Source organism: Pipistrellus kuhlii, unplaced genomic scaffold (genome assembly GCF_014108245.1).
Source record: "Pipistrellus kuhlii isolate mPipKuh1 unplaced genomic scaffold, mPipKuh1.p scaffold_m20_p_1, whole genome shotgun sequence".
In the NCBI taxonomy this organism is placed as follows: domain Eukaryota; kingdom Metazoa; phylum Chordata; class Mammalia; order Chiroptera; family Vespertilionidae; genus Pipistrellus; species Pipistrellus kuhlii.
Window position 1 is genome coordinate 183873103 of NW_023425404.1, and position 72089 is coordinate 183945191.

The 72089-nt window shown below is 36.8% G+C and overlaps 1 long non-coding RNA gene across 1 annotated transcript; it reads right to left on the reverse strand.

Moving 5' to 3' along the window:
* Positions 1–20410: 20410 nt before the first annotated feature.
* Positions 20411–45268, reverse strand: LOC118711777. Its single transcript, XR_004985841.2, has 3 exons — positions 45122–45268; positions 43077–43083; positions 20411–20433 (listed from the first exon to the last, which is right to left on the reverse strand). It is a non-coding gene; the product is annotated as an uncharacterized LOC118711777 (long non-coding RNA).
* Between the last annotated feature and the right edge of the window lie 26821 nt (positions 45269–72089).

Below are 72089 nucleotides of genomic sequence, written 5' to 3' on the forward strand. Positions count from 1 at the left end.
GACTTTGAAGCCAGATTGCCAAGGTTGACAATTTGTTTCCTTCATGTATTTCCTGTATGACTTTGGAAAAGTTTGCTTACCGGTAATTTCTTCTGCCCAGTTAATTCATTTGCAGAAAGAGGATGATAATGTCAGTAAACCAGTTTCACAGGCATGTTATCAGAATTCAATGAATACACACATATGTATGTAGCAATTAGCAACTTTCCTTTATGATTTAAATAATGGATGGATGAATAGATAGGTAACAGATGCATATATACATACATGCATACATACACACATGGATGAAAATGCCACAACTACATTAGTCATAATTCCTAAATTAATTGGCACAGTGTGTCCTATCAAACATTGAGATAATCTCTAACACTAAGTAGATATTGTTTACAGGTCAAACCTGATGTCATAATTCTTGGAAGAAAGTTTTTTGCATACACTTTGTAACAAACATGAAACCTTCAAATCATCCATTGGTATTATAGATACACACATTATAAAGGACCTAAGACCAGTGCACAGGGTTCTTGATACACAGAAGGCATGCAAAAAATGCTCTGACTTGAAGTGAGGCAGAAGCAAAAGACATTTGTCATTTGAGGCTGATATTCAGGCTAGTTGAGTATCTGCTCTGTGCCAGTCACCAAAGTTAAGTTGTACCCAAGAATGCAAAAATAAATTTTAAAAATGTGAGATAGTGTTTTTCTTAATGTTAGATGTTGGATAAGCAAGGCATTTTGAGTAAGGAAAAATGGATATTAAAGTAAAAATGAACAGCATTTGAAACATGAAACATTGGTTGAATCCCACGGAGTTGAACATAAGTAAATAGTCATGGCATTTGGAAACGTGACAAGCCGGGGAGGAACCCAATCTACAAATGCCCTTCCGCAAAGGGCCTAGAAATTAGTTTGTCATCTTCATTTGAGGCTCCTGCCAATATTACAGATGTGTCATATAACTAAAATTTTGATACAGAAGGAAGAAAGAAAATTTCACCAATGATATACATTGAGTACAAATGGATGTGAAAAAGCAGAAATGTTAGGTTTAAAATCTTTAAAATTCTGACACAGTTGAGATGCACTGTTAAAGGAAAAGAACTGCCACGGTGGGTACCCTGGAGAGTGGTGTGCCGGTAACCCTGCTCCATGATAATCCAAAACAGAAATAAAAAATGCCAAATGTTAGGTTCTGCCAATTTCTGTGGTAAAAATACGCCCATGAAGGCAAATGTCAAGCTATCTTCATGATCCAGAGTGGCAGAGAGGTGTACACTTCACTTCACTCTCCCAAGCCATCAGAGCTGGTGCCAATACACCACTGTCCAGGTCCCTAACTTGAAAAACCAGGTTGGTTAGGACATCATTCATGTGGAGGGAATAGAGGAGACAACTTTTAAGAGAAAAAGATGGATTGTGAATTTAGTTTGAAATATATTGAGTATAATTTACTTAAGAGACATCCAGATGCAGATGTCTATGCTAGTGGCCATTGAGTGGATGGAACTAGGGGGTGGGGGGCGGGCAGAGCATCCTGACTATTGTTGTGGTATCCTTGGTAAAGACTGATAAATACCTGACCTAACACAGACAGTGTGTGTGTGTGTGTGTGTGTGTGTGTGTGTGGAGGGGAGGGGGTAATAATAGGAAGGACATATGCAAATGATACTCAGGAGGACAAAAGAAAAACATCACAGATCAAAATTGAAGTATAGAAGTGAAAGAAGTCAAGGATGTTTTCAGATTTCTTTCCCATTTTTTTTTTCTGATGGTACCATTAACCCAGGTACAGAAATCACAATTCCATAGAGGCATGTAAATCTGGGTATTAAACAAATAATAAAGTACGTTTTAGATATAACTTGTTTTAAATACCTATAACATTGCAGATAGCTTATAAGAGGTGTGCTCAGCTGAGTTTAAAAGAGTGGACAAAATATAAACAAACAGAGGGAGCAGGAAACACTATCGAGAAGAGACACAGGATACAAACAATGTGTAGGGCAGCATGTTATATGATAAAGTGGTAAAAGGTGAGTCCAGAAATGTTATACAGATTGGGGTTGGATTAAGATGCCCAATGAAAACAGGGTTAGAGAAAGGCAGTGGAAACATTGCAGGAAAATAATATAATTTGGCCCCCAACTACCCTCCCCTATAAGCCGGATCCCCCCAACTGCCCTTCCCTGCAGGCCTGCTCTCCCCCAACTGTCCAAGTTTGGCTCAGTGGAAAGAGGTTGACCCAAGGACCAAAGAGTCCTGGGTTTGATTTTGGTCAAGAGCACTTACCTTGGTTGTAGGTGCTATTCCTGGCCCTGACCCACTTGTGGGAGGCAACCAATCCATGTTCCTCTCTCAGATCCATGTTTCTCTCTCTCTATCTCTTCTCCTCCCTTCCACGCTGTGGGTGGTGGGAGAAGCTGGAGAGAGGTCAATGGGGGAAAAGGAGACTTTTATACAATACTTTAAACAATAAATAATTTAAATTTAAAAAAATCAATTGAAAAAATACCCTCAGGTGAGGATTAACAACAACAACAAAATAATATATAATTAAAGAAATGTGTGAAGAATTTGTAATTAGTAAGATGATTTAAAATATGGAATCAAAACAAAATCCTAAGGAGAAGTTTGAAGTGGTTTGGTCTTGAATATAAGAAATTGGAAATATGATAAAACTGATGATAATTCAAAAAAGCGGGTGGGATATTTAGAATTCCATTATTATTTTATAGAGTAAAACCACTGAAATGGAAGAAACATTTTTCTCTGCTTGTCCAGATGTTTAGAAACTGAAATAGTAGCCAGCAAAGGCATTAATATTTTAAAATTAACTGTAAAGTTTACAATTTTAGAAGGAGAAAAATAAGAGCAAAGAATGTATGCCTATCAGAGAAAAGGAAATGATGCAGTCAGGACTAAGACACATTGACTGCAAGTGAGATGGAGTCAGATGCCTGTGGGGATGGCAGACAGAGTTTAGTAAGGAGGGAAATTAACTTGTGGTGTTGCAACTAGCTTCTTTCCATTGACATGTTATCTTTTTTTCTTATGGTGGAGATATATTTAACATTTTATTTTGTTATATAAAATATAAAAGTAGATCAAGTCTGAAGTATTTATGTGTTCCCTTCTACATTGTATATCAGAGAGGCTAGTTAGCAATTGATTTCAAACACATAATACATTGAAATAAAGTTTCAAAAGTGTATTTGCACCATAACAAAACATCAAATATCACCATTAAGTGTGCGATTTTCAAGTATTCACTTTATTTTGTCATTATCATTTGGCCCTGATGGAGACATTACCTTTTATTATCATTGTTAGCTATAATTGTTATACTTTGCAAGAGATTCCATCCACACACCCTATTTGCTTTCTATTCTTGATAATTTTCTATAATTGATGTATTAAAAGGTTAACTGACAAATACTTCCTTTTTTGGCTCTTTCAGCCTTTCTTTTTTTCTGGGCAATTATTTAGCAATCAACACTAAAACAAATTATTCACAATTAATATTGAACATACTAGTAATAAAACATTAATTAAAACACTAGAGGCCTGGTGCACAAGATTTGTGCAGGGTGGGGGTGTCCCTCAGCCCAGCCTGCACCATCTCCAATCTGGGACCCCTTGAGGGTCCCAGACATTCCTCTCACAATCCGGGACTGCTGACTCCCAACTTCTCACCTGACTGCTTGCCTGCCTTCCTGTCTGATTGCCCATAACTGCTTCTTATATCCCCTTCCCATTCTGATACCCCCTAACCATTCTCCTGCCAGCTTGATTGATTCCTAACTGCTCCCTTGCCAGCCCTATTGCCCCTAACTGTCCTCCCCTGCTGGCCTGGTCACCCCTGACTATACTCCCCTGCAGGCCTGGTCACCCCCAACTGCCCTCCTCTGCCAGCCAGGTCACCCCCAGTTGCCCTCCCCTGCAGGCCTGGTCCCTCCCAACTGTCCTCGCCTCCAGGCCTGGTTCCCCTCAACTTCCCTCCCCTGCAGGCCTGGTCTCCCCAACTGTTCTCTGCCAGCCTGGTCATGCCCAACTTCCCTCCTCTTCTATCCCAGTCACCACTAACTACCCTCCCCTGCTAGCCATCTTGTGGCAGCCGTCTTAAGTCCACATGGGGCAGTCATCTTTGACCATATGGTTGGGGTCATCTTGTGTGTTGGAGTGATGGTCAATTTGCATGTTACACTTTTATTACATAGGATAGATTACGTTGACAATTGTTTACTTTTATTGGATAAGTATTTATATGTTTTCTCTAAACTATCATAACACTTGCTATTAAAACTTATCAGTCATACAGACTATATCTGAGGTGTGATAGTATCACTGTGACTTCATATTAAAACTTGGTGTTTGGTGCAAAATAGTGCAGACTAAATGCATATTGAAATAAATTACATTCATTTCACACATTTCCCCCTCTTCCCATTTTTTTTTCCTTTACATCTCCCAGACAAGCTTAATGTCTTATACAGATTGGGTTCTCACAAACATTTTTGGAATTTCCTAATTCAATTTTAATTGAACATGTCTGGGCTCAAAACTTCTTCCAAATGCCATTCTAGTTGGCTCATGCCTGTTTCCTGACTCTATTTTAAGGGCCAACAGGCCCACACTTCTCATTATATTTTTACTTGAAGGTAGATTCAGGAAGAGAAAGAAGACATTATTTAGCTCAGTCATTTCTTTTTTGCTAGAAGCTATGATTTGAAACAATAATAGAGAAAGTGTGAAGATACATATAGATTTCAATTATCAATGTTAATCCTGTTAACAATTACTTGGATAGTTTAAAAACAATGGTATCAGTAATATTATTAGTAGGTCTCAATAAAAAATCTCAAGTAACCTAAACTTCCCCAGTCTCTATTAAGGAATAAAAATTACATCATACAAACATTAAATGTCCTAAGTTTCAAAGGAATGATAATTGAACTAGGACTATAAATAAATTATATTATATATTAAAATAGAAAAAATAAATTTATACTATACATTCAAACATATTTTGAAATGTATAACATGAAAATTTATCTATTCCTTAGACCCATCAAACATTTTTATTTCACCAAAACCAGTTTGGCTCAGTGGATATAGCATCAGCCTGCAGACTGCAAGTTCCCTGGTTCAATTCTGATCAAAGGCAAGACCTTGGTTGCAGGCATATCCCCAGTGGGGGGCATGCAAGAGGTAGCTAATCGATGTTTCTCTCTCATCTTTCTCTCTCATCAATGTTTCTAGTTTTCTATCTCTTTTCCTTCTTTTCTGTGAAAAATCAGTAAAACATATCAAAAAAATTTATTTCATGTATATCCTATTCCTAACTAAAAAGTTATAATTTAAATGATATTTGGCTTAGAATAATAGGCTTTGAGAGAGTTTATTTTGTGTTGATGTTGAATATTTTCATATACATTTTAGTCAAAGAATAGATGTGATATTCTGAATGACTAATGAATCAGTAATACATCGGTAATAGAAATATTCTCTTAGGTATGTGAAATACCAGCTGACTTTTGCATTTATACTCTATATTTCTTAAGGAAAAATCATATCTTGTCACATGGATTAAAAAATTTGAGAAGTTGCTAGTTAGTTTTCACCAGAGTTGATGGCAGTTGTTAATGTGTGATTGTGTTACAAATTGAAAATCTAGCATACAATCTTAGACTGAAAGTATTATTTTTTAACCGTTACAAAAATTAGCAGGTGTAGCTCTAGCTGGTTGGCTCAATGGTGTTGGCCTGTAGACTGAAGGGTCCCAGGTTCGATTCTGGTCAAGGGCATATACTTGCATTGCAGACTGGATCCCTAGTATGATGCATGCAGGAAGAAACCAATCAATGATTCTCTCTCATCATTGATATTTCTATATCTCTCTCCCTCTCTTTTCCTCTATGAAATCAATAAAAATATTTTAAAAGTCAGCAGGTGTATGTTAATTTAAAGTTTATAAAGAGCTTTTATAAACTCTACCCCAATTCATCCTTACCTCTTCTCTGTAAGTCAAAGGAAAGTCTTTTGTTGAAACTGGTTTTCTTAAGTAGTATTAATTAGCATTCCCACTTGATTGAAAAAGCATAGAAACTCAAGAATTTTTATGATTAAGCTACTTTTTACAGTGTTTAACACAAAGATTCTACCTCTAAATTTTCATACTTACTCTCTGGATGAAAATGAACCCAAGAAAACAATCTCTAACTCATTTATATAGACTTTTCAATAATATATATATATATATATATATATATATATATATATATATATATATGGCTAAGTGATCATCCAACCACCAGATCGGTAGCTATGATGCACAATGACCATCAGGGGGCAGACACTCTGACTGGTAGCTATGATGTGGAGAGCAGGTTTCAGCCTGATCCCTGAAGGCCAGGCCGAGGGACCCCACCTGCCAGAGGGATCCTGTTCATCTGCAGATGCCCTTTGAGTCAGGGCATTGCTTGAGGTGCACATGGCTGGGGAGGGACCACAGGAGGTTGGCTCCAGGGTGTGTCTGGCCCATCTCACCCAGTCCCACCCCGTTGACCACCTTCTAATTAATTTCCTTTCAATGTGAACAAATCCATGCATGTGGTCACTAGTATATAGAAAAAAGAGAGAGGGTCTGAATCTACAACAGTAGCAAATAAGGCAAAGGTAGTTTCTGGTTAGGACTTAAAATTCTTAGAGCTCATAGTTCTCACATCTAATGGCAAAAACAACCACATAAGCTAAAAATAATATAACTTGAAATCTACCTGAAAGCTAAAGATCCAAGTAAACCCAACTAACCTAAATTTCAAAGAAAAATGGGCTGTTTATAAGAAAAAAGAGTCTCAGCTGTTCTTATACCTGGCAGGGCAATGGACTGGGGAGAAAATAATGGCCCTGCCAGAGTGGCATAAGGAAAAGTCAAATTAAATGTAAATGAGCCATTTGTGTCTGGGTGTGAACTACTATGGCAGAATAGAATTCAAAAACAAAACAACAAAAACGAAAAAAACAAAACAAAACCTTGGTCACTCTAATTCTTCCCCATCAATCTTTATCATGGGTTTGAGTACACTATGCCAAAAACTAGGGTCAACTCAAGAAAGCTGAGATAAATCCATACAAAGTACCTTGAGAGCTAAGGAAGCAAAGGCTGAAAGGGCAACAGGTAGGAGAGTGAGAATAAATCTGAGATATTGCAGGCTTTCTCCTGCATAAGGGTGAGTGCTGAACAGAAGTAAGAAACATCTCCTTTAGCTCTGCAGAGAGTAAGACATTCATCAAAGCAGGGAAAAGCAGACCCAGAGAAAGAATTTCTTCCGGTATAGAAAGCTCAACACAGATCTAAAGAGCAAAAAGTACCCCACCACAACTAAAAAACTGGTGGCTAGATTCACTAGTATATCAGAGATAGAGATATTCCATAGAATACCACAGGACACTCAAACAAACAAGTGAATAGAATCTCTATTCCAAAGAAGGTGTTAAAAGAGACAAACCCAGAGCTGGCCACGTTTTTGGAATTATCAGACAGAAGCTTGAAAAAAACACACGTGGGCCTCTTGACAAATAGGAACAGTTGTGAAATGATGGAAGATTGTGGCAGAGACATAAAATCCACACAAAATATTTAAGTAGAATATATGTGCATAGGTATAGATTAAAGGCAGGTATGTATATAATGTACAGACATATTAAGAGATATATAGATATATGGACAGACTTAATATTTTTTAGCAAAATAATAAACATATGTCCAATCTGTAGTGTCTAGGGGCCATGGATGTTAAATATCTTACAAAACACATTTTTTTCTGCCTCAAATGCCCATACACACAGGAAAAAAGAATATTATACTCCCATCCTTTTGTCCTCTGTCCTGAGGGATTGTTGTGTAAATAGACATAGGTAAACTTCAGCATAACATAAACAGCATTTTTTGACTAATTCACAGTATCACAGAGATAATTTTTTGCTTATATTGATATTTTATTTTATTTTATTAAAGTAATCACATGCAAATAGCCAATTAACTGCTTTTATTTGAACCTGAACCAAGGTAAATTCTGCATCAAATTTCAGCTACTTCTTCACCTTTAAATTATCTATTTGCCCCTTTATATCCCAATACTATTATTTCAGAGTCAGTCACTGTCTCTTCAGTGTTCTTATAAAACTTTGTACTAAATTATATTACATGAGCACCATTTGTTTTACAGTGTTTTCAATGTATATGTCTCTCACAAGATTATTTGTTAATAAAAAACATGCAATTCATTCTACACATTTCTGAATCGACTGTATCTGTTTCATTGCCTGGAGCTCAGAGATGCTCCATAAATATTTGCTGAATGAATCTATTTTGTTGAGCAAAGAGCATTTGCAGTAAAATGAGTGTCCCAGAGTTTTTAAGAAATGGCTTCTCTTTCTGCAAATATTGAGACAAGATCAGATTTCTATAGTGTGTGACATACACATGTTAACCAAACACAAATAAACCTCCACCATTTTTTCTCTCCTTTATTGAAATGAGAATTGTTTACATTAAAGTTAAATTACTTATATTATTTTAATAATGAAAGGATAAATGATTTGCACATTTGAAAGGCTATCTTATATGCATGTAGGCAATAGGGGTGGTGAAGGCCTGAGTTGGGGACGGAATTGGTTGAGGTGGGCAATGACGGGTAGGGGAAGAGTGATATCTGTAATATTCTCAACAACAAAGGTATGTTGTTGTTTTTTAAATAAAGGGCATTTTTGTCTCCACAGTTGGATTTATTACATTATTTCTTACATTATTTCTTAAATGTAAGACGCTCAGCTAATGAAGCTACATGTGAATTTATAATCAACCTTTTGTTCTTTCTGACCTCTTTCCTTCTACCTCCTCCCTTATTTCTCCATCTGCTGTTCAGAAGTCTCTGAAGCATGATCCACACAGAACCTAGAACAATTGTGTTGGATAAGTATTAGGAACTACCAAATAATATCAAATAATTGTTTGTTAGGATTTTACAGTGTTCCATAATTCCTGACTTCCCTAAACCCCTATCAAAAGTGACCTCATTTTTGTCTACTCAGCATCCCATTCTTCTTCGGAGCTAGCAACGTAAGGTTCAAGAACAAGAAAAATGGCAGAAAATACCTTGATCACTATGTCATTGTTAAACATCAAGTGGGGCCTAGGTATATCCTTATTAATTAGATTTGCCTATCTGTTAGGAAACAATGTGGACTTTAAATAATTGCATTCACTGACTTGCTTGATAGTAGACATTTCAACAAACATTTCAAAAGGAGTTCTTCTCGGCCTCTTCAACCTACTCTCTCCTTCAACAGACACCCCTCATTCAAGCAGGTACAAACGGCTGCTGCACTCACTGGAATCTCCCTTGTTAGGGTCATGAATGAGGTAAGAGTGAAAGCACCTGCTGTCCATGTTGGATTATGGAATCCTTGAAAGAAAATGATAGCACAGGAGGATTTCCAGGCACAGGGCTGTTGCTTCTTGAAGGGCCAGGGAGGCTGGGAGAATATGATGCTTCTGGAATAGAGAGTTAGAGGCTGGAACACTCTCACACTGAGCCACAGGACCATGCCACTGGAATGCTAGGGCCAGGGACTAAGTGCCTGCTGAGCACTTTATGTACAGGGTATCTCTTGAACAAGTATTTGACAGTACCAACCCATGATCTTATTAACACAGAACTCATTATATTTTCTTTTCATTAATATGCATAAGTGCATGTGAGGAAAATACTGCAATCATATAACATCCTAACCAACTGAATTATATTCTTAGCTGAATATACGCCCATACTTTAAAAGATCAAAATAGCTTCACCTGTTATATTCCAGTTCAGCCACTCTTAGAGTGTAGCCATGCTGACTCTGGGTTTTGGTGCTTTGGGTTCTGAGCTTTTAAAGATATTGTCAAATTTATTTCAGAAAAAAATAAATACTAAAACAAACCCCCTGTACACACATACACAAAACCTCAAAATAGAACATAGAGAATTGTTACTCTGATTAAGATAGGAAAAAAATAGTTGACTTTTAACTGAAAACAGTACAATTTGATGGTGTGTTTCATAAGAATTCATATATTAATGCAGTTTTAATAATATTATAACTTTAAAGGTACATTGCTCTATTATTATGGGACTTTTATGTAATAACTGTTACTACATCATTTTGCTAAGTGCATTCAAATAAATAAAAAGGATATGAAACACTGCCAACACCCCTTACCCTAAAAGCAAAAAAACTTTCACTTTGAATCCTAGCTAAATTTCAGTAAGTCACTTACAACTCCCTATTTTTCCCTCTGTGGAAAGCATTCCTGGGTGGTCTGTTGGAATTTACAGTATTAGAGTATTTGGGTAGCTTTCCTGAAAATGATCATTGAGTTAGAAGGGACCTGTAAATAATTTAAGCAATAAAAGGAGTCTCAGAAATTATGGACTATATTACTACCCATTATTGAGAAAATATTATATCAGAATATCTATTTATTATCTATCTAATCTATCTACATACTTACCTATCTATTTTCTACCTATCATCTATCTATATGCCATCTATCTGTTCCCAAATCCTAAGTTTCTTATAGACCTGATCCTTCAATTTTATTGAAGTATCATATACCAGTTTTTATTATAGCTCTGATATTCTGCACATGCCTTTGAATATATGACAAATTTTGACTCACCTGTGTACTGCAAACCTGACTATTGCTTTTGAACCTAAAAAAGAAAGTAATTTCTTCCATGACACCTTTCAAGTCTAAAAGTTCAAGGACAATAGATAATTTCAGAAGAAATAGCCAGAAGAAGAAGGAAATCATAGCAACTCCCAAGTATGTATTCTACTAAGTCATTGAGTAGATTCCCACTTTTCTTAAATGAACAAACTGCTTTACTAGTTACAAAAGGCAAACCTACTCTCACATCTTACCTTTAGTTTTCTTTAATAATTGCAGATATCACTATGTTATAGTGGTTATTTCCTGTGTCTAACTTGAAGGTCAACTTTGCAGTCATTGTCTTCTGATATATGAAGTCTGGTAGCAGATTGAAAGCAACAACACATGATAGCAATATCACTAATTAAGCATCCATAAGGAAAGAAACAAATATATTGGCTACTTTATCCTCCATGTATGTACTACCTCTGGTAGGACTAAGGTTATTGAGCACAAAGGTTTTTAAATTGCCTAAGGTCATGAAAAGAGAAACTCTTACAAATGTGCTAAATATGATATTACCATCCTTTTTTAAAAATATATTTTATTGATTTTTATTACAGAAAGGAAGGGAGTGGGATAGAGAGCTAGAAACATCCATGAGAGAGAAATATCGACCAGCTGCCTCCTGCACACCCCCCTATTGGAGATGTGACTGCAACCAATGTACTATGCCCTTGACCAGAATCGAACCTGGGACCTTTCAGTCTGCAGACCAATGCTCTATCCACGGAGCCAAACCAGTTTTGGCTATTATTATCTTTTTTGAAGATTCTTAGGTTTTTCATCTTTAGCCAACTCTTTTTTTTTCCCCTTAGAATAAAAAAACCCAACAAAGTTGGCATATATTTATTTTCTCTCCATGACATATATATTGTTGAGTAATGTTTGCAATTTATTAAACTCATTCAGTGCTAAATTTGCAGCAGAGTAAAAGAAATAATGAATGCAATTTTCAGGCTTAATATACAAGGTAACTATCAGAAAGTAAAATTTCTAAAATGACTATGGGACATAATAAGATTTAGCTTTGGTGAATTCATAATAATAACATTTACTAATACTATGTTTTCTATTAGAAAATGTAAATATCTTAAAGAAGAAGGTTTTAATATCATTTAAGATGATCTTTATTTTCAGAAATATTACATAAAACTGAGGAAGATTTTTACTTTTATACTTCCTTTTCCCTCTCACACACAGATATATGTGAGGCTTTGATTCAATCGATTTTTAATGAGGCAAAATCGCGGAGATTTAGAGTAAAATGCCTAAAGGCCTTCTATCAATTCCTTTCTATTAAGCTAATGACTTTTTAAAATGAATTATTTTAGGGAAAAGAACTAATGGGATTGCTACTGTGGTTTTTACCATGGTTGAAAAATCTTCAGGCAAGTAATGCTTTATATAAAATAAAAGGTTTTTTGTTTTTCTTTAATTTTATGTGCTTTTTCAATTATTGAAAAAAAAAGATGAAATTGGAGCTGGAAGCAACATCTATGGATATTCAGAAACTTGTTAATTTGCAGGTTTCATCTACCTTTACTAAACTCTGATGTGTAAGGGTGTAGAGTTTGAATTTTTGTTATACATTATATCCATACATAAAAATGTCTTAACACCTCAATATTAGTAGATATATGTGATACTAATTCAGTCATTTACATTAAAAGATTAAGAACTAAAAAAAACCCAAAATGTTAAAAAATTAAATAACATAAATGTTTCCTGTGTTCTTCTGGCTATTATTTCCATTTTATAGTAAGATGACTGGAAAATTGAAAAAAATAAATATATATTTGTATGTACATATACATATGCCCATAAATAAATACATATATATTTTCATTTCATTTTGTGGAATTTAATATCTTTCACCTATTAACTAGGAGTAAATTATTATTGCTTGCAGATTTGAAAGTTCTTGATATTAAAAAAATTATTGATAAAATAACAGATTAGTCAGTTGTTTTTAACAATGTTTACATACTAATTTTTTTAATAATTTTGAAGATTTTGCAAGATATCACTTAATGCTCAAACCCCTCTAGTAAATTCATTAAGGTGTAATTAAAATCTGCCACAGAGATTGTAAAACAAACAAATCAAATAACTCATGACTATCTGTCCATGTTAATGGAGGCATTTTTATTTGACTCAAGGAACTATTAATTAGTATTAATTCAGTTGTTCTTTTGTTGTTCAATTATTAATTTAGTATTATTCATATTATATCCAATAAGCAAAATTTAAATACTTTTTATACTCCTTTTACTGATTCTCATTCTTCCCTTTTCCTTTGCAGCTGGAAATTTTTAGATTGTACACAAGACTGAAATTTTTCAGATTCTTTTAAATCTTTCCATAACTCTGTAATGACTTAAAATGGTATAAGCAGCAAGTAGAAATATCCCAATTTTGATTTTCTTTTAAATGAGTTAATATACTATCTCACATAAATAGAAGTCCAGACATGGTAACGTTTTCAGGATAGGTTGATTGAGTGGCTATTTGCTTCAAGAACTCAATTTCTTTCCATTTCCAGCCCTGAAGTCCACATAGATAAATTCATCTTAAAACTTCTTCCTCTCTTGAGTGCAAGATGGCTCCTACTATCCATCAGTGCTACAGGCTTTATTACTCATTGTGTAGTATTAAGATAACCACAGACAATCTGACATTCTGTCCATCTTGACATGAAGTCTATGTAACCTCCTCTTGAACCTGGATCTGTAACTACTGAGAAAGAATAGAATATGGCAGAAGGGACATTGCTTGCTTCCAGGTCTGGACTTTAAAAAATGGGTAATTTTGATTTCCTTTCTCTTCAAACACTACCATTTAGAACCCAGTAGCCATATGTGAAAAAGCCAAATAAAACTTGGAATGGGCCATGTGAAAAACAACTAAGTTTTCTAGCCGTGTCTTGGTAGTTCGATCATTAGAGCATCCTCCTCAATATGTCAACATTTCAGGTTAGGGCACATACAAGAAGCAACTAATCCTATATAATAAAACTCTAACATGCAAATCAACCAAATGGCAGAACAACTGGTTGCTATGACACACACTGACCACTGGGGGACAGATGCTCAATGTAGGAACTGGCCCCTGGTGCTCCACAGAGGGAGTACCACTCAGCCAGAAGCTGGGCTCAATGCTGGCAAGTGCAGGGGTGGTGGTGAGAGCCTCTCCTGCCTTCGTGCCTGCACTAAGGACCCTTAGAAGGATGTCCAACTGCCTGCTTAGGCCTGCTGCCCTAAGAGGTCAGACATCCGCAGAGGGGACCCGGACCGTGAGAGGCCATAGGCTACTGAGATTTTTCAGCTAATCCAGAATCCTCATAAAACCCATTCCTATTCCAACTGTCTAACTTACGCCACATAGAACAGAGTTCAGCCATCCCCAACTAGCCCTGGACAGATTCATAAACAAAATAAATAATTGTTGTCTCACCCACTATGTTTGAGAGTATTTGTGATATAGGAATAGATAATCACAAGTCATATTTGTCAGAAGTCAGATAAATATAATTCCTTGACTTCAATGAGATGGAGCCAGCATCATCCTAGTGCTCACCTCAGGAATCACTCAGTGAAATGCAAAGCTAACTGTCTTTGCCTGAACTAAGTTACCCAAGATGATCCAAAGTGGAGATTATATCTGTTTCTACAGATATTCCTGGTATATCACAAGGGGCTATATTCATAAAGGAAGAGTAATTTGTTCCAGGTAAACAATCTTTAGCATCCACTGCTGTCTCTGTTGTTTCTAACAAGGTTTGCATCTTTTAGGAAGAGAGAAATCTCAGAATCCATTATTTAATTCAGAGATATCACAACTTTTATAAATGTACTTAAGTCATAAACATAAGGAAGGACTACCAAAGCAGCAGAGTTGATTCATGAAAAATGATGCTAAATTTGAGGTTCCATCATTTGGTGCTCTTATTCAACAGAGAGATCAGTTTAAGATGATTCAGAATTTCTACTGGCCTAGTCTATTTTGCCTTATTGAAGAGACATATCAGTAAACCCAACAACAGATATTTAGTGCTATATATGTGTGTGTGTGTGTGTGTGTGTGTGTGTGTGTGTGTGGGTGTGTGTGGGTGTATGTGTATAAAACAATGACATGTAATCAAACACCTAGGTAAACAGAAATCATGTCTTAATGCCTCCCTGAGATGAAAGATGCTTGAGCCCTTATGTGAAAGAGCTGACTCACAAGTGAATTTTCAGAGCCTTCCCACAAGCAGATACCTTGTACTCAATACATGCTTTCCCAACCCTTTCAAGAGTAGACCACACACAGGGAGATGGTCCAGTTCCCAAGCTAGAGTATGAAGATGACATTTGCTTTCTGTGTGAATTTAGAAAAGTTGCTCAACTTCTGGAGCTTTCTTTATCCATTTAATAATGCGTTATTGACCAATTATGCTATAATAGGCCCTGGATCCTCAGGTGCAGAAGGAAAATAAACACATTTTTAATTGCTGTGTAAATTACACGAGGTCCTATTTCTTATTTCTTATGCTCTTTTTTAATGATGTTGCTAACTTGCCCATAACGCTTTTATTTATCCCTCTACTCATTTTGCACTTACTTAAAAACACTATTTTAGAAACTGAATAAACTTTGTTAATAAGGAATCAATTTATTTTCTTAGCTTCTTTAGGGTGTGAGGAGGAGGATTTTAACTAGATTCCCAGAATAGAATTGTGCAAAGTGACTTGATAGCATACATCTGCCTCACTGCCATTCAGATTATAATCTTCCTTGAGTTCTTATTAAATATAATCTGAACACACGCTGTAAATACAAGTTATAATAGCGTTACAGTTGCTGTGCAGACAACCCAAAACAAACTTACACATATGTGCATACAATTTTCATTCATCTTCCTTGAAAAAAAAAATACAGAGATAATTGTATACAGTATGTTATAATCCATTGCAGGGCTCTCTTTTTTTAGCTCCTAACTTCTGTGCTCTTGGCTTATGCTTGGCTTTCCTTGTATTCTCCTGTATGGCCCGCAGCCAGGCAGACCCCCCACACAATGGAGGAATGACTGCAGCAGGAAACACAAGCTAAGCTGGCCTGAAGCTGTGTTGGACTGTGTAGACATGGAATGGGAACACTGGATGCTGGCTCTGACTTTAGCTCGACTGAAAGCCCAGTTACACTTCTTCTGTGACTGGACTAAGGGACATGGGACTTTGGAAACCCAGAGATTTAACTCCACACAAATAAAAACCACTAGTTCTCCCATGCCAGTGATAGAACATTAGTTTTCTCAGGATATCTCAAGAAATCTACCAGCAGCAGCAACCAGAGGAGACAAGGCACTCTCCCCTCCCTCAGCACAATACCACTAATCTCAGGGGTTAGATCCATCTTTAGAACTGCTTCCAGTCTACACACTCAGAATTCATTCAAAAGGTTTCACTTTTCTCCTCTTGGAAATACAACAGAAGGAAAGAATCAAGAAAAAGAGAATTCTCTAACCCAGTCTTAAATAATTATACAAAAAATGAGCCTTATTCTTCTGGGTTACTTTTTAAAAAGCAGGGCAGGGGGGCAATAACTCAGCCCTATTTTTTTATATTGACTACTTGGGTAACACAAAACATTGAAAAATAATAACCGTAAGGCTGGCCTAAAAAAGTCACCTATTATTCTCTACTGAATGTATGTGGAAAGTAACTTTTACACATTGCAATAAGAACTTTCTCACTCCAATCCAACAGAGGTTATCTCCTTCCTAAACTTCCTAAATAAGATTTCACTTTGTAGACAGCTGTTGAATCTTTTCCCATCAACTTCAAGTTACACCCTAGAATCTTGCTTTATAAATCGAACTCCAATGATGACCCAGCAAAGATATGACAGGAGAGGTTATGAATGTCAGTTCTTTAGAAGTATAAAAGCCAAAGCAGTAGCATTCACTTAACTACTTGCAACATTGGAGACAAGTTCCAAGTTTCTCTTTTAGTGTATAAGCTCAACTTAATAACATCAGGCACTGAGGATGTTTTCAAGTAATTGACTTGAAGGGATGAGAAATGAAGTGTCTTACCTTTTAACTGTAGTTAAGCAAGAAACACCTATCTGTCCTGGTAGCAATGTTGTTCTCCTTTATAAAAAGAAAAAAAAAGTTATTAATTCTTGGGCTTTAGCATCAGAAAGAATTGCATTTAAATGCGGGTGTTGCCTTTATTACCTGGGTAATTTGAGGAAGTAGAGAAATTTATACGCACAATTTATTTTAGTGAAAAACACTAAAAGTTTTAAAAGGAATTGTTTTCTATCATACCATTGCCAGACAGCTGAATTTTGCATCTAAGAAGCAAGCAGAAGCAAGCACTGTTTGCCTTTTCTTCTCTATTGAAGATATGTATATATTTCCACCAAAAATCTATGTATGCTTTACAGCTGATAGATCAATTGCTATTTCTTTCTTTTCAGATTTAACCCATAGGAATGAATAATCATTCAAAGTGTTTGTACATTTCATGATACTTTCAGGTTTGTAGAAAAATTGAGAAAATAGTACACAAAGATTCCATGTGTTCTGCACCAAGTGTCCCTTACGGTTAACGTATTATATGAGTCTGTTATAGTTCTTACAATGAACGAACCAATATTCATACATTATCATTGCCCAGTCTTCTTTCCCTGTCCCAGGATTCATCCAGAATACTACACTGCATTTACTCATAGGTTGTCATAGGCTCCTCGCAGCTTGACCAGCCTCACAGAGTTTCCTTGTTTTTTGAGGACCTTGACTGCTTTTAGTACTAGTTAGGTATTTCATAGGATATACCTCAATTGGATTTTTTATTATGTTTTTATCATGATTAGACTGGGCTTATGGGTATTTTTTGGAGGACAACTGTAGAAATAAAGTGCTACTTTCATCACATCATATCAAGGACACGTTCTCTTAACCTGAAATCACTGTGGTTAACCCGGACCATCTGGCTGAGGTAGTGATTGACAGATCTGACAGCTATTAAAGTTACTCCTCCCCAACACCCCATTCCATTCTGTTCTCCTTGGATGGAAGCCATTAGGCCCAGCAGCACACGCTTCAGAGAGATATGTCTACATAAATGATTACAACTTTTCTGCACAGATATGTCTCTTCTCTACTGTTTGTTTGTTCAAGTATTTACTTACATCAGAACAACTACTTTATACTTTGTGGTTATAACTGAGTAGCACTGGTTTTATTATGCAAATCAACTTTTCCAGCTGTGGCCATTAGTACCTCTTTTGGTTGACACATATAAACCTTTGACACACCTTCATCCATTGGGGCATTTCGTTATTGTTTGCTTTGCTTTGTTTTTTTGTGTGAGTACTTTGTTACTTTCTGGCACCAGAAGATGCTCCAAGATTGTCTTATTTCCTGTCCCTGTCTTAGAATAAGCCTACTTCTTTATCTTTGGGAATTTTTTGGAGAAGAGTGTAAGAAAACCTGATCTGCACTAAGTGCTGCCTTTGATCCTGGACTGTTGTTTCTAGGTTCTCTCAGCTGACAAGGCAAGAAAATATATCTGTGTATATATTCATGTCCATAAATATGTGTACATAATTTAATGGCTTGACAGCTCATTTTAAATCACTGAATAATATTCCATTATACAAATGTATCACAGTTTATCTATTTACCTGCTGTAAAGTATCTTGCTGTTCTCAATTTTTGGTAATTTAAGTCAAGTTACTATAAACATTCAAGTGATGTGTGTGTGTGTGTGTGGACATACGTTTTCAAGTAAGTTTTGTAAGTGCCTGTAATGTATTTCCTGGATCATATGATAAGACCCTGTTTAGCTTCATAATAAACTGCTGAACTGGTTCCACAGCAGCTATACATTTTGAATTCCCACTAGTAATAAGTGAGCAACACTGGTGTTCTCCATCCCTCCCCAGAAATTGGAATTGGTGGTGTTTTTTTTTGTATCATAGCCATTCTCATCCTATATGAGAATATGCAAATTGACTGAACAGCAGAATGACCAGTCACTATGTTGCACACTGACCACCAGGGGGTAGACGCTCAACAGAGGACCTGCTCCCTGGTGCTCAGTATGCTCCCATAAGGGGAGCACCACTCAGCCAGAAGCTGGGCTCATGGCTGGTGAGCACAGTGACGGGAGCCTCTCCTGACACTGAGGCAGTGCTAAGGATGCCCTGATAGCTTAAGCTGGCAGTCGGACACCCCCAAGGGTTCACAGACTACAAGAGGGTACAGGCCAGGCTGAGGGACCCCCCACACCTCTGCCACCCAACTGCAGGGGCCTCTAGTAGCTGTATAATATTATTATATTGTTTCTGTTTTAGAATTCCCCAATGATATAAATTTGGAAGAAATGACAAAACAAAGGGGTTTGGGCATCAGGTAGTAGGTTAGTGAAGTAATAATGTTTATTTATCCAGCCTTCTCTGCCCTAAATCCCCCATCTCTGCTAAAAAGGATGCCTCTACCCACTAGTGCAGGGAGAATACCTTTTACTTGGGAATTTTACTTCCTGCTTCTGGGTGAAAGGACAGTGAGAATATGCCTCTTGCACTGTTTGTTTCTTAAATAACTTTAAATTCATGATGACCAATATGCCAAAGTGGCATATTTTGGGGTGGCATTATCCAATTCCTAGATTCCTGAGTATTAGTATGACCAGGGCCTGTTAAATTTTATCAGATGTTTTGTTCTGTATTAATTGATACAATCATACACTTTTTCTTCCTTAGCCTCTTGATATAATGATAGCCTCATCGAATGACTTAGAAAATGTTTCTTCTGTTTCTGTTTTCTAGCAGATATTTTATGTGTAGAATATTCTATGTGTTGCTCCTTCTTTCCAATGACCACAGCCTTGAGGTGATCTTTCTTCAGTTTTACCCATGAGAACCTGAGGTGGTCTCTCCACACCCACAACTCACTCCCCCCTCCACACACACACACAGAACTGCAGCCACCAGGTGTTTCTTCCTTCAAACCAGTCTACACTCAGTCTTTTAGATATATATATATATATATATATATATATATATATATATATATATATTATTGATTTTTCACAGAGAGAAAGAGAGAGGGATAGTCAGAAACATCAATGAGAGAGAATCATCAATCAGCTGCCTCTTGCACACCGCCTACCGTGGATGTGCCAGCAACCAAGGTACATGCCCTTGACCAGAATCGAACCTGGGACCTTTCAGTCTGCAGACCAATGCTCTATCCACTGAGCCAAAACGGTCTCGGCTACACTCAGTCTTGAGTAACTTGTAAAATTAACATTTCTGTTCCTATCCATTTATTACTCCAGGGTCTTTGGTCCAAATAAATATCCATTAGCTGAGAATCTCTGGATTCTCTCATCTCTCCACATTATATGGTGAAAATTTGCCTTGAGGCTTCTGTTCTTTCCTTAAAAGTCACAATTATCAGTTTCTTCCAACTTTTTTTTTTAAATAAAATAATGAGAGTAATGACTTCCAAGCTCTTTATATATTGAAAGTGAAACTGGAAGAAAACAATGTACTTTTAAAATTTCCTAGTTTTTTTTTTAAGTTATCTGTGAAATTCTTCTTACAGAAATATGTCATATTTCTTTTCTCTTAATCTCACTCAAACACACACACACACACACACACACACACACACACACTTTCTCACAAAAATATTCCCATCTTTTCAAATATATTTATATCATACATTTTATTTGTATAAATATTAAACACTAGAGGACCAATACATGAAATTTGTGGTACTCCCTCCCTTCTCCCAGCTGCCTGCACCACTGGGGCCTCCCTCCCTTCCCCTTGCCTGCCCTGCCTCCTGGTCAAACTCCCAGAAGAACTCCTGGTCAAGGGGATAATTTGTATAATATATTTTTATTATATAGGATTGACTATATTATGAAGTAGACAGTTGTTTATAAGTGAGCCATATATATTTCAAATTATTTTAGATTATTTTTCTAATTCTCACTATTTTCTACCATAACATCCCAAGAACCATTCTTCCTTTTACTATATTTTCAGTTAAAATACAAAAGCTATTCCATCCCCAAGATGGCTGCTGAGAATCCTAATGGCATTCTATTTCTCCACTTTTGTAAAAGCTTTTTCCCAGGAAGCTTTTTAGATCTTACCCTTTCTTATCTCTGGTGCCTGAAAGGTTATAATATAAACAAAGCATACAATGATATCTATATTATAATGTTATTTGGAGGATTAAATACTATAATAGATGGGAATGTCCTTAGTGTAATAACTGGCTAATCTTGAGCATTAAATTAATTTTTAATAATAAAATTGATGATCATAATATTGCTTATTTTAAATAGATAGCATAATGCTGTATTATTTTATATATCTGCAATAAATATTTCCCCACATTTTTCTGAGCAATTATAGATATTTTTGAGCTCAATAGAACTTTCATTGTTTATGGTAAAGAGATTAAATCTCTTTATAAGTACAGGATATAGAAAGCCAACACAAGCTCTAATGGCTCACAGATCAAGTTCTAAATACTAGTGCTACCTTACTTTAAGACAAATATTAAAATATTTAATAATAAGTTCCATGACTCTTATGTTTCACGTGAAATTATGCAAAACAATCAATGTTGAGAACTTGGGTAGTAAAAGTGACAAGCAGATTTCCAGTTTCTTTCCTCTTAAATGCTATTCTTCTATTCATGGATTCCTTTAATTTGTAGGACCCATCTATCATGCAAAAGATTGCATTTGATTTCGTGTGCTCTACATTAAGAGGAATATAATCAATGAAATTTATCAGGATATTAATAAGTCTGTATGAAAGTAGAGTTAGGAAGCCTGAAATCATGTCATGAGAAAGTGATAACAGTTCTATTAAACTTAATAATGAAAGTATATCACTAATTTACATTACATACATTGTTAAAAGGTGTTTCAAAGTTTAGCTATTTCTTTGTACTTTCATAAAACTGAAACAGATATTTGACATAACAAATAATAAGGTATATTTATATTTATAATAGAGCTGCCTCGAGTTTGAGCAGCATTTGACTATGATTCTGTTGCCTTTTTTTTCCCCCCTCTCCAAAGATATCCAACCGTTGGAAAAGCTGTCAAAGAAGCATTTCAAGCCCAGCTGGAAGAGTGCTTTGACAGTTTCATAAGGCATAACACTGCTTGGAGTGCCAATTTATATTCAGATTTCTGGGCTTCACCCTTTTAAGAGTATGATATAATGGGTGATTTTGAGATGTGCTGCTGATACGAGGTTTATACAAAAGCAGTTGAGAAATTCTGGTCTAGGGGTATGACATGATGAGTTCTAAGGCTTATTTCTAACTGCATATGCCCTGATTTTAATAAATTAAATTATTTTAGCAGAGAGGTGACTCAATTTGGATCTCAAATGATGAGAATAATTTCACAGTGAATCTCAATATTGTACAAACTGACATTGCCCTGACTGCCATTATCTAAATCAGATGTCTTTAACTTCAACTAATTTTTAAAATATTAACAATTCCATAGTAGGGATCAAAAATATTTTACCTAATGACAGTATCATTGCAGTTACTATATCTTAAACACAATGGAGCAGTTGCCATTTATTGTTTCTAAGACAATACATAAATGATACCTAACATTGTACACTAATAAATGTGGATGTCATTGTACCATTACTGAGCAAACTATAATACAATATTTATTTCAGAACACAATTGGCTCTCAAAGGGAGAAAAACCAAATATATTTTAAACAAGAATATGAGCTATTTCAGAAGCAAACTCCACACTGCTCTTTTTAAAAAAATATATCTTATTGATTTTTTACAGAGAGGGAGACAGAGAGAAAGTTAGAAACATCAGTGAGAGAGAAACATCGATCAGCTGCCTCCTGCACACCTCCTATAGGTGATGTGCCCCCAACCAAGGTACATGCTCTTGACTGGAATCAAACCTAGGACCTTTTAGTCCATAGGCTGATGCTCGATCCACTGAACCAAACCAGTTAGGGCCGCACTGCTCTTTTGAAAATTCACAGTACTTTATGTCCAATTGATTGGAATGGATAACAATAATGTTTTATTCTTATAAGAACCTATTACTAAGACTGCATAGTGAGTAGGGGTATAAGTCATAAATCTATGATTTTCATCTTAGAAATATCATTTTTATTTGAATAACTCTCCCTGAATGCATTTAGAAGAAGGAGAACAAGGGCTTTGTGTGCAATTACAATATTCGAGAACTTATAGTGATTATTCATATCTATTAAATATTTAAAACACATTACTATCAATACTTGAATATTTTAAAGGTATTACATAACTAATCTCTCCATTTTTAATTCTACTCTCTTTAATTAATCATAAATAAGAAGTAAAATCAACTAGATTACAGCAGGATGTGGCTACTTTGGGCACCAAAATATAATAGGCTTTATGCAGAAATTTTGTTATAGTGGCTTAAATATATTTGAGGTTTAAAAATTAACTGATGTTCAAAAATATAAAGTCATGAATAAGAAAAAAATGTATTGTTTTAAGATAGGGTTACTTTCATTTTTCAAGTTTAAAAATTGTATAATATATTTTTAAATGTTATCTTTATTGTTGAGAGTATTACAGATCTAATAACTTCAACGGAGGAGTTTAAAGTTCCACCTTAGGTATTGTTATGTTTGGTTCTTCTTCATGTTGCTTGTTAATTTCTCCTTTTTCAATGTTTCTATTTATATGGTTTTTATTGATAAATTCCCTAGTGTTGTTTTCCAGTTTACAAATATCGTCTTTCATGATGCCTAGATACATTGTTTTTCCAGCCATTGAGAACACATTCTATCTTAATGATTATACATATTCTCTTTCCAGTTTCTATGGGTTACTGTTTTATTTTTATCACTTCCATTTCCATTCAGAAATGTGCTTATTTATTTTGTTTCATTTCCTTGTGTTCTTTTAAAAGTGTATACTATCATTCCCTCAAAATTATTGAGGACTTCAACTTAATGAGCTTCTATCAACTTTAAGCAATTGCAGCACTTGTTTATACAGTACTCTGGTTTAAATTGGGTGATTTGTGTGAGATGAAGTGCAAATGTCCAGAAAAAGACACCTGTCTAGGTAATAGTTGTTAGAGGAGACCAGATGCCAGAAGTTTCCCTGAATTGAAAAGTCACGATGGCACAGGGGCTCTAGGGCAAAGAATGCAGAAGAAATAACGGGCAAAAAAAACATTTCCTGGATTTTGAGAGCATAGGAGTCAGGGAAAATATGTTCTAATAAGGCAGGGACTTTATGGAAAAGTATCCTAACCTTGGATTTTCATCGCTTGTGCAGGTGCTAACACATCCCTGTGCAAACATTCCAGAGAGCCACACCACTCACGTGAAATAAAGAAGGCGGAGTGGGAGGGGCAGGCATTAAGGCACAGAGGAAAGAAGACAGACCTGAGAATCCGTGGTCTTTATTCCTTTACTTATGAGGTTTATGATTTGGGGCAAGTACATTTCTGAGTTTGTACATTTATAAATTGAGGTTTACACATATTAAATTCCAAGAATTTCCTTGATATTGTTATTTACTATAGTTTTGGTATTCTTTGGAAGCTGGAAAGATCTGCTGTTACTAAAGTACATTGAAAATATTGAGCAAATACACTGAGTGATCATGCTTTGCCTAAAAGCAACCCTGAGCCAGTAGTGGTTGAAATAACAGAGCCCCACTAGCAATGGGAAAAATGTACCTTGATATGCCTTACAAATGTGTGGCTTATATATGAATAACTCTATTTCTAGGTTCTTGTCAAATAGGCACCCATAGATACGGTGATAATTCAGAAAAGATTTTGAATCCTTTAAATTTGGGACCTATTCAGCTTTGTCACTTGTCCAATCAGTAACCTCTAAAAAATAGCCTCATATTTCTAGAGGTTACTGATTGTTGTATTAAATGTGAACAAAAATGATTCGTGATATATACCTAGCAGATAGTAGGCACTTACTAGTATAAATGCTATTATAAAGGAAGGAAAAAAAAGAAAACAGACTTAAAGGAAAATATTCTAGTTGACCTCACTCACCTTTTACTGAAATCCCACTTTCATTCCAGAGAAAAAGTGAATCATTCAATGCCCCGGACTGAGGATCCCCTTCAGCCAGCCATCCTGTAATGAGCACCAGCATGCAAACCCATTGCCCTGCCTTCAAAGCACTGGACCAGCACAGGAGAGCATTTCAATTTCTTCCGGACAGATGTCTTGCCAGTGGTCATGGGTATTGTGTTCCCTTTTACTGTCTCCCCACAAAGACTATGGTCACTCAAACTGGAAACTCCTCATCACAATTCCAGACAAAGAAAGTCAGTTTTAATGGGATTTCTTTCCTGATGGAAAAGTCAACAATCTGTGAGAGCAGGCCTCCTGTGGTTCAGGGCGTTGCTGATGTTTTCGGTGTGAAATGAATCACACTGTGCAACAAATCATTGCAGGCGAATTTATGCAAACTGACAATTAAACCAGGGGGTTATTTTAGACAAGTCAATCATCAATGGTATCTATTTAAAACGATAATGTAAACATAATTGATTGTGCATAATTAATGATTAACCAAGGCTGTGAGTCATTAATTAAATGATGAAAAGGTAAGAGAGGAGAGAGGCTCCAAGGATCTCAGGCTCTAAACAGCAACTGAAGGGGACTTTTGCTTCATATTCTCAAACCCCTGGCACCCTTTTCTGCTTCATTTAAAACCACATCCACTCACGTCTTGTGAGCCTGAAGACTTGCTCATTATTCTCCAGGAACATGCTTGAGTAAGTGAAGTGAAAACATGCTGATGTTGTAGAATTCTGACTGGGTTGGAAGCGGGATCTGTTTGTGTTAGAATCTGGGCCTTAGCACTAACTGGAGGCATGACCTTGGAAGTGCTATCCTTCTCTCTGAGTTTTACATCTCTAATTAGTAAAATGTCTGGTGGGTTATGGTACCATCCTATATAATAAAGAGGTAATATGTAAATTGACCCTCATGCCCTCACAAGATGGCTGCCTACAACCATGCCATATAACTCATGAAAAAAAAATATTGATAAGCTAGAATACATTAAAAGTAAAAGCTTCTGCTCTGAGAAAGTCAATTCCAAGAGAATAAGAAACCAAGCCACAGACTGGGAGAAAATAATTACAAATACATATCTGATAATTAAGTGTTATCCAAAAGAACATAAAACTCTCACATATATACACAAAAACACCTAACAGCTTAGTTATAAATGGACAAAAAACCTGAATAGACAACTCATCAAAGGTGGTTATATTTGGGTAAGTAAGCATATAAAAAGATGCTTAACATCATATGTCATTAGAGAATTGCAAATTAAAACAACAATAAGAGCCCTGGCTGGTTGAGCATTGTCCCATGTACAGAAAGGTTGCAGTTTCAATTCCCAGTCAAGGCATATGCCCAGCTTGTGTGCAGGGAGTTTGCAGGAGGCAGCCAATTGATGTTTTGTTTTGTTTTTGTTTTTTGTTTGTTTGCTTTGTTTTTTCTCTCTCACATATATTATCCAAACTCTCTCTCTCTCTCTCTCTCTCTCTCTCTCTCTCTCTCTCTCTCTCTCTCTCTCTCTCTGTCTCTCAAAAAAAATGAAAAAATTAAGAAATACCTCTGTGCCTATTAGAATGACAAATATCCAAAATTGACATCATCAAATTCTGGGGCCATATGGAGCAACAGAAACTCTAATTTATTGTTGGTGTGAACACAAAATGGTAAAGCCACATTAGAACACAGTTTGGTAGCTTCTTACAAAACTAAAGATATTTTTATAATAAAATCCAGCAATATCACTGTGTTATTTCATAAAATGAGCTAAAAATTATGTCCACACAAAGACCTGCACATGGATATTTTTAGTAATCTTATTCATAATTGCCCAAACTTAGAAGCAGCCTAGTTATTTTTCAGTAAATGAATGGTTGAATACACTCTTGTACATCCATATAATGAAATATTATTTAACACCTAGAAGAAATGAGCTATCAGGCCATGAAAAGACATGGAGGAAACTTGCATGCATATCACTAAGTGAAAGAAGCCAATCTTGCTAACCTGCAATCTGGGCAGGACTCTCTGGAGACAGCTTATTTCTGCTGCCCAGGGCATCAGCCTAGTCAGCTAGAAGCCTGGAGACAGTGTGCTCAACTGTTACTAATGTTTAAGAAGACTTGGTTGACTAGGAACCAAAATAGTTGGCACTATGCTAACATATTTTTCTATTGTCATGGGTCTTCTTCAATATGGAAGCTTCATCTGAGATGGATCTCATGAATCTCTAGGTCATATCTCCAGAGCTAGAGAGCCAGCCAGAGTCTGTATTACCTTTGCTACTTAGCCCTGGGATCCAGGCAGTATCACTTCTACTACAAGATGCATGTCACCATATATATTCCCTTCTGAAAGGACAAAACTCAGACTTTATCTTTTAACGGAAGGAGTATCAAAGATCTGAAAGAGTATGTGACACAAGATATACTACTGTGGCAATTTTTGTTCAATTAAGCAGAGATGCCCCAAGTTTATCTTCTTGTCATAATGCCCACCAAGGTGGTGGAAGGAAGCCTCTCCTGCCAGCACCATTTTGTGCAATCTAGCCTTTCAATTAATGTTTTGTAGTTTTTATGCCTTATAAGAAAATTCCATGTGTTCTTGAGAATCCCATTCTCTTCCGTGACAAAAACCCTAGTAAGGACTAATGGGATAGACACAGTCATTGAGCATGTAAAATGGTATTGTAGACATACATTAAATTGTTGATATGTAAGACAGAAAACGTGTTCCCCTTTCAGATTATCTGACTGGATTCTGACTGTTCTAAAGATACTTGATATTCGTTTTTAAAAATATGTTCTCATTGATTTCAGAGAGCAAGGGAAAGGAAGAGACAGGAACATCAATGATGAGAGAGAATCATTGATTGGCTGCCTCCTTCACACCATACACTGGGGATGGAGCCCATAACTCAAACCAGGCATATGGCCATAACGAGGAACATAATCAATGATCTCCTTGTTCATAGGTCTATGCTCAACCACAGCCACGCTGACCAGTCAATTCTTTATCCATTTTATAAAGCATGCCTGAAATTAAATTATTTATTGCTTATAATTTTTCCCTAAATTTTCACCCTCAATACTCCTACAATAATGTACTAGCATGAGCGAAGAGATGAGCCTGCATGTTTTATTGATACTTATTATATCCCCAGCACATAGAACAGTTGAATGAATTATTAAAAGTAAAATCAATTATGACTATAAGCAACTAATGGAGTTATTAGGGAAGTATAGTTAAACCTTCAAACACTATGAATACGAAGAAAATATGTTTTGCCAGTGAGATTACAGAACTTGGAGCTACAGCCTTATGTGGAGTGAGCTTCTTTTCTATTTGTAGGCAAGAGAACAAAGGTCATTTTATTTGGGTTCTTCATGAGTTAAGATTTATACTGTACTAAACAATGCATGGATCCTTCTTAATATATTCTCAGTGACTTAAAAATCCCTAATGACACTCCTATCATGCTTATTAAAAACACTAACGAGGCAGGAATCCTTCAATGTTTCTTAAAGCTCTTAAAAACTGAGGTAAGCAATTTCTATTTAGATAAGAAGTTTTACCAGCTCTATTTATGAGGCAGGCCAAATATTGCATTGAAGGAGAGTCAACTTAAAGAGAAGGCCCTAAACGTTGATCTCTCAAAGATTGTTTAAGTGGAACCATAGATATGAAATTTAAGAAACTAGGTATCATAAGACCCTGTCCCATTTTTCCAAATGGACATGGTTATTAAAATTCTAATGCAAATAGGTGTCATTTTAGACTGAGATTTTAACTTCTGAGGGAAGGCCAGGTTGGAGGGAGAGTGGGGAGAGATTAACCAGGGAATTTATTTACATAATAGAGGTCTGTTGCACAAAGATTTGTGCAATAAGCCTTCCTTCCCCAGTGCCAGCACTGGTTTTCCTCTGGCACCCAGGACCCAGGCCTTCACTCTGGCAGCAGCAGAGAACCAAGCCTCTTCAGTCTTCAATCTTCAATTGTCTTCAGTCTTCAGTCTTCAGGTGTCTTCAGTCTTTAGTTTTCACTCCACCACTCCTGCATATGCAAATTAACTCACCATCTTTGTTGGGTTAATTTATATACTCCTGATTGGCTTGTGAGTGTCACAGAGGTGCAGTCAATTTGAATCTTTCTCTTTTATTAGTGTAGATATGCATAGTCCATGGATACAGACAATGGTGTGGTGAAGGTTTGGGAGGGGCAGGCACAGGAGTCAATGGGAAAAAAAAGTGGGGGGGCATCTGTAATACTTTCAATAATAAAGATAAACTTTTAAAAAATTTATCATTTTTTAAAAGGTTAAAAAAATTAACTTCTATTAGAAAACAAACATCATAGTGAACATGCCTTCCACTGTTATCATTTAGCACTAGCATAAGGTGAATGAAGAGTGTAAGTGTCAGTGAGAGACACATCTGGACTTACATTCCAACTCCAGCAACTACTACCTGAGTGTCTTTGGGTGACATAACAAGCCTTCATAAATCTCATTTTTTTTTCTACATGCTTTTAACTGAAGCTATAAAACTTAGTTCAGATTTTGGTTTTTAAGATTAGATCAAATAGTACATTTAAGGAGAAGACAGTGATCAATTAAGAAGCAGCAGTTGATCTCCAATTTTCTCCTTAAAATACACCTTTAAAATTAAGTTAGTTACAATCTTTCCTAAGAAAAGGATTGAAAAGTGGGTGAGTGAGCACATAAGATTGACATTCCAGTCACAGGGGGGCTAAGTGAATGTGCATAGAGAGACCAACTTCTCCTGCATGATACCACCGGGGACCATTAGGCTGTAGAGAAATTCACAGGGATGTTTAGTTAACAGACATTAAATCTGTGCATACAGCATTCCAGGAACCAAGGCAAGCAATATACTCTGGAGAGCAGAGCTTCATCACTCAACAGTAAGCCTTCTGCCACAATGTAAGTACGATGAGGGGCATAAGCTCAGATGCACTTGAGAAATAATGAGCTAATGATAACCTAATGGAGAAGATGTATTAGTTCAAATGTGATCTTCCCTAGCCAGTTAACTTTTAGACAATAGCACTAAGCTGTTGAGGAAACAGTCCTGTAGACCATGCTCATTCTTCCCCTGGGGCTCCAATGGACCCCCCTTCTTTAGGGGCTGATAGTGTGCACTCTGACCTTGTCCTCGGAATCACTCTTTCCAGCAATTCTTACTTTTTCTTTCCTTTTATGGGAAGTCTCCACTTCCCAGAGCAGGTTTTGTTTCTGTAAGATGTCTTCATGTCTTCTTTAAGTATGCTGTTGTGTTGTGTGTGTGTGTGTGTGTGTGTGTGTGTTTGTTTGTTTTTTGTTTTGTTTTGTTTTACTTAGATCATCATTGTGTTTCATTAGCACCCTGTTTACAATAGGTCTAAACTCATTTTGTAAAAATCTAAGAGCCCCATTTTTAATCTACAATTTTTTAAGGATATAAGATATTTAAGAATACTGTCACATTATAGAAGGAAGTAAATTTCTACACTCCATAAAACCAGAGATATTGAGATTATACTTGAACTCTTTTTTTTTAATTCTTTAAAAAAATATATATTTTATTGATTTTTTTTTACAAAGAGAAAGAAATAGGGATAAAGAGCTAAAAATATCAGTGAGAGAGAAACATCAACCAGCTGCCTCCTTCACATCCCCTACTGGGATGTGCCTGCAACCAAGGTACATACCCTTGACCAGAATCAAACCTGAGATTCTTGAGTCCATAGGCCAATGCTCTATCCACTAAACCTAATTGGTTAGGGCTACACTTAAACTCTTATAATCTTTTCTCAAGAATTGTTCTTCAGCTTCCCACAGCACAGGCTACCATCACCACAACAGCCAGTCCCTCTGCTGTATAGTCTGCCTAGGTCCCCGGATTCAGCACACCTTTTGTGTGGTCCCCAAGATCTCTATGTTTACATCCAAACATTGGTGATTTCCCATCAATTTCTCAAGTTCCAACATAGATTCTCTCTACCACGATTGTGACAGTTTGCTACTACCTGCGACAGCATGTAGCCCAGAGCCTGAAGGGCTTTCTGCAGAACAGAACACCTTGTGATTTCACCGTGTGTGCACAACAGCAGGGGCACTGAAGGCTCCAACCAGGAACTCCACACTCCCAGTCATCATAATCACACCATCATTATCATTAAAATTCATCTGGGGATGGCATCTTCTATTTTTTTAGGTTTTGTAGGATATCACAATTCCACCATTTCCAATATTCTGTTCCATTTTCATCAATCATTTTTCTTTGAAAAATTGATTTCAGAGAGGAAGGGATAGAGAGAGGGAGATAAAACATAATGATGAGAGACATTCATTGATCAGCTGCCTTCTGCATGCCCCACACTGGGGAGTGAGCCTGAAACCCAGGCATGTGCTCTGACCTAGAATCAAACCTTGACCTTCTGGTTCATCTGTCCACGCTCACCCACAGGATGCTCAACCACTGAGCTACACTGGCTGCGCTACAGCAATCATTCTTAAGGTAAGTTTTATCACCAATTTGGCAGGTGGTTAAATTCTAGGGCCAGAGGTCCAAAGCACTTTGGTTAAAGTTCCATGGGGCTTAATAACTCTGCTGCCTTAAGAACCCATGTTCCTATTTCCCAGGCCAGATCTACCAGAATCACTACAATTCTTCCCAGGGATTCCTACTTAATGAGACTTCTGAAAGGATTATTTAGAATGCAAGGATTTCATTCCTGAAATCTCTTCTGTTCTTGTGAGCTAAGTAGACTGGGAATTAACATATTTTGTATGGATTAATGCTCTCATTTAATATCTCTGTGGAGGTCTCCAAGCATTGTGTTGTTTCTTGCATGTTGATTTGAGGAAGCAGGAGACAGAATGTTTTTATTTTGTTGACATTTGGTTTTGGTAAATACAGTGACCTTTAGCTTCAGTCACACACTTGAATTGAAGATAAATGAAAGTCTGGAAGCCCTGGCTAAAAATCAAGTATATTTTGAATGAAGTGTGCCTTGTGCTGAGAGGAAAATACTCATTACTCTTTCCTGCGGTTCTACTTTTCTTTAAAATATCTAGATAGACATGAGACATAGATTAGATAAACAATTTCTGATCAAACAGTTTCAATTTTCTTTGCAAAGGCATTGACAATATATTTCACTTTAAACAAATTTCTTGAGCACGTGTGAAACAGCCCAGGCATAGCACCCTTGTGCATTTCTTCAAGGAAGGTATATTCAGTGTATTCAATTGTGCTAAGTGTATGTGTGGGAGGCAATATAAGAGAATCAATAACAATAATAATCTATGTGTTTTAGAAGAAGTAAGACTTAATTTATTATTTTTGTGTCTATAGTTTGAGAGTGCACCATTGTCCAGACAGAAGTAAACCTACCAACATAGATTCAAGTTTTTGTCTATACAAACATGAACTATGCATTTGATATCAGAGTAGTTTTGGTCATGAGCCCAGTACTAATTATTTTTCAGAGAAATTCTAAATGAGTTCAAATGTCTTATCTCTGCTAACACCAACCTGCATTTAGGGTTATGTTGATTCAGAGACAGATGATAGACATACAAGCTTCCCTGTTCAAATCTATATTTTATCTCTGCTTTGTTTCCTGTACCAATTATAGACACTCTCTAGAAACATCTATCCTCTGACAAGATGTGGTTGTAACCTCATTGGCCTGATCAGAGAGGTAATAATTAAGGCCCCATATCCTTATACCTCATTCTCATAGTTTTCTATTATGACATTAATAGATGATAGATGTATGTTTTTTGGAGAGAGAGGGAGGGAGGAAGAGAGAGAGAAAGAGAGAGGGAGAGAGAGAGAGAGAGAGGGAGAGAGGAGAGAGAGAGAGAGAGAGAGAGAGAGAGAGAAAGAGGGAAAGAGAAGGAGAGAGAGAGAGAGAGAGAGAGAGAGAGAGAGAATAAACTCCTTTAATCCATTATGTTGTAACTAAAGGCCTGGTGCACAAAATTCATGCACTGGGAGCGGGGTGAGGGGGAAGGAGTGTCCCTCAGCCTGGCCTGTGCCCCCATACAATCCAGGACCCTCAAGTAAGTTCCCTGTGCCTGGCCAGGGATCAGTGCCTATTGGAGCTTTCCTTCCCCAGATGCTAGTAGCTGGCCCTGCCACCGTGGCTGTCACTGCTTGCAATCTGTGTGGCACTGCCCCCCCCCCCCTGCATGTCACCTCCCTCTGTGGGTGACAGGCATGGGGAACTATCACTTGGCTGGCCTGGGCCTCCCTCTGTAGGGTGACCACTGGCAGGCCCTGCACACCTGCCACAGTATTGCTGGCTTCTGGTCTGGGCCTCTCTCTGCAGGGTGACTATGGGGCGATGATGGGGTCCTCCTGACCAATTGCACTGCACCCACCTTAATTGCCTGGCGCCAGTGCGTGTCATAGAGTGGTCGTCCAGAAGGTCATCCAGATGGTCGTTCTGCTGTTTGGTCATTTGGTCAATTTGCATATTACACTTTTATTATTATAGATGATCTCCATCTCTGGGGCACCTTAACCTCTACACAAAGAACTTAGTATCTCTCTAGGATGCCCATCATCTCTGCTCCCAGACAACAGCACATAGTAATTCACAGAGTATATTGTCTGGTCTCTGAGAGACTATTGTTGACTATCCCAGAGACTTTACCAGAACAGCCCAAGAGTGCCTCTGTGATGCTTAATATCATGTGTTAACCTGATCAGGCCTCAAGGTGCTCAGATATAAAGCCAAACATTATTTTGCAAGCATCGATTAGGGTATGTGTGGATGCATTAATATTGAATTAGTAGAGTATAGCAGATCACCCTTCTAATGTGAGTGGGGCCATCCAATCAAAGAGACCAGAATGGAACAAAGGGGCTTAGAGGGAGCGCCTCCTGCCTGACTGCATTTGCTGGGACAGAGTGCTTTTCTAGCCTTTGGGCTTGGAGCTTTGTCTCTTCTTATGTCTCAAGCCTGCTTGTGTTCAAACTGAAACTTACACCAGGGGCTCTACTGGTTCTCAGCTGGAACTGCAGAGTATGGAACTTGATAGATTCCATATGAAATCATAATCACCATATGAGTCCATCTCTTGTAATCAGTCTCTCTAAATAGGTAGATAGATGGTAGATCTTGACAAATTTTTCTATCATTCATCCATCTATCATCTATATATCTATCCTACTTGTTCTGTTACTCTGAACAATATTGGCTAATATGGGCTCCAGCCTCATTAGAGGTCTGTTGGCCACAGTGAAGTGAAGGTTATGTGCCTTTTTTAAAATTCTCCTCTGGTGACCTGTGAACTAATGGGTAAAGCACCTGTGTGTGTGCATACACAACTACATGTACATTCCAAATACTCTGTGCAACTCTATAAAGAAGAGAATGACTTCCCCAAAGGTCATAGGCCTTTCATTCCCCTGGGCCACATATTGTGTATGTTTATCACATTATCACCCAGAGTGGTTGTAGTTCCATTCCTTTCCCTCTCCTTTTCTATGTTTATTTCCAGGCTGTACGCTAGAAATAATGCCTACAAAGTTTTAAATTGTGTTCAGGATTTTTATTAAAGCTTGGGGCCATTTATGCACTGTATATATTGTACATAGCTCCCAATACATCAACAGTCACCCCTTAATGCTGCACCAGTTGGACAGAAGCTTGGCAAATTAAACATTCCCCCCCCTCACCTTGGATATATGCATTGAATTCTTTAGCATTTGTGTTTTTTCTCCCAGCAAACTCCATATGTGGGAGAAAGGCAGTGTAATAAGGATTTGCTTTGCCCATTCAAAAAAATAAAATAAAATAAAAAGGCCTCCCAGAATTCCAGAGCTTCAGGACAGACCTTACCATATACTCAGCACTGTAAGTCTCACTCCATGGTGGAAGCCTCATAGCATCACAAATGCATCATAAGACAGTATGTGTGCACTGCGGGCTGGGGTTTGGTCTGTCTGGTGTTTGTCTTATGCCCAGCCCTTAAGACAGTGCCTAGACATAACTGGTGCACAATAAATAAGCCGAGAAGAATTGTAGTAATTTCTTTAGTCAAAACACCTTTTCTAAGGGCACATTAATGCCAGGCACTGGAAAAAACACTGAGTGAGACATTCAAGAAAGAATGCTGAAGTAAAGGAGACAACATTAACAAGAGGGAATAGTCATATGCAAGGAAACAAATTGCCAAGTGAAGGCTAAAGGGAAGGAAGTGTACACTGCCACCTCTATGGCCCAGCATAGTTTTCTATTTTCCAGCTCATTGTATTTTAAAGGCAGATCACATTTTTTCCCCCTCAGCTCATCTTTTTAATTTTTTTTCTTTGTGCTGCTAAGCAATGAGGCAGAACATTTTATCCTACTGTCACCAACAATTTTAATTCTAAAGCTTTCGATGAATAGAAGCATAAAAATCTAATTGCTTGAAAAATAGTTACCCTGTAGCAATACTTTAATAATTGCAGCTTTCAAAAAAATAAAATATTAAATTTAAGCATACTGATTGTGTTATGTTGTTATTAGTCAATTTAGTATTCATCCTAAAATGGTATTTTTTTAATGACAAAAAGTGTCAATGTAGCTATTTGGGGTAGTTACTATAATGATAGTTTAGCATCAGTTTCTATGAAAACTGTTTAAACTACCTATTGTTAAAGTAAAGGATTTTAAATCTATTAAAGTGGATGGCAGAAAAGGAGACCCATTGAAGATTTACAAAAGTTATATATTGCTTCCTGGAGAGTAACTAGGAAAAGTGCAGTCATTAGAATTTATACATTATTTCTAACAAATGTGAGTGGATTCAAAAAAGATTTGAATGGGGAATTTAAGAGAGGTAAGGAACCAAAGTTTAATTCCCATGTGAAATTAAACTTCAAAAATGTTAAATGTTTGGTTTTCAAAGTCAGCCTGGCTCTTTTTCCTTTATTTCAAAAAAGTGGACACCAGAAATAAGAACAATTGATATTCATTCAGCATCTGTGCTATGTCAAGCTCTGTGCTATAAGTTATTAAGTTGAAACATCAAAGCAAACCTATAAGTTGTTTATTCTTATTAAGTCTATTTAATGAATGAAGCTATAGTGGGAATCTCAGGAAGGTTAGGTCACGATTCATGGTCAGTAAGAATCAGAACTTGAATTAAAAAATGTCTTGAGCTCATTTTCTTACTCATAAGATAAAAAGGGAGGAAAAAAAGAAGAGGACAGATTAGAAGAAATTAGTCTAGGTAAATGCATAGCTCAAGGCACAGCCTGTGAGTCCAGAATGAATTTTCAAAGAATTTTGTCATTGGACAAGCTATTACAAATATTTTTAGAAAGTTCATAAAATAGACATAAGCCGTATTTCTTTTTATTCTGCTATCTATATTCTAACAAATAAAACAGAAAAAATAAAAATTAAAAAGGTATTTATTAATGAATAAGAAGAGTACAGAATAGCCTTTTTGCCTATGTCAGTTGTTTTGGCAAACTCATTAGTCAACAGAGCCAAATATCAACAGTACCAAGATTGAAATTTCTTTTGAGAGATGAAAACCGACTTCTGCGCATGGGCCATGAAGTTCCAATCTCACTGTATGTGCGCGCCCTTATGTGGTATTTTGTGGAAGAACCACACTCAAGGGGCCAAAGAGCTGCATGTGGCTGGCGAGCTGCAGTTTGCAGACCACTGACCTAGGTTTATTATTCATTTTCACTTTATTGTTACAGCTGTGAGTGGCCTTTTTTAATTAGTCAAAAGTCTTTTCTGGCTCACTTTGCAAAAAGGCGCAGATCTGGCACGGCTATTTTATTTTGTTTTTCATTTGTGCTAATGTCCATCAAGCCTTTCAGATTCCTTGAAGGAAGCAAAATACAGATTTGCCAACCCTGTAGAGTACCTTGTTATGGGACTAAATTTACCTGCTGTTTTAGATTGCCCCAATTCAGGACCTTTATGCAATTATTCTCCTCAATTATTGAATTACACTTCCAAACTTCAACACTTTGCAGAAAATGTCAAATAATATATATATATATATATTTTTTTAAGAAAAACATGTTGGTTAGTAAAAGAGAAAAAAAAATTATGTTTCTCTTGACTTCTATAATGTTAACTTTCAAAAGCTTTATTTGAGAGCACATAAATAATGTGTTGCAATCAAGAGTTAACAGGCAATATTCTGAAACCCAGCATATTGTCTTTATAAACAAATACCCCTCCTAAGGGGTAGTTTGGTATATGGAGTTCCAGATCTAGGATGATATAGAGCTAGGTGGTCTGGTGTAAGAGAATAAACTGAAATATTTCAGGTGCCTACAGTGTGGAGAGCAGTCATGACCAAACCTGGTCTCCTGAGTCTCACTATGACTTTCCTTGGCCTTCACGGTCTCCTTCCTCAAGTAAGTAAATAAATTACAAAATGCCCTGGTATGAAAGTTTGGGCACAAAGATGAATGTGACCCAGGCCGGTTATACTAATTTGTGTTTTTGATTTTATAATCAATTAAAGCATTGTTGTCCACCTTTAAAATTATCATGCATCCTAGAATGTTGTGGCTATTGTGTCTAATGGATAAGTTGGCACTTCTGGCCTGGTTCAAAGTCAAGATAGGAGGCTACACACACAGTCTGATTTAGGGAATATTTTGCGATTCTGACTTCCCAAAAGAACCCATCTTATGTTAACACTACACTCACTTGACAGTTGCCCTAAGACAGCGGTCGGCAAACTCATCAGTCAACAGAGCCAAATATCAACAGTACTATAATTGAAATGTATTTTGAGAGCCAAATTTTTTAAACTTCTTCTAATGCCACTTATTCAAAATAGACTCCCCCAGGCCGAAACTAACTTCTGTGCATGGGCCACAAAGTTTCAATCTCACTGTACGTGCATGCTCGCATGTGTTTTGTGGAGGAGTCACACTCAAGGGGCCAAAGAGCCGGATGTGGCTCTCGAGCTGCAGTTTGCTGACCACTGTCCTAAGATGTTTGCTTTTCACGGTGCTCATTTGGTTACAGATCTGTGTCTCCTGTGAACATTTTGAAGTTTGATTCAGCCTGGGGCAACTTGGGTTTTCAAGTTGAGTTTTCTTGTTATTTCTGTGGAGTTCCTGATTTTAATTTTTCAGATTATCTAATAAGGAACAGGCTGTCTGACTTTACAGGTTGGCATGGGAGTGATTGTGCAGAGACTCCTGAAAACTGGGATGGGGTGACCAGAGCATCCCGTGTAACCTACTAAACCTACTATGTCACAGTCTTTCTCAGCTCAGTCAATGTCAACACTTTCTTTCTTGCTGTTTGGTCAAAACTCTAGATACATCCTTAACTCCTTTCTTTCTCTCATACCCCAAATCATTCAGTTAAGAAATCACATTGTTTCTACCTTTAATAAAGATTCAGAACACTTCTTTCTATAGTCCACTGCTATCCCTCTGGTCTCAGTAACCATCTCTGATCTAGATTATCACAATCTCCTAACTGGTCTTCCAACATGTATTGTTTTTCTTTTCTTAATCCTTTACAACACAAGGGGCCAAAATATATGCTTTAAGAAGTGAGGTCTTCCATGCCATTCATGTGATTCATACCTTTTGGTGCCAACCCCCTTTTTCACAAAGTAAAAGCCCACACCTTTACAATGCTTTATACAGCTCAGTACAATGTGTCCCCTCATGCAGTCTTTATATATATATATATATAATTGTTTTCTTAAAGAAAGGAAGGGAGATGGATAGAGAGTTAGAAACATCAATGAGAAGAAACATTGATTAGCTGCCTCCTGCACACCCCCTACTGGGGATGTGCCTGCAACCAAAGTACATGCCCTTGACCAGAATCAAACCCGGGACCCTTCAGTCCACAGGCTTATGCTCTATCCACTGAGCCAAACTGGTTAGGGCCCCTCATTCACTTGTGATGCCATCTCCTATTTCTCTCCTATACAAGTACCACACACTCAAACTCAGAGGCTCCTGCAATCTACCTAGCACTCTCTACCTCAGGGCCTTTGCACTGAGTGTGACCCCAGGTTCCCTTTTCAGTTAATCTCTTCCTTTTTTTTTTTTTTTAATATGTGTCTATGTCTCAGCCACTTTCTCAATGAAAGTAGTAGTGACCACCACTTTTAACCTCTGCCCTAGACTCTTAATCATCTTCCAAGATGTATCTTGCCATAGCATTATAACATCTCAACATACTTTATTATCTATTATTTATTGGTTACTCTCAGTCTCACCAAAGAAATATTATTGCCTAATGTAGCTCCAGAACCTAGGACCATTCCTGACTCACAATGGACTCTCAATACACATTTAATAAGTGATTGAATGCGGGGGGTGAAGGAGTAAAGGGGCACCAGAGTGGTGGGCATATTCATAGTCAGTTGGCACCTACAACCTTCTGCATTGTCTCCCCCAAAAAAAGAGATGGTTTTGCAGATTTTAGTATTTTACCTGGGACTGTTGCCAGAACTAGAATTATGAGTATTATCTTCCTTTTTATACATTTTTTTAATCTAATTTGCTCAGGTAGAACAAAAGTGAATGTTTGGTTGAATCTAGTATATTTTATTCTTCTAATGACTACCTGTGATCTTGATTTAGAACAAGTGTTGAATGGTGCACAAAGGTCCCTGTGAGTTCCTGAAACAAAAGTGTAGTTTCAATAGATTTAATGACTTGTGATGTGGATATTACTGCACTTAGCACTGCCCAACCCCCCCACCCCCCCACCCCCCCAAAAAAAAAAAAAAAAAAGACCAGGATCAGGAGTAAAGAATGCTCTGGAAGGAGAGTCACTGAGGAAAGAGCTGTTTTGGTTTTTCCTTTCCCTCTGCTATGGATGCATCTGGAAATAATCTACATTACCTTGTCCCTGCTGGACCTGGAACCCATGGAAGCATGACCGTGTCTTAGAAATAGTATATAGAGACATAGAGCTCTAAATTTCAAGAGATTCTTTTATCATTTTAAAAATAATATGACTATTTTATAGTTATTTTTAACACTTAACTGTTCTTAACAATATGTTTGGAGCTTTCATGGATAGATTTGGGGTTATGATTTTAAAAAAAATATATCTAAAAAGGAATCTGAGCTTTTGTAAGCAAGCTAAGATTATAACAAACTAAATTAATAAAAGTGCAAGTGTTGCCCTGAAAATCAAAGTCTGTATCCTAACTTCAGAAAATTATCTTGCAAGGAAGCATTGTATCAAAATAGAATAGATATTCTTTCCTTTATAAAGTACCAGGGAGGAAGGTTGCATATTGATTATATTGATTACACATCTATTCAATAGGATTCTTCTCTCTCTCTCTCTCTCATTTTTGTTTGGCAGCTTGAGCTTTTTCTTTTTTATCATTTTTTTTAATCCAAGTAAGTTCTTGACAAATTAGAAAACTCTTACTTTGTATTCTTTCTATCATCAATAAGTAAATATACTTTTTTTCTTATAAACATAAAAAGAGCTTTTAGATGCATTTACAGAAAAGGTGTTTTTGTCAACTGTTGCTATGTAATAACTTAAAATAGTCAATGGTATAAGATAGTAAAGATTTATTTGTCAGATGTGCTGCAGGCTGGCTGAGGCAGCTGTATTTCATGCTAAGGTGAGTCCCTATGTCTCTCACTTTCATTTTGGGTGGCACTGTTCTTTCCATGGTAAGGTATAAGCACAAGACAATCAGTTGAAATACACAAGGTCTTTTAAGGACTAAGCTCAGAATTTTTGCTCAGTGATTTGCGCTCACATTCGATTAACCAAAACAAGTTTTATGGCAGAGACCAAAGTCAATAGCAGGAGATTACACTTCACTTTTTTTGCAGGAGGGTATTTCAAAATAATATGGTAATGGACCTGCAGACAAGTACACATTATGAATCAAGACCAATATTTTAAACCACTGCTAAATATTTTACAAAGTACCTCAAAGCATCTCACAGGTTTTACTGTATATAAGTATTCCTAAACATCTTTAGACATATTGCCAATTAGAAGGAATTTTTTTTCATGGATTTCTCTCTCACAATGTTCCTGAGCTTATTGTTTTAAATCACAAATTAATGTCTCTCACCCTTTTATTACTCAGAATGAAGGCTATACTATGCCTTTGTTTGTGGACTTGTGTTTATTTTTATTATTATTTTAAACGAATTATGACTATATATTTATTAAATGAAATTTTCTGAAATGTTATTTCGGTGATTTTATGAATAAACAAAGTGTCCAAGAATAGTTAACTGTTAAATATCACCACTCAGATGTCTTGCCAGTACCAACTCAATTTGAGCAATATTCATCATAAATAAAGAATGACAATGAACTACCTCTGTTCCCATTCTTTTCTTAGTTTAATATCTAAAAATCCTTTTTCTCATGCAGGAAACTCTTGAAATAATCTTAAATCCTCACTTTTCCTTGCTCTAGTTATCTCCATAGCAAAGTAATGCCTAAGTCTTAAGAATTGAATGCTGTTAATTGTCCCGTATGCCCACCATCTTATTTCCTTTCCAATGGCCACCAACCCTCCAAGGAGAGCAGGAAGGGGCTGATTCAAAGACTCAGATTCTCCAAGCTTCATAGTCATTTCCCCACTTCCTATATGTGTTATATAACTTCTATATGTCTATTTCCTCATCTTAAAAGAGGATATTCCACCTCAAGCTCCAATTCTTTCTTAACTGGGGTATAATTAACATATACATATTAATTTCATGTGCACAAAATAATGATTTGATATTTGCATACATTTGACATAATCACCACAATTAGCATAGCTACCATAACATTCATCGCCAAATATTGTTACAAAACTATTTTTCTTTTTCTCCCTTCCTTAGGTTGAGGACTTCCAGAATGTAGTCTCCTAACATCTTTCAGTATATGTATTTATATCTATGTCTATATCCATATCTACATATATGTATCTACCTATATCTATCTATGCATCTATCTATCTAATGGCTTAAAAATGACAATATATCTTGGACTAGAGTGTCAAGACCAATTTTGTGCACTTGGATGTAGAGTGTGAGATGTATGCTCTGGGTCCTCATGTTCAACCATTCAGTGGTTACCTGTTTCTGCCTGTCCTCCAAGCATTCTAAAAATTGTCCAAAGCATGGAAACTCCCATACTTCACTAAACCTATTCCTTTTGACACATTCTCTGTTTTTCAGCATGGATCAATTATCCAGTTGCCAGAAAATTGGGTTGCAATTCTCACATCTCATTCCTTGATACTCATTAGTCCAAGAAGTCATTCAATAAATCAAAATCTTCACATAGGTTCTGAGCACACAAAAAACTAAAAATATTGACAGATAGTAGCCCAAACATGATCTTTATGACTATTAACTTGCTGATATAGTTTGAGTGAAACCCAGTGCACATGTTTATTAAACCCAGAAATAGGTAGACTTATCTACTCAGTCTTAGAAAGCATTGGAGCTAGGTCGGTCCCTGCAGGCTGGAAGGCTTGCTGCATAAGACTTAGAGCCGCATTCATTGTCCAATGTTGTGTCACTAGCTATGTGCAGTTAGAGAATACTTAAAATGTGCGGAATCCAAATTGATATGTGCAACAACTGTAAAATACAAACCAAATTACAACCAGAACTAAAAAAATGTGAGTTTTTCCATTAATTGTTTTCATATTTATTATATATTTAAATATCCATATTTTGAATACAGGGTATTAAATAAGCTACATTATTCTGTTTGCTTTTGTATTCCTTTCTAGCTGCTTTGCTTAATATTCTTTAGTGCACCTTCATATGATGTTTATGATTAAGTATAAATTTCATAGCAAGGACTATTAAAATCTTCATGATATAATCAACTCCTTTTGCTACATCTTCATATTTTCTATTCCAGCAGCAAGAATACCTTTAAGATTAAAATCCAGGCAAAATTTCTTTTGAATCTGGGTCCTTGTACATTTGCTCATTTTTCCCCCCTGGAACAGCTTTATCCAACTCTAGGTCTGACTATAGCCCTTGATCTTCATGAGTTTTTAATCTAAATGTGCCATGCATGAAACTTTTAGAATCTTAGGATTCTACATCCTTCCTAGGTCCTCTTGTAGCACCATATAATTAGCATTAAACAACTTAATCACACAGTATTTGTGTCCTCTACTGTTTGCTCTATCCACTTAACTTTAAGTTCTTGGAGGTTACCTTTATGGTCTTATTTATTCTCTTTACCTCCCACCTTTCCAGTGCCTAATGCCTTACCTTACATAATAGATGTTTAAAATGTATGTGAAATGCAGAAAGGAATACATGAACCAATCAAATATCTCTTTCACATGTTGTGAAAACAAAATACCTTTATGTAGATGAAAAAGCATTTTGTAAACTCTAACTTGCGGTTTTACTATGGCTGCAAATGCTTTCCTTCATCCTCTGCACTGAGCATTTCTCCTAGCATTTATGTATACTTAGAGTGTTTGAATAAATAGCTGAGTGACCAAAATAGTCAGCGCTATAGTTTTAAAAAAATAACATAAAGTTATCAGAGCATAAAAATATGTTATTGCAATATTGTTCTTTTTGAGCTCAATTTGTTTCAAGTTGCTTTGCAACTTGCATTTCTTTACTCAGCCAAGAATTTGCACTCTGAAAGTTTCACAATGGCTATTCCTTTCTCCTTGTCTTTTGCTTCCCATCCATTAAGACAGCACACATCATTTCTACACTACCAAAGCCAAATCTTAAGCTATTTTCATTATACATTCATTCCAGTGGAAATGACTTCATTTACCAGTGTCAGAGGCCAGTGTAGCCAAATCAGCTACAGCTGCATTGTTTTATATACGTAAGGTAATGTTATCTCCACTGTAGTTAACAAATGTGATTTCCTCTGAGTTCAAACACTTGGAGCTAAACTGTGATTTGATGTCTAATGGTCAACTCATGTTCTGGGGATTAAGTTAATTAAAACAGTTGCCCTGCTCTATTAAAGCTCCCTGTAGACCAATTATTAGAGTGCCAAGCACCATTACAGACCTACAGCAATTGAAAGCCACAAAGGGAGCTGCTTATATTATGGGGACTCCAGAACTCAGTAGATTATCGCCCATGGAAAAAGAACACGCACACTGAGAGGTAGATTACCTTCTCCACAGCCACCGAGCCATTATGAACTGTACAAAGGAAAAGCCAAGTGCACAAGTATTTGAATTCATCATCTTTAAAATCCGCAATTTCTAGAGCTAGTCAAATATCAGAAAAACAGCTTGGTAAAGTGCAAAGAGCTCCGACTACAGAATCAGAAGCATAACTTTGAAGCCGGCATCTCCCACTGTCTGGATAAACTCAGAAAAGTCCTTTCCCTTTAGGCATCAAATGCCTCATTTCCAAACTGTAGTGCATACATGTGACCACTTTGATTTTGATTTTGACATATTATGAGTTAACCGAGGCTTTTACCAAACAAAACATCTGGATAAAAAGGCACGGGGTGGCATGAGTGGTGAAAGCAATGTCTAAGGCATGAGACCTTCTTCTCTTCAGAAATCTACAAAGAACTTGTCTGCACAGAATATGCTTTTAAACGCCTTTGTATTCTTTACTGGTGCCAGAAGGAGATGCTTGATTTTGCTTTTCTTGGAGAATCCCACAGAAGTAATAAGCAAACAAATTTTTATATGTTTTATATTTTTTTCTTAACATGTTTTCTTACCACAATAAATCAATAGTAGTCACAAGCTATCTAATAATAGAGAAATATGCAAATTGTCCAGGATGCCATCACAGTAACAGTAACGACTATCAGGCTGCCTGGGGAGACAAGGCCAGCAGAGTGGTTAGTGAGGGACTACCAAATGAGTGAAGAGCAGGCTGCATGGGGCAACCAGGCCAGTGGGGCGGGGGACAGTTGGGGGTGACCAGGCTGGCGGGGGGACAGGGGCAGTAAGGGGCAATCAGACAGTCAGGCAGGTGAGCAGTTAGGAGCCAGTGATCCCAGACTGAGAGGGATCAGACTAAATCTGTAGTCAGTCATCCCTTGAGGGGTCCCAGGTTTGAGAGGGTGCAGGTTGGAGTGAGGGGACACCCTCGGTGCACAAATTTTATTCACCAGGCCTCTAGTAATACATAAAAAGTGATGTTTATACTGAAATAATGAAAAGAGCATTGGTTTTGAAGATAGACTGACATAGATTTTAAGTGCAAATTTAATAGCTCATATGGATATAGGACAAATTGTTTTTCCCTCTTGGTATTTTGCCATATATGTATATATACACTGAGTGGCCAGATTATTATGACCACCTGACATTCGTAGGCAAATCAGCATTACACTGCATTGTATGGAATATGAAAGACGAAGGCCTGTTCAAACACCTTTGCTATCTGCAGTTACCAAGATAAAACGTCTCCAGTTCGCATATGAACACAAGGATTGGACAGTTGAGCATTGGAAAAAGTCATGTGGTCCGATGAATCATGTTTCCAGTTGGATGATGCAGATGGCAGAGTGAGAATTTCATGGAAACAGCAAGAAAGCATGCATACCACATGCATGAGTATAATCCTTCAAGCTGGTGGGGGCAATGTATGGGTTTGGGGCATGTTTTCCTGGAATGATTTGGGTCCTTTAATTCATGTGGAGCAATGTCTGAATAGTACAACACACCTAAATATCATTGCTGATCAAGTTCATCTTATCATGTTGATGCATATCCCAATGGAGATGTCTTCTTCCAACAAAACAATGTGCCATGCCACCGTGCTCAGATTGTGCAGGAGTGGTTTCAAGAACTTGCGGAGACTTTACCTTGCTTAAGCGGCCCCACAATCACCAGATCTCAATCCAATTGAGCATTTGTGGGACAAAGTTAAAAGAGCCATCAGGCAGCTGGTTCCACAACCATCAAATCTCACAGAACTGGACAGTGCTATTCATCAGGCATGGTGTCAGATTCCTCATATCAACTTTCAACATCTCGTGGAGTCAATGCCAATAAGAATAGCAGCAGTATTGAAGGCAAAAGATGGCCCAATGAAGTACTGATGAGGTGGTCATAATAATCTGGCCACTCAGTATAGGGATATGGCCAAATTTAGGTAGAACACACTCACACATCCATTATACAATGGGCACTTAAACTTATTTCCCTTCCACTCTTACAGAGAAAAAGTATAATATCCATTTTAGAGTATGTTTTAATATGATAGAACTTTATTTTATTTCTGACGGCTAAGTTGTGGTTCAAGGCATTTAATAGATGAACCATGTTGTGTTCTGATAATAAAAGCATTATCACAGATAAAGAAACACAAATTGAGGAGACCATTGGCATGAGAAAAACCATGGCAAGGAGCTGGGTAGGTCTGTAGATAATTATTCTCCCAAGAATATCTCAGAGTTATCACAGTCATCGGGTCTGTGGCTACTCACTTTATATGCAGCTGATTCTCAAGCTCGCAAGCCATTAAGACACTACGGGACTCCAATCTTTTCATTTTAGATATGTCAGCCCAGAAATATTTTTAAAAATCAGTCTTCTATATTAGCTTTCCATTATGTAAGTTTAATATCACCTGGTAATATTATTATTGCTAGTCTGCCTGCACATCAGTTTGGGAATCATTTTGTGTAGTCAATAAATCATTTTCTAAAATCCATTTTTTTCACTAGAGTTAGCAGCAATACCTATTAGGAAGCAGCAGTTCTCATTATTACTCCAAGAGGTGCTGGGGCATCAAAGTATATAAGCTCCGGCAGAGCTCATTCATCAAGGTAGGAAATCTGTTTCCAGAATTAAAACAGAAGCTGAGAAATACCAGACTGGTGTTTGAGTGAAATAAATAGAAATTAAAAAAAAATAGGAATGAGAGCTACAGAGAAAATATAGTTTATCTAAAGTTATATGTTTATCTAAACTTATAAACTTTATTTTATGACTTTATCCTTTAAAAGTATACAAAAGTGAATGGCTTACAGAGCTCTATATGTAGAAAAAGGCTACAATTGTGTAAAACATATTTTTAAACAAATTCTTCATTTAGTCTTAAGAGAAATCTTGATATTCAGAAATTACCTACAATAATATTATTGATTTATTGATGTTGGATATGCTATAAAATTTAGATAAGCTAATAAGACAAGCTAAACTGTATGTGAAACTTGCAGTTAGAGCGAGCCCCAGACCCATTCTGACTGGATCCTTTCAATCCAGGTGCACTGTTTGGCACATTTATTTTCTAAGAAGCATGGATTGCAAGGTCACACAAAAATTAGTACTCCTAACTTCCAGGTGGATATAGATCAGGGTGCTGGTTTCCAACAGTAACAAATGAGATGACTCTCAGAATTCACTTATTTATTCCTTGCTTTTATGTGAATAAAAAAAATCAGGGTAATTTCATAGTTTTCGTTATTTAAGATGTATCTAAGTATCCAAATTGATTAATGTGGGTCATGTTTTAAAGTATGCAAAAAATAAAGTGATCCAAAATGGCATCAGTCCCCTCAGTTGGGCAAACACAATGGTGTATAACTAATGTCACACAGCAACTTTGACAATAATAGCATTATTATTGCTCACTAATTAAATTTCAATCAACCATAGCCCATCACCTACCTCAGATGATCACAAATGAATAATTGTTGACTGTCCACTTATTATTGCCATGATAGTCATCAAACTTGTTGGTGTTGGCTGGATATTCTGGTAGGATAACTAACTTTACATGTCATCTGTATCTCCCCACCCTTGGCAGAAAATAAATAAATAAATAAATAAATAAATAAATAAATAAATAAATAAAATAGAATAGGACATAGCACACCAAATAACCTTGTTATTTTAAACTTTGGAGATAGACCTATATGATCATTTGGATTTGTTGGAGAAAAAGGAGGAAGGAAAAAAAAGAGAGAAAACCAAATTGATTTATTATCTATCTTAGACCTATTTCTTTCTTCCAAATTTGGTTGGAGCTCTTTTCAAGATGAATGGGAGTCCAGAGCTTCAGAGGTGGTCTTGGCTGTGAAAGATTGGATGGGATTCTGACAGCTGTGGAGAGCAGTAATTCCACAGGCAGTCTCTGGCCATGCCTGCTGGCAGTTTAACTCCTAAATGAGACCCCTGCAATGTCTAGCATGGCTGTCACAGAAAGATTCCTACTCATAAAAGATATGTTTTCTATGAAAGCCTCTCATCTTCAGTGCAACATCATAAATCAGAGTCAGCATCAGGAGCCGCCGAGTGGGATGATTTAAAGATCGGTGCTAAATCACCACCCAGAATTTTACATAAAGCACTTAGTAAATCACAAAAATACAACAGAGTTATTCCATGATAACACAGTAAATAACCAACAGTACCACTATAAATCAGCTTGTGGCATATCGATATTTTTTAGGCCTCCCGTTTCCAAGAGGAAAGATTCTCAATTTACCTAACATGTCTCCTGCTTGCTGACTGGCTAGCGACACCATTATCAGTTGGAGGGAAAATAAATCTAGGATAAAGAAGTGTGGAAGGGCCATTTCAATGTCTGGGAGCAATTACCACCAAAGCACACTATATTTTCTCATTGTCAAGTGAACTTGAGCTGGAACATCTTCAGTGCTGCTGCTTTATGATCATTTAAATATGTCTCTAACACACAAGACAGTGGCGGTATCTGGCAACTGGATTTTGATCACAACAGCAAAAATCTAGTTCGCAGCCCTGGGCCATTGCTCTCTGAAAAAACCATGAGAAGAATGATAGCAAGTCCAGGCATCTCAGGATAATCTGTCCACACAGCCTTATTTTCTGCATGTGTCTCTCGGTGACTTTATTCTCTCTCTACATATCTTAACTTTCCCAGATTGCTAGGCTTTTATTATATATATATATATATAAATAATTTTGCAGCTTTTAGAAACATATTTATTCTATTTAACTAATTTAAATTATAGAAAAATAAAGCATTTTCTTTGCTGAACATATATTTGGCTATGTAGCTAAATAATCAATCACCAACTTGGTGAAGAAAATGATAAATCATGAAAAGCTGAAGACTCTTCAGAGCTATAGCAACATGAAGAATTTCAAATTGCATGTATTATCCTATAGAATGGCTTATCATAGAGTTGTTGTAACCCTAACAAAAGTTCTGTGTCTACTTGATGCAAATAGGAAAGTATTTTTAAGTGCATAAAATATATGTGGAAATATATTATAGCTATATCTAAATATTATTTTCACAAAATATGTCATAATTTTATCACAGAAGCAGACTTTTCTAATTGTGAAATAACTTGAGTTAAAATTCTGAATATTCAACTTGTCCCCCTGTGGGAATGTAGGCAAGTTCTATTTTTGCTCAACTTCTCTTTCTCCCTTGTAAAATGTAGAAACTATTTTTCACATCATAGAGGGATTAGATGATAGATTGGTATCAATTCATAGATGCTTGCAAGCATTAAGGTAATAAATAATAAGTATCTTAACAAAAGCAGTAAGAGTGGGGATCGATTTGGTTCTTCTATTATTAGTTATCATCCTTGTCTATAAGGACTTGGATCGTGAGGGGTTACAACATGATCTTTGGTGTCTCAAATCACCAGACTAAACACAGTTACATTATTGTCCCATCTGAAAGAATTAGAGGTCCTATGCCCCCATCTACATTCAAAGGGGGAGAGAAAGCTCTAATAAAATAATTCACAAAGATGAGAGATGACCAAAAGGAATTGATACCAGCATCCTCTCCCTGGATAAATGTCTATTTATATAGCAGGTTTGCCCTTCAGTCCTAGTTGAGAATAGTAAACAGGGCATTGGTGTGAGGTAGTGGGGCAGAGAGAAGAATGCTGGCAGGAGCTAACATCCTCAAGATAGGCTGGTAAATGGGCATGCATTTTGCATTATTGAACTGAACAATGAAGAAGATAGAATGGATACAGATAGCTTGGTGTCTCACCATATGAAACCCAGCACTGACACCAGAATTTAGAATAGAGAGCCTATGGGGACTGTATTTAGAGCAGGTCAAGTCAGAGTAGATCTCCTGATCTCCTGAGATAACTAAAGAATGGACAACCCTGCTGGGGTCTGAATATCTGAAATGCTCCTCCTAGAAAGCCACTGTTGAGATGTTTGACACAAAAGGTCAATGATAGTCATTGGTGTCCTCCAGAAGGGAAGCAACAGCCAAAAAGGATGTTAGATAGGCATCCAGGCACATATAGGAAGGAACCTCTGCATTCTCTCCTATCCTTAGATGATTGATACAGCAAAGGGGAGAAGGAAGAATGAAACAGCAGATTCTACTACAACCAGAGAAACACACACACACACACACACACACACACACACACACACAATAGAGAGAGAATGAGAGAGAGAGAGAGAGAGAGAGAGAGAGAGAGAGAGAGAGAGAGAGAGAGAGAGAGAGAGAACGAACACTGGAAAAGGAAGAAAATGTGTGCATGTGACTGGAATTTTAATTTTTGGTTTTCTGTTGTTTTAAATAACAGAAATTACTATGGGAGGCTTCTGACTGGTCAGTGACAAGAAATAGGGACACACAGAGCATATTATTCAAAGAAATGTTAGAAAAAATAATTTTATAGTTTCACGCAGCTTAAGATCATTTTAAAACCGGGTTGCATCTTCAAGAATGTACTATTTTCAGAGCTTTTTGGGAAGGTTATAGAAAGACTCTTTTTAAAAGCAAATTCTTTCTTTTTGTAGGAGACAGTGAAAAGTGACAGTGAGAGACCCCAGGAATATGTTCTTGGAAATTCTAAGAACATTTAAGTTCTCTCTTCATTTTCTCTTAACATTTTGACCAGGAAAATGGGTACCGTATATCCTCGGGGCACGATTTCTGTATGTTAGCTTTTTTATTTTATGCAGCTTTTGACATACCTTCAGCTGCCAGCTTCCTCCTGAGTGCATAGTTTGGCAGCACAACTTATTTTCCATCTGTTCTCATACCTTTTTTTCCACTTTTGAATATTCAGCATTGCATTGTGGATAAAAGTGCTGGCAAGACCAGCCTATACAAGATCTTAAGAAAAAAAGAGATTATTTTTGTACCTAGCATTGCTTTTAAAATATTCTTAATTCTTAATCAACCACATACATAAACAGCAAGAAATCTAAACTGTAAAGGTAAAACAATGATAAGAAATAGCTTTACTTATTTATGAACTCTGTACTTAAAAAAAAAAATGTTGAGCCAACAATGTAATACCGAATTTCATACGAATTCTCTCCTCTTTGCTTAATTGCCATTTGAAGGCTTTAGTAGTGGAGAGCACTAGAAATATCCATTAACGATTATGATTCTCAAAGAGTTGAAATGATTCTCTGCTGAAACAATCCAATTGTAGAATTTCACTGATCTTTATTTACTTAAAAGATTTTCCTACCTACTCATAACTTATATTTTTTATGTTCTGTTTTCTACCCTAATTGGCACACTATATCATGTGATGTGCCAGCTGCTAATTAAGTAAAAAATTAGTTTTCAGTGATTCAAAAGCTTAACTCTTTATACAAGTTGTACTTGCTATTTTCATTTGTTAAATGTAGAATGCGTCTGGCAGTGGGAGATCTTGAAACATAGATTCCTTTCATGACCTTGAAAGACTGTATTTTCTTATGAGGTTTATAGCTACCCAGGACCTTCAAAATACATAATTCCTAAGTTTAAGATTTGTTTTGAATCATGGAAAAAATATGACTTAGCAATGCTCAAGCCAAGAGAATGAGAACAGGAGTCAGGAGTGTTCATTCTCTGGGCATTTCACCATAGCTTTCATTTTTGAATGATTCTCACCACTTCAATGTGATTATTGACTGAATTATGCTATTCTGTCAAAGGCCAATTTCCTCTGCAGTCCTGTGGGAAGGAAGACCTAATATTCAGTTAATTACATGTGTCCTATTAAGCCTGAAAATCTCATTGACTCTGCAAGTTCTCAATTTCTATTGCTCATAGGTGAGTTTATTGATGTGTGTCGCCACACTTTGCAATCCCCATGGCAGTGCACACTGTCATTCAATTGTCCCTAATTTAAAAGGACTCTCAGGTTGAACTCTGTAGCATTATAGGGGCCAGAAGTTATAAACATGTTCCTCCCTCTTCTGCCATTGTATGCTGTAGTTGGTAACCTGTGTCTCCAAAGACGTCAGTCATGTGAATTTGCTTCCCTTAAAAGTAAATAGAGTTAAACATATGATTTAAGGGTTTGCAAATGACTCACACATATAATTTCATTCAGTCCCCTAAGTATCCTTAATGATCCAAATTTATAGATGAAAAAAAAGGAAGGTCCAGAGAATCAAAGTATTAACTCGGATCACTCAATTTACAAATGTGATACTAACATAGCAATGTATCTGCCCTACTTGATAATTTTCCATTTTTCCTTAGGGCTACTTTGGGAGCACAGACTCTAAAGCCAGGGTTCCAACAGGTGACTTCTAGGTCTGGCCACTTAGCTCAAGCTGATGAGGCTTGGCAAAATGACTTGTTCTTTTCATGCTTTTGTGTCTTCATCTGTAATGTAAGAATAAAGATAATGTTCCTCCCAGTTGGAATACTGTGAGGTTCAAAGGAGCAAGACATGAAATTCAAAGGTCTTGGGACCATTCCAAAAACATCCTTAATATACAGGGTTATGTTTCAGTATTATCAATTTGAATTCCCTTCCAATACTAAACTAGAATCATGCTAATAGAATACTTCATAGCTGCATGGCATGGATGTCTGACTGTTCCAGGATGATGACTACATAGCATTGCTGGCCCTCTATGAAGACTGGAACTCTTCCGGTAAAAAGCTTAATACATATATTCTCTCTTTTGAGACAAGTAGTCTAACTAATGACATTCAGTACATCACAGTGGTTTTCCTACTCTATTTGTGAAAATTAGAAGATTAGCACAGCAAATTAATTATACCATAAGGTATGCCTCAAAGAGTGCTTATAAACAACTTGCAAAGCAATGATTGCTATATTTTCAAATGATGGTCAAAGCTCTAGCAGCCAAAGAGGTTTAGAAACCCATTATTTGTTTTTGTTAATGTACCTTACTTATTTACAATGAGAAAGAGCCAGAGGCTATGTTTGATGTGAATTGAAATGACTGTATTTAGCTTAACAAAACTATAAAAAAATAATTTGTTAATCCTCTCAATAGTTTTCTGTTCTCTTTTTTTATTTAAAAGAATGAATTTGCTATTCAGTTATTTTCCATCATTATCAGGTCTTGACCTAAGGTAGATTCACAGTAAAGGCAAAGATAAATTTTAGTAAGAACTGCTAAGCTGGATGTCCATTCATTGAACATCACAGATGACTATTCCTTCATATTTGTCTTATACTGAGGCTTACCATGCCCAGAAGGTCAGTGCCAGCATTTGAAAGAGGTTTGAACTGTGAAAAGTTAAACAGTATCCCTAAAACTCAGTTTTCTTGTTTACAAAATAGAGATAGTAACTCATGTCAGAGTATTATTGTTAGAGTTAAAAGAAAGATCAACAGTGATGTTTTATTTAAAAATAAAAATAGAATATTAAACAAAAAGAAAGATCAATATAGAAAGGCTTAGACACAGTGCCTAACACATAAGGTAAATATTTTCATAAACTTACCTATTTATATTATTTTAACACTATTTTTATGTACCTTGCTGACAGCTGAAATATTGTTACTAAATATTATTTTAAATTAATTACATTTGATTTTTTCAGTAAGATTATACTTATATAAAGTTGGAAATGTCAAAATATTTTGCAAGTCTTACAAGGAAAATGAACAGGCTCTTTGGCTCCCTATCTCCAATCTTCTCTCCTCTGAGACAATTGGTTCAAAGTTTAGACATTTCTCTTGGTCTTTGCCTCTATGTTATCACATGAAATACTCATACTGTTTTTTATTGATTTTCATTTGTGTGAATAGATTACTTATACAATTTAGCCATGTGGGCAACCAAATTCTGACCCCCCTCTCTTTCTAGATGTATAGACAGTGCCCATGTATTACTAACAATTAGCCAGGTAGAGCACTCTGATTGCATTTATATTTTTTAGACCTTGAAGAGCTCAGTGATCCTGAGAAAGAAGAACCAATTTGCAGGGATTATAATACCAGATATCAAGTTATATTACAAAGCCACTGTTCTCAAAACTGCCTGGTACTGGCATAAGAAAACACATATAGAACAATGGAACATAACAGAGATCCAAGAAATTGACCCAAGCCATTATGCTCAATTAATATTTGATAAAGGAGGCAAGAACATTCAATGGAGGCAAGACAATCTCTTCAATACATGATGTCAGGAAAATTGGACAGATACATGCCAAAAGATAAAACTAGACCACCAACTTACACCATACACAAATATAAACTCAAAATGGATAATCTCTCTCTCAAACTCAAAATGGATAAAGGACTTACATGTAAAATAGGAAACCATAAAAATCTTAGAAAAATCCATAGGCAGCAAACTAGCAGACACATGTTAAAGCAATATATTTACCAATATGGCTCATAGGAAAATGGGAACTAAGGAGAAAAATAAAGAAATGGGACTATATGAAAATAAAATAAAAGGTTTCTTCACAGCAAAAGAAACCATAAACAAAACAACAAGAAAGCCTACTGCATGGGAGAACATATTTGCCAATGTTATCACCAATAAGGGTTTAATCTCCAATATTTATAGGGAACTCATACAACTGAACAGAAGAGAAACAACCCAATCAAAAAATGGGCAAAGGACCTAAATAGAACCCTTTCAAAAGAGGACATACAGAAGGCCAAGATACATATGAAAACATGCTCAAAGTTATTAATTATCCAAGAGATGCAAATCAAAACAGCAATGAGGTACCATCACACACTGATCAGAATGTATATCATCAAGAAATCAACATATTGACAAGTGCTGGAGAAGATGTGGAGAAAAGGAACCCTCATGCACTACTGGTGGGAATAGAGACTGGTGCAGCCCCTGTGGAAAACAGTACGGAGTTTCCTCAAAAAATTTAAAATGGAATTCTCATTTGACCCAGTAATTCCACTTCTAGGAATATATCCCAAGAAATCAGAAACACCAATCAGAAATGATAAATGCACCCCTATGTTCCTAGCAACACAATTTATAATAGCTAAGATTTGGAAACAGCTTAAGTGCCCATGAGCAGATGAGTAGATTAAAAACTGTGGTACATCTACACAATGGAATACTACCCTGCTGTAAAAAAGAAGGAACTCTTTGTAACACCATGGATGTACCTGGAGAACATTATGCTAAGTGAAATAAGCTGATCAAAGAAAGATAAATATCACATGATCTCACTTATTTGTAGAATATAATCAACAACATAAACTGATGAACTGAAGTGGATTCAGAGACACAGAAGCATGGAAAAGATCACCCAACCTCAGAGGGAAGGGGGTGAAGGTGAGAGATCAACCAAAGGAACGGTATGCATGCATATAAGCATAACCTATGGACACAGATAGTAGAGGGTGAAGACGTGGACATGGACGGGGCGGGGGGGGGGGATGACTGGAGAGAGGTCAATGAGAGAAAAGGAGACATATGTAACACTTTAAACAATAAAGAATTAAATAAAAATAATAATAAAGTTTTCCTGTATGTTACTTCTGATTCTATTGAAACATCTTTTCCAGGTGTCTCTGTCTCTTGTTCCAGTGTGGAAAGGTTGCTACCCTGGTCTGAACTTCTCATTCTGTGCAACTCTCTTCATCATTCCAAGAATTTCCTTCATTTTTCCTGTATTGGAAAATCTTTCCTAAGTCCCACTTCTTTTAACAGATGGAAGGATCCCTTTTCCTGTGAAAGAGTACTTGATAAAAGCATGGAGGACACATGCACATAAAATGCCTTTATTAATCATTTGTCTGGGTCTGAAATTATAGCACCAGACCCCTATTCTCTCTGAGATTACAAGGCAATTGAGAAATCCATTGCCATCTGATAATCAACTTTTCTAAGTGATCAGGGATATCTGTGCACAAATATACAGAGGAAAGCGTGGTGGACCTTGGGTAGGCATTCTGTCATGCACTTGACTGAACATGTCATGAAAATCTTTAATTTCATGACTTTTGCTCATGAACACTGTTTTTAAAATCATTTTTTTCAAATCCATTTTTTCTCTTCTAAATGTCTATTACTTAGATACTATAGGCCCAGTGCACAAAATTCATGCATGGGGGGAGGAAGGTCCCCTCAGCCTGCACCCTCTCCAATCCCGGACCCCTTGAGGGGATGTCTGACTGCTAGTTTAGGCCTGACCCCAGGGAGTGGGCCTAAACTGGCAGTTGGATATCCCTCTCACAATCCTGGACTGCTGGCTTCTAATCACTCATCTGCTTGCCTTTCTGGTTGCCCCTAACTGCCCCCCCTTCTGGCCTAATGGCCCCCTCATTGCCTCTGCATGCCAACCTGATTGCCCCTAACTTCCCCCATGCTGGCCTGGTTGCCCCTCACTGCCCCCCCCTTGCCAGCCAGCTTAATCACCCCCAACTTTTCCCCTGCCATCCTGGTCTCCCCCAACTGCACCTGCCCCCCACTGGTATGGTCACCCCTAACTGCCCTTTTCACTGGCCTGGTTACCTCTTACTACCCCCCTGACAGCCCGGTTGCCCCCAACTGTCCCTGCCCCCCAACTGGCCTGGTTCCCCCACATAGCCTGCTGTTCAATTATTTGGTCATACCTTACTGCCCCCTCCAGATGGCCTGGTCACCCCATGAAGCCTGCTTATTCAGTTGTTTTGTCTTTCCTCACTAACCTCACTGCCAACCTGGTTGCCCCACACAGTCTGCTTGCTCAGATGTTTGGTCATCCCTCATTAATCCCCCTGCCAGCCTGGTTGTAGGCAGCCATCTTGTGAGGGCATGAGGGTTAATTTGCCTATTACCTCTTTCTTTTATAGGATTATATAGGATTAGGTTTTCTGGACTAATACTCTAAATTTCTTATTTTTATTTCCTGATTTTCCATTTATTTTTCATTGTTATTTTTAACTACTGGGAAATATTATTAACTGTTATCTTTACATTCTTGTACTGACTTTTCAACAACTTTCTGCTATTATGTGTGTTCAATATTTTTTAGGTTTCTGAATGATTTTTTTAGTGCATGTTCTTTTGTGTTTTTAATTCTCCTTTTCTTCTTTTGTGAGTGTAATTCTCCTTTTATTCTTTCATGGCTCCCTTGTTTCTCTGGCTATTGTATTGTGAGCTTATTTTTTTTAATTTTCTTATTTCTTTATTGTCTTTCTTTCCTCTGATAGATTTTCCATTGAAAAAATTCATTTATCTAGTAATTCTGGTATGTTAACAATTATATTGTGGTTTTTTTGTGTTAGTTTACTTTTTTGTTTTTGTGATATTTTATTTCCCCTTTGTTCAATATCTGCTGATTCATGGCTGTCAACTCACATGAAAGAGTTAGGAAATGAAAGGCTAATTGGAGTTTCTATGCACATTGTTAACTGGTGTATTTCAATCTGAGGACACTTGATTATTTTATTTCTGGCTGCCCACCAAGTTTCACTATACATGAGGAGCCTATTGGGACCTGAGAGCTCCACCAGAAAGGAAGTCACCCAATCTCTTGCCTGGAAGTGTTTTTGCAGCAGAAAACAATGTTGAGGGAGGACTCATTATTAAATATAGAGATTTCCTTTATTTCACTGATTTTATTTCTGATATCCCCACCCTCAAACGTGTCTTCAAACCAAAGTATTGCTAGTTTGATGTCCTCAGTGAGTAAAACTAGTGTTTGCTATAGTTGGGTGTGGTTAAGGTGGGGGTCAGGGAGACATCAAGGTGGTTGGGGAGGGGTTGAGAGCATCCAGCATTTCTTTCTCAAATACTTAGAAAGGATCCTATTCCCAGCCCACTGACTTCTGAGTTAAGTGGGTCCCCAATTCCCAAGCCTTTCTGGAGTGGATTGAGCTGATCATCCTGCTTCTGGGCCTCCGCTCTACTGGCTTATGAGCTCCATGTGTACAAATTCAGTTACCGCTGATCTGTCTGCATTGCAGCTTTCCAAATGTCGTGCTGCTCTCTCCCTTTCCGTTCTCTTTGTCCTGTATCTGTATCCCTTTATTTATCTGCTTACAGTCATTGTAATGAGAGCTAGGAGGAGGAAGCGTGAGCAGGCAGTAACAAAATATGAAAAATACATTTCCAGTATAAAAGAGAAAGAAACAGTTATGAACTTAATAGATACAAATGCCACGCCACGTTAATCACACTGTCATTCCCCAAACTTGATGTCTACATGCTTTTGACTCCCCCATTTCAAGCAGCAGAGAAGTCCCATTTCTATAAAATTCTAATCATTGAAGTACAGGCTAGAGCAGCTGCCAAGAGGAAATGACCATTAAATAAAATATCAGTTTGGTCATCAAATAGCTGCGTACATACTAATGACTATTCCCCCCCAAATGACTGAATTGGAATGCTCTTCATGCAGGAATGATTAGGTTTTCTGGACTAATCACCTAAATGCATTGTTTTTCCTCTCTCACCTGCACTTGTCCGTGGACACTCTCATAAACTCAGCTATCAGCCATAATACCAAGACGAGTGCCCCTAGGAATTAATGCATCTGCCTCAGCTCTCCGCCAAAACCTCATTTTACTGATCATGAACATGGGGCATTTTTATGACAGCATTTCTGATAGTTTGTGAAGATGAGCTGACATCATAAGCGTGGTCATCCAAAGAGCTGTTCAAAGAAACCCTCCCATCTTCCTGTGAAACGGCCCCGCTGTGCTGTCCTGCCCTGGTCCTCCCCAATGGCTTGTTCTCCGGGAATGTGGATAAAGCAGTGCCCTTCCCTAACACACGGGTCCCCTGGTGCGGCCTCAGGATAAAACCTCACAGTGTCTCTTCTCGTGGTATTGAACTAACTTGCAAGGCAGCAAAAGAAAGTGACAATTTCATAGGAGGCTCACTGTGTAGAGATAAAGCGCCTGTCAGTATCCTGTTCCCCAAGGGAAGAGCAGAGCCTGCACATCAGAAACTGAGCCAAGCGGCAGGCAGCTCTCCGCTGAGAACTGGGAAAAGGGGGGCAGAGCTGCCCCAGGTGTGTAAGAGGAGGCTGCAGGCCAAAAGCTGAGGTCAGGCAGGAAGGAGCAATCCATCAGGGCCTGCCCAGCACCCTGGAGTGTGTGGTTATGATAGTTAAATGAATCTGTCTAAATATTTTCATGGATAAGAGAGGGAGATAATTATTTATCCACATGTTGCACTACAGAATATTACTCAGCCTAGAAATAGATCTTAAACATTTTGCATGGAAGTAATGAGACGGAAAAGTGATTTGAAAAGGGGAACCTTTTAACCATGGCAGCTAATTAGCTTGCTGTTTCTTTTCTGCCCTCCTGGATTTTTCTTACCTAACACACCCCAGTCCCTTCCCCTTTCCCCCTGTATCTGCCTTTCTCTCTGCCTCCCATCCTGCCCCTCAAATCTGGCCTTCCAGGCAGCTTTTGGGAGCACAGAACAGCTCTGTGTGACAGTTCTCAGCTACTTTCATTCAGACTAGCCCCTTTCATGCATTAGATTAAAGCTCAGATACTGACACAGACATAATGTAGGTCTCTGACATGTCTATGTGGCCTCTTTGACCCTAGATATAATTAAATTATACCATGAATTAGGCAGTGGAAAGTCTTGATGAGAAAACTGTGTTTTACTTTTTTATTCAATTGTATTATTTATCTTTTTTTATTTATAGAGGGATGAACTGTTGGAGCCAGTATCTCCTAATTACACATCCCACCACCCCCTCATTAATTCGTGTTTTATATATTCAACCTCCACAAGGTACCAGGTTCTGTTTCCGACATTGTTTCTGACTTCAAAGATAACACCAGTAGAGTTAGAATTTAAATGAAGGAATCTTTAGAGTATTGTAAGCACTCCACTAAGAACCTGTATAGGGCTCTATGCTTGCAAATAGAAAAATATGTATTGATTGCTTGGTTTGGGAAGGATTCCTAAAACAGAACAGGCCAGTGTGTAAATGAAAGGAATAGTTCACCAGGTGGATTCAGGCAAAAGCATGAAAACTGTAAAGCTTGTAGTTATGAAAGAGCTTTGATCACTAGGCGGTGGAGGGGGAACTACATGTAAAGCATTTCTGGAAAACACATGTTAGTCTCTACACATGATTGGAAGTTAGAGTTGAACAGAAAAAGAGACCTATTAGTTAGGTAAAGCCTTTTATGCCAAAGAAAGAAATTTAAACTTTATTCCTTGGGCTTTGAAGGGCATGAGGTGGATATTTTTTATAGGAGCCGGTCATGTTTAATTGCAAGTCAGATGGATCACCAACTACACAGTGGTGGTTGATTAGAGACCTGGGAAAAAGAGAAGTGGGGACACTGGGTAGATACCTATGGCAGTAAGTCAGGAAAGACTTGATCAAGGACTTATGTGAGGTCACTGCAAATAAGACCAAATGGAGGGAATTCTTAGGAAAGACCGAAAAGTGTACAACAAAACAGTGGAACGAAAGAGATGGAGGAGTAGAGGATTGCTTTGAGGCTTCTGGCTGAGATTAACAGCACAAAGAGATTAGAAAAAGTTTGTAACTCCAGATTTCAGTTTTATGCATGTTCTGTTCATCTGTGTTCTACTCCTCTTGACCTCTTCCCATCCTTCCCCACATAGCAAAGAGATCGAAGTATGATGAGTTCAGCCCTGCATCTTCCCACTTGAAGCTGTGTTATTATGAGCAACCTGCTTAGTATCTCTGACTTCAAACTATTTGTCTATAAAATAGACTCAATTACGGTACTTAACATAGGTTTATTTTCAGTTTATTAGAAGGGTAGGCACTAAAATTGTTTATTGTTGCTGTTGTTTAAGATTATCATTATCAGCCGGCCAGCATGGCTCAGTGGTTGAGCATCAGCCTATAAATGAGGAAGTCATGGCTCAATTCCCAGTCAGGGAACATGCCCCAGTTGCAGGCTTAATCTCCAGTGTGGGGTGTGCAGGAAGCAGCCAATCAATGATTCTTTCTCATCATTCATGATTCTATCTCTCTATCACTATCCCTTCTGCTCTGAAATCAATGAAATATATTTTAAAAGATTATTATTATCATTATTATGTTAGGCTACACTCAGGGAGAAAAATAGAACTGATGGAACATACCATTCTAATGTCTCATTGCAAAGAGCTTTCATTTTTCCACTTCCTGCTCCAAGATTAACCTCTATAAACTGTGTTTGTACTTGTACTAGTGAAAAGTAAATTCATACTATCTTGTTGGTTCTATTTTCTCAAACTTCATCCATTTACATAAACTTCTTGTCTGGAATCCTAGAATAAATAAATTTCCATCGACCTCTCCTCTCTAATCCCTTCTTTATGAATTCTATCTTTGAATGCTGAAATAAAATGATGTGTTCCCCCAAAATCCATTCAGAGTTATCTATTCAAATATTTGCATGGTTTTATGTTCAATATTTACTTTTTTGTTTATTGAGGCATTTATATTTCCATTTTATATTGCCATGCATTGTACATGAATGTGAACTCATAAATGTACATATATCATTCAACTCTCAGTTTCGCATGAGCAAATCGTATGCCTTATAATCTTTTTTTTTTAACATTGAAGATACTTGGTATAATGCCTTCTTTATAACAGGAATTTAATAAATATGTATTGAAAAATAAATTCATTACTTAATAAAGAGGATTAACCACCAAATTCTATCCAGAATAAGTATACATTATTAGATTTTAAACCAGTTTGAACTAAGTTTTTTAAATAAAGGAATCTTGAGAGTAGGATTCAAATGAAGTGTGCCTTCCAATCCTGTTTTGTTTTATTTTCTACTTTGTTTCAGGTGCTGAGTAGAGGAGGGTTATCTTCAGCATCATATATTTTTGCTTCTGATTTTCATCTTTGAGCAGAAAGTATTCTAATCAATCAACACAAATCCTTTAAAATAGTTTTGAATGTTTATAAAAGTAAAGAGAAAAATTAGAAATAAGAAAAAAAAAGAGAAGAAATTAGCAAATATGTGATAACCCTGAATGAATTTTTAAAATATAATAATTTGAAAGATTAAGCAGACAAAAACAATTCTGGAAATAGTTCCAAAGTAATTGATGTGCAAAGCACTACATGCAATGATAATATGATATTTACCATATTTTCTGGCGTATAAGACGACTTTTGAAACAAAAAAAAAGTCAACTGAAAATCGGGGGCAAAAGACCAAAATTGCACAAAAATTACCTGCATCCTACTTTTACTCATGAACAGTTGTTCAGATATTATTAAAAAAATGTATTCAATGATGCTGAGGGACCCTTCTCTTATTATCATTTTTAACCTTGATATACAGAAAGATTTTAACATTTATGGTAATGCCATTAGTAAGCAAAAGTAATTTGAATTCATAAAACTAGACCAGAAAGCAATTGACCCAATCAGAGTGTAGGATTCCCCTATGCCATTTTTTAATTAGTTCTTCACCTTTTCTATAGTTTTGAATTTTATAGATCTCATATATGATAAAAGTCTGATTGTCTCACAAAGGTAATATCTTTTGAAATGTAGTTCATGTAACCACCTTAAGCTCCTCTCCTGCTAAAACTAGATTTTTTATTTGGTTGAATCCAAAATGATATCACATTTTTGTCCAGATGACTTGCATGCATGAGGACTGGCAGACTCATTTCTACTATGCTCTATATGCCATGTTCCTGTTCATTTCTTCTGTTATTTTTGGACTCAGGGTACACTATTCCATTCTGAAAATATTAGTATATACCCAATAAGAAATAAAATATTTATGTTTTATCCCAGATATTAGTTTGTTTGTGTGTTTTTTTTGGGGGGAGGGTTGTGTTTGTTTGTTTTTTTACTGGAAGCCACAAGTCTCAAGAATATTAATGCCCATGAACAGAAGGAGAAGGTAGAAAAAGGGGGAGATGAGGATGAGAAGAAGAAGAGATGGAAGAGCATCATAAGACAAAGGAAATTAGAGAATGGAATAATATCACAAGTGGCCAAATTTCTCTACCTGCCTTTTCACCTGGCAACCATGACTACACATGTCTCTACTTCATGTTAATGATAATAATAATGATTATGATAATATAAAAATGTAACAAAATTCTCTGAGAAATATCTCTCTTTAGTTCTCTAATGGAAACATTTCAAAGGATAGTTCTCAATTAAAAGAAGCTCATTAAAATAAGGTGTAAATATTCTACAGGAAATGTGTCAATAAGAGACTCTTTAAGTCAAGAGGGTTTTAGAAATATCTGCACACAAACTCTGGCTACCATGGAGCTTAAGTATATAATTTCAATCAATTTAAAACTAGCTAATCCTTAGTCCTGAGTAAAAACACCAGCAAAGCAGAAAAGAAGGCAAACTTTTTTTTTGCTTCTGCTTTCTACATCAACTGCTTTTCCAGAATTCTCCATAACTGTTAATGATCCCACAATACCATAAGTCACAGACACTTAAAGGATGACATCTATTCTTAACTCACTCCTCACCAGGATACAGTGCCACCGCGTTTTGATGCATTTCTCTTCATTAAAAAATGCTTGATTATCTATAAATTGACTTGTACTAGTCTAAGAGTTCATGAAGTCAATGCTATTGTACCAATGAATAAAAACTATGTACCTTATACGTGTTTGTTTGTTTGTTTGTTTTTTAAAATAAAATCCCTCTTCTCTTCTACAAACAAATGATGAAATAGGCCATTTGTCAGAAAACCATAGTACTGCTGAAACCGGTTTGGCTCAGTGGATAGAGTGTCGGCCTGCAGACTAAAGGGTCCCAGGTTCAATTCCAGTCAAGGACATGTAACTCAGTTGCAGGCACATCCCCAGTGGGGGATGTGTAGGATGCAGCTGATAAATGTTTCTCTCTTATCGATGTTTTTAACTCTCTATCTCTCTCCCTTTCTCTCTGTAAAAAATCAATAAAAATATATTTAAAAGAAAACCATAGTACTTGTGCCAAATCCAGCCTGCTGCCTGTTTTTGTATGCTCAACAGAGAAGAAAGCTTTTACCTTTTTAATAACTGAAAAAAACTAATTAATATTATGTGACAAATAAAATTATATGAAATTTACATATCTGTTTGCATAAATAAGGTGCCATTGGAGCACAAGCACACTCATTCATTTGCATTCTATCTAGAGTTTGAGCAACAGAGGTAAAGTTGAGTAGCTGCAACAGAAAACAATTCTGCTGACCCCTGGCATAGGCCCTTCATATTTGAGGCTGTAGTCCTGAATACCCTTATCACTAATTTTCCTGCTTCCTTATAGTTGTCTGCTGAAATCCCTTTTCCCTAGAGCCAGTCGGGGGATCCATCTAAAATGAAATCTAGTCTTGTCCCTCTCTCAATTAAAACCATCCATCAACTCACCACAAACTACGGGACAGTCCAAACTTTGTCAATTGGCACATGACCTGTTTATGCATCAGTTGGTCCCCTCTTTCACACTCCACTCCTGTGGTCACACTACCAGCCAAGATAAATTTCTGTTTAGGGAAAAAGATAAGCCAAAATTGCTCTCTGAAATCACCCATCACCTTGTAAAAAAAAAAAAGTGGGGGGAAAAAGGAGTCAAACACAATCTGTAGAATCAGGGACCACAGCTGAAGAAGGCCCTGAGCATCATGGGTGGGACCCCTAGCTTCACTGAGCAGCATGGCAGAGCGCAGTAAGTCAGTGGGAAGTTTACTGATAGGGCCAGGCATGGACACCATGGACACTGAGCAACACCCAACAACTCCATTTGCTGAAACTATGTTTATCCAGGCACTATGCAAGGTACGGAAAATCAGAGAACTGGGAAGTGACATACACAAGAATGTCCTTCAGCTTAGGAGACATCCACTGATGATACATGCTTAGGGCCCCATGGAAATGCAAAGAAGGGGCCCTTGTTCAAAGTGCAAAGAGCCGAGGAACACTTTCTGAAAGAAGTGAACACAGAACAAGTAAGAGTTAATCAAGTAAGAAATAGTGTTCCAAGCAAGAAACAGTTTTTGCAAAGTCTTGGTAGCAGAATGAAGTGCAGAAACTAAATAACTATGTGTGGAAGCACAGAAACAACTCTAACTATCAATAAGATTATGTGCTTTATCTGTGCTCAGAGCTCCTGTTGCTGGGATTTTCTGCCACTGTAACCAACCTTGAACCTGTCATTGTTCTAAGCTTGGCATTGATCTAAACTTGCCAATCAATTATATGCATCTCTCCACCCAAAACACTGATGTATGTAAATTAAAAGCAAAGACGATCTGTGCTGAGAAAAGCATTGGAAAGGAGAGTCTGCATTAAAGATTCCATAGCCAGCAGTGAACATGGAAGAGTTTATATTCCACTTTAGCAGGTCCTTTGGGAGGAAATGAGAACATCGAGTAGTTTTCATTCCCTTTCTGATCTTGTTCATAACATTGAACTCTGTTTTATGAGGTTTGAAAGAGGTGACTATGGTATTAGTATACTAAAGGATGGAGTTTGGACAATTTTAAAATGCCCATGACTTTTCTCAGAAGTTTATAACTGTCATTTCATGAGTGAACAATGCAGAAATGAGGTAAACTTTTCTCTTTCCTTTTGTTCCAATGAGAAAGTTATCAGTATTAATGTTTCATTTATTCTGTTATTTCATATTTTATTATATGCATTATTGTGTTTCCATATTTTTCTTTTCTTTTTTTTCATAACATTTATTTGTTTCACACAAGTTGCCTGAAACAAGGGAGAAAAAGAATCCTGCATCTTTTACTAAATGTGAAAGTCCTCTGCAATAACTTTGTTCAGGAAAGCTAGCCATGCAGTTTTTATCACTCTTTTATTTTGCTGGATTAGATAGGAATATTCATGTAGAAGTCTGAGCATAGCCACTGGCCACAGTAATTATTCAAAACATGCCAGTTATAAATTTTTCCAATGTTCCAGTGTCGCTGCTATTGTTATTGTGAGATTTCCACAATGTGACAAGCACTATAAAATAGCCAATGCACTAACTATGACTTAGAAAGCTGTGCAGTATTTTGCAATGTGTTGGATTAGAAGTATTTTACAGAATAAGATAATTTTAAGTAATTAATCTGAAAAATAGATCAATTTAAAAACTCTTATTAAACAAGCAAAATATTAAATACTTCTGATATAATAGTATTTAGAAAAAAAGCATATTGAAAACATAATAGCCTCAGGGTTGGAGGACACACACTTGAGAATCTGATTTACCGCTTACTCTTTTTTCTTTTCTTTTTACTTACTACCTTTTTATTTATTTTAAAACAATATTTTGGAGTTTCCTTTCTCCAGATTACATAATGATTTGTAAAGTGCCGATGTAACTATTATAAGAAATAAAAAAGGTAAAAATCTGAGACCTAGAAAGGCATTTTTATGTTCCTTTGGTTTATTATACAGAACTGTTTTTATGCAGTATGTTTTAAATTGAATTATCTGATTCTGTCCACTTCATCTAATTGCTTGGTTGTGCTAAGATATTTTAGTCCTCAATTACTCTACCTATGAGATTTCTGGTCCAAGCCACACCATTATGAACAAAAAAAGGTACTTCAGGTACCTCGAAGTCAGAAAACAAAAGTGAGTTTAAATCCTGCCTCCACCATTCATCAGATTATACAAACTTGGATAATCTTCTGTGATTCAAAAGGACCTCTCACTCATAGGGCTGATATAAGAATCAATGCTACTTGTAATGCACAGAGAGCAGTGTTTAGAACAGTCCTTGGACCTAACCCATGCACAAGAATGGCAGTGCTGCTCGGCCAGTGTGGTTCAGTGGTTAAGCATTCACCCATGAACCAGGATGTCACTGGTTGGATTCCCAGTCAGGGAACATGTCCAGTTTGCAGCTCCATCCCCAGAAAGGGGTGGGGTGGGGTGCAGAAGGTTGCTGATTGACGATGTTTATCTCATCAATGTTTCCATCTCTGGATCCCTCTCCCTTCCTCTCTCTCTCTCTCTCAAAAAAGAAAAAAAATCAATAAAACATTTAAAAGTTATACTTACTTTGGTAAATAATTTTTAAAATATATTTTACTGATTTTTTTTACAGAATGGAAGGGTGAGGGATAGAGAGTTAGACACATAGATGAGAGAGAAATATTGATCAGCTGCTTCTTGCACACCCCCTATTGGGGATGTGCCAGAAGCCAAGGTACATGCCCTTGACCTGAATCGAACCTTGGACCTTTCAGTTCACAGGCCAACACTCTATTCACTGAGCCAAATCTGTTAGGGTGGTAAATAATTAAAAAAAAAAAAAAATGAAAGTGCTGTGAGTGTTCTCTTTTTCCTTCTTCCTCCTCCTCTTCCTCTTCTTCCTCCTCAATCCCTGTAGGGGTGTCAAACTCAATCAGAGATGGGGCCAAAATCTAAAATCCAGCTTAAATCGCGGGCCGAATGGTTTACTGAACAGTCATAAACTGTCATTCTGATGGAAACGCAGCGGAGTGCAGTGATGACAGCGCGGTACGGGCCACATTGCAAGGCCTGGCGGGACAGATTTGGCCCGCGGGCCTTGTGTTTGACACATGTGCGCAGCCTACAGCCATCTAAGTAAATACTTGAAAAAAATGCAGTCAATAATCAGCAGTGAGAGTTTTAAGGCAAATTATAACTCAAGGGTTAAAAATAGGAGGTCATTAAAAATAAGAATCAGATGAAAATTTATTTTTATTCTCTGTATAACAGAGAGCAATCAGGAGAGACTAATAGTAAATTGAAAAAGCCCAGAATTACATAAATAGCAAGTCCAGCTGGGAGGTCAACATCTTTTCTTGGGTGGAATGGCGAGTGAACTTGGTAGTAGAAGCCACTGAGCTGTCCTCTCCAGCAGCACAGAAGGAAGAATCAAATGCGTCCACTTTGTCCTGAGTTCCAACTAATTCAAAAGATCTGTTAACAAGTAGTTCAACTACATTATGTGTCAAATAGTCTTTTATGATATGGCCTGAGGAACTAACCATCTTGTAGAATATTCTTCCATAAAAACATAATTGTTACGTTCCAAGCAATTGACTTATAATGTTAAGTCTCAAGCTAGTTGTAGAGGAGAAAATTTAGAATTAACACCCCAGGATAAGTAGGTATTTTTAAAACTGAGTACCTACAATTGATCTGTTTATGCTGTTTATTTAGCTCTTAATCCACAAACTTTCTTTTTCTCTCCTGCCAACACAGGGCAACATCTGATTCTTCTTTTTAATGACCTCCTGTTTTTATCCCTTGAGTTATAATTTTTTAATTGTTTAAATTATTTGCTATGAAGCCTTAGCAATTATGTGAAGGCATAATTCTACCCTACTACATTTACATGCACCAGCAGGTAAGACTGATGTAAAGTGTGGCTTATGGCAGTTGGGCATGTGCTTTATATTTTAGGGCTGTCAGGTGAAATTTAGTGTGTGGGGCTCATTTATGTTGAAATTTGTGATTGATAATACAGAATCTGATAGTAGAAATATGTTCCATAATTTGCTAAATCTTAAAACTAATTTGTATTGCAGGATATATTATATGTAACTTTTATAATCTTCTTTGGTGTTTTCTGACACCAAATGTGTGTTATTTTTCTACACCAATGATTCTCCAATTCTCTGCTATCAACTGGGAAGTGGAGGAGGAGAAGAAGAAAGTGAGGAGGAAGAGAAAGAACTACTATAAGAACTAAATCAACAATGATATCACCATGCAGCCTATTGAAAAAAGTATATCAATTTATTTCCTTTACTTGTTTTTTTTCTGTTCATCAAGACTAGATAAAAGGGTAGTATATATTACATCTGGGAGACTGAGTATAATATTAATATGTATATTACATTAAAGTTCTCACTTTGATAATATAATAATCAACTATAATTTATTGAGCAGTTAATAACTACATATTACATTTTAAATTTTGTTCAGCTTAACATTCAGCATAAAATTCAGTGAAACCTTTTAAATAAAGTATTGATGATAGATTCAATTTGTTCAGGACATTGTATCTGAATACACACAATATAAACATCTCAAAATATTTATTAGGAATTACTTTCTGCAAATACACAGTTTTTTCACTAACTCCTTGTTTAAGAGGCCATTTAGAGATAACAAGCAGTTAGTCGATGCTTGTTATAATAATCAACAGATATTTTTGAGAGATTATGATGTAATAAAAAGCACTGACTGGGTAATAAAACTTTGAAATTAATTTATTGTTTGTTTTCATATTGCTTAAATTTTAATATAAAAATTAAACTACTTTAGATTGCCTAGGAAAGTACATATAAACATGCCTTTCTTTGAGTAATTAGCAGAGAGTGTGTATGAAAGTTTCTGGCTTGTAAAGCCAAGTATTGCATTCAATCAGAGAGTGAAAGAGGGTAAGGATTCGCCAAAGGGAAGAACAGAGAGAAAATGGTGTAATGATGTGTGCAGTGCCTGGTGAGAGAGAAGTGTGTCTGATCATTGAACAGATCTATGCTGAGCCCACTTACTTCCCAGATAATCCACTGGATGTCCTTGAAAGTAATTCATTATTCCTGAGGCACAACACATGTGTGTATATACATAAAAGTAGGGTAGTAAATGAGGTAGAGGAGTGGTGAAGTAATAAAGACAAGCTTGGGTCAAATTATGAAGCCTTAGCAATTATGTGAAGGCATAATTCTACCCTACAAGATGTAAGAGCCACCAAGGAATCCGCAGCAATAAGTGACATGAACATATAAAATTTAGAAATATCATGTGGCAACATGGTGACAGAGAGTTTAAAAGGGGAGGAGAGTGGTTACTATATTTACATTACTAAGGGTCCTGCTGCCTCCAACTTCTCCATTTTTCTCCAGTTAAATATGGTCCTACCACATCCAAGAGTGAATGCAGAGGCTATTGGAGGAGAACTCAAGGTCATGGCCTCTGAAGCATATGGCCCAGAGCCTCAGATCTACTGCTCACTGCCTGCATGAACTTGGGAAAGTTACTTAACCTCCTCCTGCCTTGGTTTTATCATCTGTCAAATAAAATGAAAGTAAAAATACCTACAAGGATAGGTTATTTTAAGAATCAAATAAATTAATATTTAATGTGCTAAATAGAGTTCCCAGATAAAATATAGAATGTCCACTTCATTTTTAATTTTAGATAAAAATAATTTTTGCTATAAGTTGTTCTAAATACTGCCAAAGTTTATCTCAAATATTGCATGGGACAGTTAAAGTAGAAAAAAAGAAGTCAGTGTTTGCCTGAAATTCAAATTTAACTTAATGTTATACACACACACACACACATACACACACACACACACACAAACACATTTTTTTAAATATATTTTTTGTTAATTTGCTAATAAGACTGCCGTGCATCCCAGCTGGAGTGGCTCAGTGGTTGAGCATCTACCCATGAACAAGGAGGTCACAGTTCAATTCCTGGTCAGGGCACATGCCCAGGTTTCAGACCAGATCCCCAGTGTGGAGTGTACAGGAAGCAACTGATCAATGATTCTCTCTCATCATTGTTGTTTTTATTTTTCTCTCCCCCTTTCTTCTTCTTCTCTGAAATTATGTGACTTCCTTGCACATATTACATAACACAGAGTTGTTAATTCTTATCATAACCAGCTTCTTTTACTCAGGTTATCCACCAGAAACCAGTAGGCATTAAGTTCTGAAATATCTTTCTAGATTTTCCAAGATTTCTCCTTTTATTACTTCAGCTATCTGAAAATGGAAATCATTATTCTGAGTCCCATGAAACCTACTTTTATGTTATGACAGTTAAATTGATGCTTTGGATTTCATAAAATAAATTCAACATGCCCTTATAGAGAAGTTCTTGAATTTTTCTGCACAGCTGCTATCAAGGGTAACATGCAATAGAGAGCTCAATCTCTTGGAATAAGTATGTTCTTAAGTAAATGAGCGTAGGGCCTGGAGTTATGCAAAAAGTAGCTTGAATAACTTTTTAATTCAAGTGTCTTGAATAACAAAAAAGATGTCTTCTTGAATAACTAACTTTTTCTGCACCTCTTAGTTTGTGAAGAAGCTCATAGTCAAATTTCTGACTTCCCTTATCTATTGTCCTCACTAGCCTAGAATTTGGCAGTTTCCTTTTACTTTCATTGGAGTAATATTTTGCTTTTATAGCATTTGAACTAATTATTACAACAATTCTCAAATTACTTAGAAAAACAGACAGGGCCGGGACCAGTTTGGCTCAGTGGATAGAGTGTCGGCCTGCGAACTGAAAGGTCCTGGGTTCGATTCCGGGCAAGGGCATGTACCTTGGTTGCAGGCACATCCCCGGTGGGGGGTGTGCAAGAAGCAGCTGATTGATCATTCTCTCTTATTGATGTTTCTAACTCTCTATCCCTCTCTCTTCCTCTCCGTGAAAAACCAATAAAATATACTTATAAAAAAAAAAAAAGAAAAAAGAAAGGATTTGTATCTACTTAAAAATGTGTTTGAAATTCTAAAATTCTAAACCCATTCCTATGCTAAGTATATTTTCTCTATTTGTTTACCAAGTTTCCAAAGCAGTTTTCCATTACTGTGTGTCACTACTATTCAACTGTAAAAGTAGAAATCATAGTTAATTAACAAAGTGAAAATTAATAAAAGGGATTATCTTCTTTTCTCTAACTTTGCTACCTAACTTAAAAAAATTTGATAGATAGATAGATAGGTAGATAAATAAAGATAGATAGATATAGAGAGAGTTTTCCTCTTACTTATGCATTATTAGCTGTGTCTTATATGTGACCTAACTGGAGATCAAACCCCAACCTGGCATATCACCATGACATTCTAACCAACTGAGCCAGCATGCTAACTCTCTTAATAGAGAAAATTGTTGTCAAAATTATACACATGAAATAAGTTAACCTATTAAATAGGAAGTTATCTATCTATCTATTTATCTATCATCTATCTCCTATCAATGTTGTCCCTCTCTTTTTTGTTATATAGGATTGGTCAATTAGAAAACAAAATATATCTTTTACTCTTCCACCTATATCTCTTCTACAATCTATTGTGCACATACCTCAAGTTCTAGTGATAAGGGATCTAATAAAGTCACTCACAACAATTGTTACCCTGTTTCCCCGAAAATAAGACAGTGTCTTATATTAATTTTTTCTCCCAAAGTTGCGCTAGGTCTTATTTTCAGGGGA